Source organism: Bufo gargarizans, chromosome 3 (genome assembly GCF_014858855.1).
Source record: "Bufo gargarizans isolate SCDJY-AF-19 chromosome 3, ASM1485885v1, whole genome shotgun sequence".
Taxonomy (NCBI): Eukaryota; Metazoa; Chordata; class Amphibia; order Anura; family Bufonidae; genus Bufo; species Bufo gargarizans.
Window position 1 is genome coordinate 599,956,924 of NC_058082.1, and position 63,830 is coordinate 600,020,753.

Below are 63,830 nucleotides of genomic sequence, written 5' to 3' on the forward strand. Positions count from 1 at the left end.
TGAAACCCCTAGGTAGGAGATGTGCTGTGGTTTGTATTGAAAGGGGAATTTTTGCAGAAGCAATGTTTTGGCTATATCTGGCGTGTTGCAAAGCAGCATTTCAGATTTGGCGTGATTAATTGTTCGGCCAGAGGCCTTAGAAAAGGAGTCTAGAAGTTTCAGCAGAGAGGGGAAAGAGATAATGGGATTAGTGATCGACAGTAATAAGTAATCAGCGAAGAGACTAAGTCTATGTTCAGTGGCCCTATTGATAGCCCTTTGATGTCGCTATGAGATCTGATATGGGCCGCTAAGGGTTCTATGGCCAGGGCAAATAATGCTGGGGAAAGCGGGCACCCTTGACGCGTTCCCCTCCCAATTCGGATAGGATGGGCTAGCGTGGTTGGGAGTTTAAGACTAGCTTTTGGGTTGGAGTAAAGTGTTGGATAGCCCTAAGAAAGGGACCCTTAATGCCCATTATGGTGAGGACCTTATATAGATAGGGCCAGGTGACGGTATCGAAAGCCTTTTCAATATCTAGTGCCAGAAGGGCTAATAGGGTCTTTTTTTTGTTGGAGGATTGTATGATGCTCATTATTTTCCTAATATTGTCAGGAGCTTCCCTGCCAGGGATGAATCCAACCTGATCTTTATGGATGAGGTCTGGGAGAAACTTATTAAGTCTATTTGCCAATATTGAGGTAAAGAGTTTGTTGTCAATATTCAGCAGGGAGATTGGTCTATAATTGGGTGCGAGCAAGGGGTCCCTATTAGGCTTGGGGATGACTGTGATGGTAGCATTGAGGAATTCCTCAGGGGGTGTGGATCCCTGCATCAGCTGGTTGCAAATGTTGGTAATGTGGGGGATAAGTATTGGGGCCAATTTTTTATAGTAGAGGGCAGTATAACCATCAGGGCCTGGGGCTTTTCCCAGTTTAAGGGACTTAATAGCATGTGTCACCTCTTGTGATGAAACCGGTTTACACAGTTCAGATTGTGACTCTGGGGTCAATATGGGCAATCTAATTGATGAAATGAAATCTTCAATCTGGGAGTTGGAGTTTCCTCCAGGGGAGGTGTAGAGTTGTTCATAGTACTTGTGGAAGGTTTTATAGATGGTATCAGGGTGTGAAGTGACGTGGTCTGGTCGGGTACGTATCCGAAACACTTGGTTAGTCTTTTGTCTCGCTTTAAGCTGACTAGCTAGTTTATCTGGTTTATTAGCGTATCTGTAGTAGAAGGATCCTGTCCAACGGAGAGCCTTTTCCGTGTTATTAGCAAGGATCATGTTTAGCTGCTGTTTCACATCTTTAATGGCTTTTAGGAGATATAGTGAAGGGGATCTCTGGTGTGCCCATACAAGCTTGCTAAGTTTAGATTCGAGGTTGGCTTGGGTCTGAGTACGTTCCCTTTTGCGTTTGGATGCAATACTTATCAGTTTGCCCCTAACAAACGCTTTGTGTGTCAGCTATAGTATCATAGGGTCAGTTTCAGGAGAAGCATTAACAGTAAAGAAATGTGAGATGTCCTCCTGCAATTGGGTAAGTATCGTGGGTTGCGTCAAGATGGATTTATTCAGTCTCCAAAGCGGTCTGGTAGAATTCTGATGAGGTAGTGAGAAATCTGAGACAACCATATCATGGTCTGACCATGATGATACTATATGTCTGGCGTAAGACAAGCTGGGGAGACTGGATGTAGATGCCAAAATCAAATCAATACGTGAGTAAACCTGGTGCGCAGGGGAGTAGTACGTATAGCTTCTTTGTGAGCCATTATGTTCCCTCAATGTGTCAGCTAAAGAGAGGGACTGCAGGAGTTGGTTGATCCTGCTAGTCTGGGTTTTGGGGCGTGGGGTAGGTAGCGGGATTGAACGGTCTAGTACAGGGTGAAGAGTCAAATTAAAGTCACAGCACCAAATTATTTTTTGATAGGAGAGAGTCTCAATCAGTTTACCCATATTCTCAAGGAATGAAATGGGGCCTTCGTTGGGGGCGTAAGTGTTAACCAAACACAAAGTTTCTCCTCTACAGATCCCAACCAAAATGACAAACCTTCCCTCTGGATCGATGTGTGTGTGGGTGATAGTAATCGGGAAGGAGTTTTTCAGTAGGATGATCACTCCTCTACATTTAGATGTGAAGGTGGATGAGTAATATCTGGTATATTGCGGGTGAAAGTGTTTCGGATTGGAGGTATGGGTGAAGTGGGTCTCCTGTAGACAGATGACGTCTGGCGCGTGCCTGAGGTATAAAGAAAAGGCAGTTTTCCTCTTCCTAGGGGAATTGAATCCCCTCACATTATGAGTTAGGATTTTATACATCTTGTAAATTTAGAGGGAGAAGCCATTAATAGGAAGACGCCAGACATCATCTGATTCCAAACATACCTCCCACTCAATAATCTGAGCCATCACCCCCACCTGGATCACAGACATATGCATTGCCTCTAAGTATAGAACAACAAAAGGATGGAACACAAAAGGGGTAAGAAACAACATAGAAAAACAAAAAGGGCTATGAGGCCCATAACTTATAACCTGTTTGGTTGGTAGATGCGAGAGGAAAGTCAGCCAAACCGTGGCGAACAATATCCTTCCACATAAACTCAGGGTTAGGGTTAGCATGAAAGTCCACAACGCCGCTACCCTATAAGAAAATAAGATAGCCTATTGCGCATATTTAGGTCACATATTAATAGACAACAAGACCTAAGAGGTGCAAACGGCCTCAGCTAGATGCTGGGTATATCATTTCAGGTATAGAGCCGTCAAGTGGACCTCGGTCTGCTCGACCCGGTAGAAGTCGGTGTAACTTTGGTCCAAACTCTCGCTGGCCGCTGTGGTAGTGGTGTGGCATTTGGTGGATGGAGCGGGTCGCATTGTATCCCGGCCCGTTGTAGTGCTTCCAAACCTTCCGACGGTGAGTGAACCGTATGGAAACGAGAGTTCAGCTGGAAAGTCAGGTTAAAGAGGAAACCCCATCTGTACTTAATCTGTGCTTTCTGAAGGGCCTAGGTAACTGGCCGCATTTCCCGCCTTCGACAAAGCGTGGATGGGGCTAAGTCCGCATACAGGTGGACTGACGCAGCCAGTCCCGGTAAGGCAGAAAGGCCCCTGGCAGCAGCTAGGATTTTGTCTCTGGTCTCCGGATGGTGAAATTTGAGGATTATATCCCGTGGTAGATCTGAGTTGCGAGGCTTTCCCAGAGCTCTGTGTACCCGATCCATTTTCAGGTAGTTTATCTCTGCCTGTGGCAGGAGAGTAGAAAACAGGGAGGAGAGGGTGGCTTGCAGATCTTGAAATGATTCAGGGAGTCCCCTAACCCGTAGGCTCCCTCTCCTGGACCTATTCTCAAGGTCCTCTATTTTAAGTTCTAAGTCAGCCAATTGAGACTCATGGGAGTTAATGTCATCCCTGTCGCGGCCTATGGCATCCGAGATGTCGTCGGTGCGTGTCTCCAACTCAGAGACTCTGTTCCCTAGATCCTGGATCTGGCGGGAAAACTCTGAAACTGCCTGGGACAGTTCGGAGCGGAAAAAAGCTGCGATATTCTTATACAGATCATTTTGACCTGTGTTGTGGTCAGCAATGTCCGGAGCTGGCTCGCCTTCAGATGAAGAGGTAGGGCTGGAAGGTTCTGCAGCGGCGTCCGCCATGACAGTATGCCTCGTCTGCCGGAAAAGTTCCGGTAAGGTCTGCGAGGGAGCGGGTGTACCGGGTATTCGTGACTTCCCCTTAGAGCGGGTCATCTTCGGGGTCCTTTGCATGAAGCTGTAGGCGCAGTGGAGCCTAATTCAGGCGCTAAATGAAGGGTAAAATTGGCAAGCGGAGCTCACAGAAGCATGTCCTCCTCTCGAGCCTCGCGCATGCGCACCCCCTCGCCGCTCTATTTAAACCCCTTCCTGGCCATACACCAGTACCAGTGATAGTCTTGTTTGGGCTCACTAGCTAAGTTCCTGGTTCTTGTTCCTGTGCTGATTTTGGCCACTCTCTGTCTCTTGTGATTTGTACTGCGTTATCCTCCTGGTTCTGACCCATTTACATACAACTCTGTCTTTGTGTTGTTTGTCTCTAGGTGTTTGTCTGTCTCTGCGCCTTACTAGTGTAGGGACTGTCGACCAGTTGGACACAGGTGGACTCTTTTAACTAATTACGTGACTTCTGAAGGCAGTTAGTCACAATGGATTTTATTTATGGGTATCAGAGTACAGGGGGATAAATACATATGCACGCCACACTTTTTAGATTTTTATTTATAAAAAAATTTGAAAACCATGTATCATAGTTTTTTTTACTTCACACATACAGTACTTGCTTCTTTGTGTTGGTCTATCATAGGGATCAACAACCTTCGGCACTCCAGCTACTGTGAAACTAGAGCTCCCAGCACTCAAACATGCTTAGATGTTCTTCTAACTCCCACAGTGAATGAAGTATTCTGGGAGTTGTAGTTTCTCAACAGGTGAAGGGGTGGAGGTTGCTGATCCCTGGCCCATCACAAAAAATCCCAATAAAATACATTTAAGTTTGTGTAACGTGATTATTATTTTTTTAAGTTCAAGGAGTATGAATACTTTTTCAAGGCACTGTAGAGGGGGCAGACTGGCCATAGACCCTTAATGGAAGATACTCAGTGGGCCAGTGACCGAACCCTCCTAAGGCCTCATGCACACAACAGTTGTTTTTCTCTGCCTCCGTTCCGTTTTTTTTGCGGATAGGATGGGGACCCATTCATTTCAATGGGTCAGCAAAAAAATGCTGATAGTTCATCCGTTGGTGTTCCGTGTCCGTTGTCCGTGTTTCCCATCAGCCCAAAAAAATAGTGCATGTCCTACTTTTTTCACTTTTGCGGACAAGGATAGGCATTTATTACAAGGGATCTGTGGAAAAAAATGCTGCATCTGTTTTTTTTAGCGGACGCAAAAAACAACTGTCATGTGCATGAGGCCTAACTCCATTACTGGAGCACTGGGGCATTTTTTCTACTGGAGCATAATAGGTGGGGCATTTTTAATACTGGGGGTACTATGGGGCATCACTAGTGGCACTGGGGCATTTTTAATACAGGAACACTAAAGGTGGCACTTTAAAACTGAAGCACTACAGTGGACATCACTGGAGGCACTATAGGGGAAGTTTTTATACTGGGGAAACAATGGAGGGCATTAATATTGATAAAAGCACTATAGGGGGAATAGTAATACTGGGGCACTATAGGGTCATTATTTTTACTGGGGCATTATTATTACTGGGGGCATTTTACAGGACATTATTACTAGGGGAGTATAGGGGGCATTATTATTACTGGGGACATTATAAGGAGTATTATTAATACTGGGAGCCCTATTTTTCTGCACTATAGCCTTTGGGGGCATTGAGGAGCATAGCAGGCATAGTATTAAGCTTTGCAGCAGGATGACACTTTTGGGGCACAAGGACAATGGAAGAATTACAGTATGTCTGTCTGGCAAACTCTGCAGAGATGATATGTGATTGAAAGAAGTCAGCATGGCGGTCTGGGCCACATGGAGAAAATAAGAAGAGAGAATGTCTACATCAGAGGAGATGTCACTGGATGTAATAGGCAGTTCTGTATTCTCCTGTATGTTTGGCAGCGCTGAAAGACCATATACGGTAGTATACTGAAGGTAAGGCTGCCTTGGTGCTGTGGCCTGCATCTCACGTCCTCATCTTAATTAGGCTACATGCACACAACCGTGCCGTTTTTTGCGGTCTGCAAACCGCGAATCCGCAAAAAACGGCCCATTGTAGACATGCCTATTCTTGTCCGCAAAACGGACTAGAATAGAACATGCTAGATTTTTTTTACGGGGCCACGGAACGGTGCAACGGATGTGGACAACACACGGAGTGCTGTCCGCACCTTTTGCGGCCCCATTGAAGTGAATGGGTCCGCATCCGAGCCGCAAAAACGGCGGTTCGGATGCAGACCCAAACAACGGCCGTGTGCATGAGGCCTTAGTGACAACTGGAAGAGGAGGATAGAACGTGGCAGCTGGTTCTATCCACCAGAGAAAGGCACCTACTGGAGAGGCATTTCATATTGCTGGAGCAGTATTTTGTGCTGTACTATGGTATTTGGTCCTGCTGGGGAAGTATTTTGTGCTGCGCTGCGATATCTAGTTCTGCTGGGACAGTATTTTGCAGCACACCCAGGGAAAGGGAGAGGAGCAGAGGGAAGGTGTAATAGTAGCAATGTTAGTAGTTACTGAGTAGCAATCCTCATTCTGATGCTACCCTGGGCCATGCGGTGATGGGAAGGGTGCACCTTTAACTCCATTCAGGGCACGCCCTGGTTCTGTGGTTCTCCTGCCTTCTGTTAGGTGGGATGACCTTGGTGGTGATTCATTCTGAGGTGCAAGGCAACGCTCCCTGTGGGGCAATGATGAGGAAGGTTTAACAGTAGAACAATGCTTTTACTGGAAACTGGATTTCTAATATAGCATTCACAGCAGACTTTGCACAGACCGGCAGAGCTCCCACAGTATTGCAATTTCATAGATCTTACTGTTTCACCAGCTTCAAAGAGAGTTAACAGACCACTGTTTTTCTCTGAAGAAATCTTCCTCACAGAGTAATTTGCTCTTTAGCATCCAGAAAACAGGGGTGCAATATCTGTCTTGCAGCTTTCTGTCTTCTTTCTTTGCTGTGTGCAGAAAAAGGACCTTTGGTGACGTCACAAGGGTCGTCACATGGTCCATCACCATGGTAAAAGATCATGTGATGACCGGAGTGACGTCACCACAGGTCCTGTTCCTGAACACAGCAAAGAAAGAAGACAGAAGAGATGCCGGCTGCGCGATCAAGTGGATTAAGGTGAGTTAAATAATTTTTTAACCCCTCCAGCGCTATTGTACTATGAATTCTGTAGTCAGAATGCTAATATTTTTCCTTATAACCATGTTATAAGGGAAAATAATATTGATCGGGTCTTCATCACGATCGTCTCCTAGCAACCGTGCGTGAAAAATCACACCGCATCCGCACTTGCTTGCGATTTTCACGCAGCACCATTCACTTCTATGGGGCCTGCCTTACGTGAAAAACGCACAAAATAGAGCTTGCTGTGATTTTCACGCAGTGCACAAGTGATGCGTGAAAATCACTGCTCATGTGCACAGCCGCATAGAAATGAATAGGCCGAGATTCAGTGCGGGTGCAATGCGTTCAACTCACGCATCGCATCCGCGCGGAATACTCGCCGGTGTGAAAGGGGCCTTAGTCTTTACTCACAATGTGGGACAACAGGTTTACTCTGTGGGATGTGGGCCTTAACAGATCTCTAGTCTGTCACTAAGGTATGTCCAGTGTCCTCAAGCCTTCCATCCCCTGGACAAGTCTCTTAGGTTATCTCCACAATTTTGCACACACATCCTCTCAACACTGGTATGCTTCACAATATCTGCATACCCCTGTGGTATTTGGTTCTGCTGGGGAGTATTTTGCACTATGGTTTTGCTGGCCCTACCTACCTTTGTTGGCCCTAACTTCTGTCAATTTGAGCTTGCCTACAAATATGAAGCCAGTTTGTTTCTTTTCAAAGACTACTTTAAGTTCCCAGTCAGCCCCTTCCCGTCTGAAAAAAGCCAAGCCCAGACTATGCTGCTATTTAAAAAAATAGGGTATTATATATTTTCCCATTGACCACCATGCAACATCTGGAACATCATGTTTTGCTAAAAATAAAAAATAAATCCTGGGGCATGTGGACACTGTTCAAATACATAGAGAAATCTAACACGTATTTTTGCTGTCAAAACCTGCAGCAGCAAACTAAAAGCTGACCCTCGGATTTCTGCCATGGTTTACAGTTGCGCTACAGAGGCAAAAAAAAAAAAAAAGTATCTAAAATATTAAAAACCACAATTATACACTTAAAGGGAATTTCACCAAAATGTTTTTCTGCCAGTTAAAAACACATTCTTATCTGTTTTTATTTTCTGACTGTAGATTTTTTTATTCTATTCCTGAACATGATTATGGGGGCGGCCTTCTTGCCTGAGCGATTGTTAACATTGTTTAGAGAATTGCTTTACAGCAGCCCCATGGGCTATAGACACAATGGTCAGGAGGGAACCTCATTGACTTCTGTGGGTGAGTTTTCTAGGCATGCTCTGTGATCTATGCAGAAGTCAGGAGGAAGTAGAAAAGCTGTGATATCACCTATTGTGATTGATGGATCCTGTGTTATCTATAAATAGGTGATGTTCATCATTGTAATCCTGCCTGTATTAAGTAGATAACTGCAGTAAAATGAGCTGTACAGACCAAGAAGTGGCATATATCTATTATAGGCTTAGAGGTCACTGCGAAAACAGGATAACAGGATGTCATGGTGTTTTTTGTTTTTTTTTATATATATTAATGACATGGAAAATAAAAAATAAACCAAAAATTCTTTAAAAATATGTTTTAACCATAAAATTTGTCTCACAGGAAAAAGTTGTCAAAATCTGTGCTAAAAACTCCTATTGTTTTTAACGGAATCTGCGCTGTAGTTCATACAGCATGGATTTTTCCTAACGCCAGTCTTAGTACAGAGTCCGTTGTTGCAGAATGCGCCAAATTGTGCTGCTTAATAAAAACTTCTCCAGGCAATCCACATGCCAGAAATTCAAATCAATTTCTGGTGTAAATAATAGTAAGGGTTCATGCCCACAAACGTAAGGGCTCCGTGCCTGTACTGAGGACCGCAAATTGCGGTCCGTAATGCATGGACACCGAACGTGGGGCAGCCACATGCGGATCTCGGACACATTCACTTGAATGGGGTCTGCAATCCGCATCAGTAGTGCTTCAGTGACGCTCCGATCTGTGCTTCCGTACCGCATCTCCGGAGCCATTCAAGTGAATGGGTCTGCATCCGTATTGGATTGGCCGTATTGCAGCTTGCAAACAGTAGGTCCGCAATACAGGGGCACCGACCGTGCGCCCCCCACATCACAGATACGGACCCTTTCACTTAAATGGGTCCACAATCCAGAAGGTCGGTGCGGAACGGAGGCACTGAACCCTAAGGAAGCACTACGGAAGCGTGCGGCGGCCCTACGGTCAGTGCACGTGCTGGCACATGGTCATGTGCTTGGGACCTAAGAGTAGGGCCCCACATAGCAGAATCGCTGTACATTTTCTGCTGCAGAATTGCATGCAGAAAATATGCAGCGCTTAAAATAGTAGCAAAGTGGATGAGATTTTAACCCCTTAATGACTGCCCACTATGTTTTGACGGCGCAAGGTACCTGATGTAGTAGAGTTAACAGTCATGCTTTCTGAGGTGTGTTATCTAAACTAAGCAAACGCCTTCAATTGATTTTCAATGGCTTTTATTTCAAGATAACATGACGATTTAAGAAATTTGAGTTAAGAGTTTGAGTGCTAACCCTGCTCAATCTGTACAGGTCCCCAGTCTGCACTTTTGGCATTGCTGCAGGTGAGGGGGGATTAAATGGCTGCTGGAGCATACCAGCGCTAAGGGTGGGTTCAAATCACGTTTAATGTACACAAAAAAATGTATACGTTAATGGATGCCCCAGACACTGTGGCATCCGTCACAATAGGGTTCTATTGTAAAAAAAAAAAAAAAATATGTTAACGTATATGTTTTTTTGCAAGATGGAAACCCATACCCTAAAGTCCAGTAAAAAAAAAAAAAAAAAAAAAAAAAAAAAAACAACATCTGAGGCACCCATTAACGTATACTTTTTTTGTGTACGTTAAACGCATTACAAAAACTTGATGTGAACCCCGCCTAAGAACCGGCTGTTCCTAGAGCTGGATCCTGCTGAAGAACCCGGGTTGGAGGAAGCTCCAACCCTAGCCATTAACCCTTTTGTGTCGTGATCCATACTAGGGATCGACCGATATTGATTTTTTAGGGCCGATACCGATACCGATAATTTGTGAACTTTCAGGCCGATAGCCGATAATTTATACCGATATTCTGGGAATTTTCATTTTTGAAAAAAAAATAAAAAATTCCCACAAATCTGCTGAAAATTAATGTTTATTGTTAATGTGTATTTTATTTTTTTGTAAATCTTTCTTTTTCATTTATATTTAATATTTTGGTGTTATTAATTTTTTTGGAACTTTTTTTTTTTAACTAACTTTTAGCCCCCTTAGGGACTAGAACCCTTGTCCTATTCACCCTGATAGAGATCTATCAGGGTGAATAGGAGCTCACACTGTCCCTGCTGCTGTGTGCTCTGTGCACACAGCAGCATGGAGCTTATCATGGCAGCCAGGGCTTCAATAGCGTCCTGGCTGCCATGGTAACCGATCGGAGCCCCAGCATTACACTGCTGGGGCTCCGATCGGAGGAGCAAGGGAGAGGGGATCCTGTGGAGGGGCGCACTGCGACTGGGGTGGGGGGGCCCTATGCGCCACCACTGCCTAATACTGGGGGGGAGGGGGGGCGCACTGCGCCACCAATGCTTAATACTGGGGGGGCTTGGGGGGGAGGCGCACTGCGCCACCAATGCTTAATACTGGGGGGGGGGCGCACTGCGCCACCAATGTCTGATACTGGGGGGCTTGGGGGGGCGCACTGCGCCACCAATGAAGCTTAATCTCTAATTCATTCATATACAGGAGGCGGGAGCTGGCTGCAGGATCACATAGCCGGCTCCCGACCTCTATGAGCTGTAGCTGCCATCCGCGGCACCTGAGGAGTTAACTACCGCAGATCGCAGCTACAGCTCATAGAGGCCGGGAGCCGGCTATGTGATTCTGCAGCTCCCGCCTCCTGTATATGAATGAATGATAGATTAATCTTCATTGGTGGAGCAGTGGCCATAGCTCCTCCCCTCCTCCTGTCCCCTGTCCTCTCATTGGCGGCAGCGGCAGCAGCAGCACAGGGGGAGGAGACACTGCTTCCTTCTCCCCTGTGCTGCTAAGGGGAACACGGAGAGCGCTGTCAGCAGCGCGATCTGTGTTCCCCATACACTATCGGAATATCGGCAAAATAGATGCCGATACCGATAGTGTTCAAAATCCTGAATATCGGCCGATAATATCGGTAAATCCGATAATCGGTCGATCCCTAATCCATACCATGGCATGATCAAAGGGGACTTCTCATGTGGTTTCCCAGTGACCCAATTGTAGCTCGGGGAGTGGTACCCCCAGGGCTATCCTAACAACAGCTTGTATCATACTGACACACAGCATAATGGATTCACTTACAGGAGTATGTCTATATAAATGTAAAATATAGTTTTAAAACAGTAACCCCAGGATTTAAAAAAATGTTGTAAATAATGTAGATTGTAAGCTCTTGTGAGCAGGGCCCTGACTCCTAACGTATCACATATTAGGTATCCACGTGGACGTAATAACCTGAAGAATTTAATTAACGGGTTATTTAGTATAAATATGTGCATGACATAAAAAGAAAAAAGAAAAGATTTTTTTCTATATTTCCACAGCAAAAATAAAAATCATATAAATTGCACCGCAATTTCTATTTATCCATAAACAACAGCAAAAAAAATAACACTTCTCCTGCATAAAACAAGGCACCAGTAAGTTACGCGAGTGAAAAAAAAAAAAAAAAAGTTACGACAGAGAGGTTAAAAAAAAAAAAAAAAAAAGACCTTGGTCACTAAGGTCTTTTCAGGCCTGGTTACATAGTTAATATGGTTGAAAAAAGACATACGTCCATCAAAATCAACCAAGGGATAGGTGGAAGTGAGACTCAGATTTCTACACGTTTTCATAAGTTTTAATGTTGTTTACTTTTAAGAATTCACCTAAACCCTTTTTAAAACTGTCCACTGTTCCTGCTGTGACCACGTCCCGAGGAAGTCTATTCCATAGATTCACAGTTCTTACAGTAAAGAAGCTTTGACGCTTCCGGAGACTGAACGTTTTCTTCTCCAGTCGGAGGCTGTGCCCCCTTGTCTGTTGAGGGCATTTTACATGGAACTGTTTTTCACTGTATTTTTGGTATGGCCCATTTTATATATTTGTATAGGTTAATCATGTTATAAAGGGGTTACAAAAATCTCATCCACACTCTACGCATGTAACTTCACACGGGGTGGAAATCACCTTCAAGATAGAGTCAGGGAACTGTATTTTTTATTGTCCATTATATCCATATACTTGTCAAACTAGGATGAATCAGGTGAGAATTACATTTGGTAATTTGCGCTCCACTTGTTATATTCTCCCTGTAAAAGACTTCAGCGTACAGACACCACCACAGGAGAATCCAGCAGTGTAACATTACTCCATGGGGTGTGTGCCCTGTAACTGTGCACTCTCTTGAATTACATTTGACCCACTCACACGTGTTGAGACATGACAGACCGGTCATTTACAATTGGTCACTAGGACCAGTGATTGTCTCGGGGTTGACACGCGTTGTATACAGTATCTAAAAATTAACATTTATTGTTTATACTTAAAATCGCTAACTAGAACTAACATACTTAAAACTATCAGCCGTGTCTGCACTATGGCTAGTAATAGTCTGAATGTAGCTGTGAGGTCAACCTTGCTTGTAGGCTGCCTGGCTAGCTCCACTATCTCCACGCTGACTTCACCGTGCTCGGTTTGTGCACACTGTTAGTGTCACAGTGCGCTACCCACGGACAGCGGATGCTCTCCTAGCGCTATTTGCTCTTTATTGTATCCGAACCTATTGGCTTGCAAGACACTGGCTGGCTAAAATTTTACATGTATCACTCTCTGCCCCCCGACATGTTTCGCCAAACACTTGGCATCTTCAGGGGTTTGGGCAGTGAACTGCGAATGGGGGCGGGACCAGGCTTTTAAAACCTTCCTGCATGCGTCACAATTCCGCCGTCTAATGTGTATCACTTTTACTCCTACGTCTGAACATACGGCTAATCTATATCCACCGCTTAGGGAGCATTTGATCAAAAGTACCTCCCACTTCTCTGTTAGCCTATGGGCATACACTGGGCCACTTGCGCTAAATCTTTGTACTGGTCTGGACTATATTCCTTTGCTGCGCATGCCTGGGTACTTATATTTTAATCCCGATCGATATGCGCACAGTTTGGTTTTGGGAGTATAACTTCCCCACTGCGCATGCGTGTGATGGTCCTACCGTTTATGGGCCGGCCAAGTACATATCGATTGTGCGCATGTCTCAGCACTTAGTAGTTATCCAGTGCAGATTCCGTGCCCTACTGCGCTTGCTCAAGATAATAGAGCAGGCCGGTGTCATATGATTCTGCGCATGCTCCGGAACTTTTTCTCTGAGGAGGCGCCGCAGGTGCTGCTGCGCATGTCAGGACACTTGGTCTCTATAAATGTATAATCCGTTTCTGCGCATGCCTAGGTACTTCTATTTTGTAAGCCCTTAGTAGTTATTCAATACAGATTTCGTGCTCTACTGCGCTTGCCCAGGATAATAGAGCAGGCTGGTATCATGTGATTATGCGCATGCGCCGAGACTTGTTCACAGGGAGGGCGCCGTGGGTGCTGTTGCGCATGTCCGGGCACTTGGTATCTGGTGGGGACTGGTCTCTGATCTATACCTGCTCTCTATGAAAGAACTTGATGGAGTTCTCTCCTCATCCAAATGCATGGGACTTCTACTGAGGGTAAGATGGTCCTAGGAGTTCTTTGCAGTGCTGCATCTTGCCCTTAAGGCGCGTAAGTCGGCTACCCTGTAAGTGTGGGTAGCCGACTCCTTGGGACTCATCACTTACTTTTGTACGTTTACCTCTCCTTTATGAGGTACCCAGATGTCGTACCCTCCCAGCGCGTGCCCAGGCGCTTGTATGGCCCCGGGATTTAACCCCTAAACTGCACTTGCATACAGCAACAGACCGATGATTAACCTGATTCTAAACATATTCTATCCTTTTCTCATCATATCTTATCTTGTTATGATGCGCTTCTTGTGAATCGTGGCCTTCTGGATACTATTCAGCATAATGCATGCTTTCTTATGTGTTTTACAGGTTGCTTTCAGTCTTCTAGTTCCGCTGTGACTCACTTATGGATTACCAGGTATGTATATATTTTTATTGGTTGTTCCTATATTTTATTTGGGGCTACAGTGGATTCTTAGCGGTGTCATACTAGAGCATGGACATACACATGTTCTTAGTCGTATTTGCAGGTTTTGCAAGACTGGTTTATCGCCCTATTTTTGCTCATGTGTGTAGTTCTATAAATAAATGAGCTCTTTTGTAATATGTAATTTTAAACTTTATTGGAATCTCTTTCAGAGGAACGAGGCACATGTAAAACCCTCATTCAGACCATGCGGAGCCAGGCTACCTAGGCGGTATATCCACCGCGTTTCCTCCTGTTGTAGTCTCTTATCAAGATTACCCATTCTTGGGCCTAGCTTAAATTTTTGAATGCCCCATACTTTTAAGTTCTGGGTATTCATTCCCATTGTGTTTATTTTGCATATGTCTTGAAAGGGGTGTGTCACTGATGGCGTTTACTGGCGGTACTGAGATGTTTGGAGATGAGCCTCCTTTGTTCTTGTGTGGTTTTGCCCACATATATTTTCGGACAGGCGCACTGTATGGCATATACTACTCCTGTAGATTTGCAGTTTATGTATTCTTTAATCTGATATTTTTTGTTGTCAGCTGGGTTCATAAATTCCTTTTTTGGTATCATTTTTTCGCAGAATCTGCAGTCGCCACATGGATATGATCCCACCATTCTGAGCTAGGTGGGTTTATCTTGTCTCTTACCCTGGGTAAAGTGACTATGCACAAATTTTTCATTTATGTTCTGCCCCCTCCTGTATGTAATAGTTGGTTTGGTGGTAATGATCTCAATTCCTCATCAGAGAGTAGTATATGCCAGTGTCATCTTAAAATATTCCGTATTCTTTCATGTTGCCCATCGAAGTTGCCTATGCACCGTACTAATTTCTCGCTTTGATTTTCAAGTGGTTTATTGTCGAGGAGTAGAGTGGTTCTATTGCTTTTTCTGGCCCGGTTGTATGCGCAATGCAATGTTTTTTTCGGATATCCTCTTAACAAAAACCTATCATACAGGAGCCTAAACTCTTCCTCAAACCCTTCAACTGTAGAGCAATTTCTTTTAGCCCGGAGGTATTGCCCAATTGGAATTCCTTTTTTAAGAGTGGTGGGATGGTGACTTTTCCAATGGAGTAGGCTATTTGTAGAGGTGGGCTTTCTGTATATGGTGGTTTTGACACTGCCGTCATCTTCCAGGGCAATAGTAAGGTCTAAGAAATTTAGAGTTTTCTTATCTATTTCAGCAGTGAACTTGAGGCCTAGTAAGTTGTTGTTGTTAAGTTCCTTGACAAACTCAAGAAAGAATGTGCTAGTGCTATCTCATAAAATTAAAATGTCGTCTATAAAACGACCCCAGTATAATATGTGATTTGTGAGATTATGATTATCCTCAGCGAAAACAATACGTTCCTCCCACCACCCTAAAAATAAATTTGCAAAGCTAGGTGCACAGATTGTCCCCATAGCTGTCCCAGTGGTCTGTAAATAATTAGTTCATATTTGATGGGAAATGTTATGTGTCAACAAAAATTGTAATAGTGATAAAACAAAATTATTGTGCTCATGATACTGTGTGCCTTTTGTGTTCAAATAATATCTGATTGCTTCTAGGCCCAAGTCGTGTCTAATACTGGTATAGAGCGCCCCTACATCCAGACTAGCTATCATGGTGGTCTTGTTGACCTGAATGCCCTGGAGCTTGGTCAACGTGTCCTTTGTGCCTTTAAGGTAAGAGGATAGGCTGGATACAAATGGGGATATCATCTGGTCCACATAGCTGCTGATCCCCTCAAACAAACTCTGATTGCCCGAAACTATGGGCCTCCCTGGTATGGGATCCCGTTTTTTTATGCCCCTTGGGAATAGCATAGAACGTAGCTATGGTCGGCTGAGGATTGTAAAGAACTTTAAATTCTTCTTTAGTAATCAGATTTTTCTCTTTAGCTTGGTCTAGAATGACTTTCAAGTCTCGTTTGAATTTTTCTGTGGGATTTTCTTTTAGTGGTCGATAGGTGTTAAGTGTCCTCTAATAGGGCCAGCACCATTTGTAGATAGTATTCTTTGTTAAGGAGCACTATATTTCCACCCTTGTCTGAGGGTTTAATTTCTAGATTTTGTTCTCTCATCAGGCTGTCCAAGGCTCCTTTTTCTTGTGTAGTTAGATTTGATCCCAAGAGTGCTTTCCTAGTTTTAATTTTTTTGAGATCCCTAGTGACTAGGTCTACGAATGACTCAATTTTCCCATATTTCGTGCATGGTGGAGTGAACCTTGATTGTGGGGTCAAAGTGCTATGGGGTGCGCTAAGTGGCACTATTTCTCTCTGCAGTTCCTCTAGGATTTGTCTTGCAAGCCAATAGGTTCGGATACAATAAAGAGCAAATAGTGAGCGCTAGGAGAGCATCCGCTGTCCGTGGGTAGCGCACTGTGACACTAACAGTGTGCACAAACCGAGCACGGTGAAGTCAGCGTGGAGATAGTGGAGCTAGCCAGGCAGCCCACAAGCAAGGGTGACCTCACAGCTACATTCAGACTATTACTAGCCATAGTGCAGACACGGCTGATAGTTTTAAGTATGTTAGTTCTAGTTAGCGATTTTAAGTATAAACAATAAATGTTAATTTTTAGATACTGTAACTGTGCAAACCCTGAATACCTTGGACTGCATGAGTCCCTCTAACTGTAAGGGTCCATTCAGACGTCCGCAAAACACCGGACCGCACATGGCCGGCACCCCAATAGAAATGCCTTTTCTTGTCTGCGGATAAGAATAGGACATGCTCTATTTTTTTGTGGGGCTGCGGAACGGAAGTGCGGATGCAAACAGCACACTGTGTGCTGTCCGCATCCGCACTTCCATTCCACGGCCCCATTGAAAATGAATGGGTCTGCACATTATTTATTGCAGTTTTGGTGCATTTTTTGTGTGGATTTTGTTGTCAATTTTCAGTTTATGTTAACAACCTCACTGAATTCTATGGGGAAACAACTTTACATGAGGTGCGGAATCACACAAACAATAGACAAGCTGCGGATTTTAAAATCTGCACAACAGGTCAATTTCCAGATGTAAAAGATATGCAAAGTGTAGATGGGATTTGTCAAATCTCAATCATTTTGCTGGTACTGTATTACACTGTGGTTTTTCTGCACAAGAATCTGCGTGCAGGTAGCCTTACGCGGAAGGAAAAATTTAACCATGTGAATGTCCCCTTAATTTACACCAGTGACAGGAAAATCTACCCTTCAGTTCAGAAACAATTAATCTTCCTTGTGATTCTCGGTATGACAATGTGAGCTTCCATCAGGGATAATAGCTTGCTGTGGGTCACTTCTTTTCTTCCACACTGTAGAGATCATGGCGGCGCTGTGAGTGAATAGGTATTTGCTGACGAACATCTGCCAGGTACTGCAAATCTAAAAAAAAAAAAAACAGGAAGCGGTGCAATACTGTGACATAAAATAATGAGGCCAAGTTCACATCAGCGTTCAGCCTTTCAGTTTTTTTGCTCCGTTATAGGAGCAGGAGATGGGAGAGTATGGAGTTGGCACATAACTGACCAGAACGAAGCCTACGGGCCCCATAGACCATAATGGGATCCGCTAGGTTTCCGCTCAGAGGAAGATTTTTGAAGCAGAGACAAAAGTTATGCGCGCAGGACTTGTCTTCGCTTTAAAAATCTTCCTCCAAGTGGAATCCTAGCGGATCCCATTATGGTCTATGGGGTCCGTAGGCTCCGTTCGGGTCAGTTATGTGCCAAATCCATACTCTCCCATCTCCTGCTCTAATAACGGAGCAGGAGAACGGAAAGGCTGAACGCTGATGTGAACTCAGCCTAACAACATCAGCTTCACCGGTATTATACTGATATACATATTTATATAGAAATCCCTTCCTGAACCTCTCTTCTAACATTTCTTCATTGGAAATCCAAGCAGCGCAGGATGTTTTACGTTCTTCCTATTGCAGCATGCCGTAAAGCAGGGCTGTGAATCCCTATATAGGCTGGGGCAAACGCAGAGCATTTACAATCTTGCCCTTTGCACCCAGGACTGAAATATATATATCGCTCCTAAAATGTCCGAACATTTATAACACTCCTACCATTTGCTATGGGTTTTTATATTATACCAGCACATGATATAGTGATTTCAGGTGACAGAACCACTTATAAAATAGCTTTAAATAATGTACACATCAGAAGCTAATAGATTTAGTCACACCTCCCCCGGGGAGCTTACAATCTAAACACTAGATTTTGGACAAAGTCCAGTTGCATAATGAAGCCAACGGATAGATTGAGTGTACTTTTGGAGGAAGCAGAGCACTTAAAAATATAGAAACTCAATACAAATGTCCAGGATTCACTGCTGTAAGGCAAACATTGAACAGAGGGTCCCCGAACAAAGAGGTTGTCCTTCCAAGTAAGGGTTCATATTAATTCCAAAGGAGGCAGTGCTTCTCTATTCTTAAAGAGCATCTGTCAGCAGTTTTGTTCCTATGAGACTGTCTGACCTGTTACATGTGCGCTTGGCAGCTGAAGGCATCCGTGTTGGTCCCATGTTCATATGTGCCCGCATTGCTGAAGAAATCTGTTTTAATATATGCAAATGAGCCTCTAGGAGCAACGGGGGCGTTGTCATTACACCTAGAGGCTCTGCTCTCTCTGTAACTGCCACGCCCTCTGCACTTTGATTGACAGGACCATGCGTGATCATGTTTACACTGCCTGGCCCTGTCAATCATAGTAAAGAGGGAGGCAGCTGCAAAGACAGCAGAGCCTCTAGGTGTAATGGCAGCACCCCCATTGCTCATATATTAAAACATCATTTTCCTCAGCAATGCGGGCACATATGGACATTGGACCGACACAGATGCCTTCATCTGCCAAGCGCACATGTAACAGATCAGCCAGTTTCATACGTACAAATCTGCTGACAGATGCCCTTTAAGGGGGTTTGCTAGAAGTTATAGATTGATAACCTATGCTCAGGATAGGTGAGCAATATCAGATTGGTGGGGGTTCACTCCCGGCACCCCCACTGATCAACTATTCGAAGAGGCTGCTCCGAGAAAAGCCCTTTAAAGATTCTGACCTCTGCCCTTCCCTGACCCTTTTCTTTTGCCAATGGTCCTTTTACACGGACTGATGTTACAGGCAATTATCGGGAACAAACCAAACGTCAGCGGAGATGAAGATCCGTTTGCATGCAGTAATCATCTCCACTATATGGGCACAAGCGGTCGCTGCTGCACTGAAACAATCATTTTAGGTGCCGATGAGTTTCTACAAATGCTGAACCTCGATAAGTGGCCCAATTATCGGTCCTCAGGTTTAGGGTCCATTCAGACATCCGTAGGTGTTTTGCGGTCCAGAAGTTGCGGATCCGCAAAACACGGATACCGGCAATGTGCGTTCCGCATTTCACGGACCGCAGATCGCCGGCACTATAATAGAATGGACAAGAATAGGACATGTTCGATTTTTTTTGGGAACAGATTGGCGGATCCGGAAATGCAGATGCGGACAGCACATAGTGTGCTGTCCACATTCGTTCCGGCCCCATTGAAAATGAATGGGTGGGTCCGCACCCGTTCCACAAAATTGCGGAACGGATCTGGACCCAAGTTGTGGGCGTGTGAATAGACCCTTACACCTTCCAGGAAAATGGAAACAAGAGGCAGCGGTCACAGATTTCACTAATAAGGAGGGAGGTCTAAAACAAGCACTCCATTTACCAATGTCTGCAGAAATGATGGTCTCATCTGCTTCAGCCTTTGCAATGACCTCTCCCCTTAAAAAAAGAAAAAGTTATTAAAATAATTATCACAGGTGACCTTCACAATACCATCCAGACTGCTTTTCCTGCTTGCTTACTTAGTTTTAATTTTGGACTTGTTTTTTTTTGTTTTTTACTTTTTATTTTAGTCACACAAAACATTTTACTTGTTTATTTCAGATGTTTTGATAAAGAAATCTATGAGAAAAGGCTAAATCACATCTTCTACGTTAGGAAAAAAAAATATCAATGGACAAAAATGCAGTACGTGTTCTAATTTCCTGTTGGCTAATGTAATATCTGAAAGTGTGCGGTTTAAAAAAAAAAAGAAAACGAGTGCAACCACCCTTAGGGCTCTTTCACACGAGTGTGCCCCTTGTGGGAATCACGCTCCGTGTGAGAGAGGGATCATGCGTTCTGGACTTATGATAATGCCCTGCGCTTCTGTGATAGGTAACGCAGAGGCACATAGCATTATCAATCATGATAATTCTGTGCGCTTCTGTAGTCCAGAACACAGGATCCCTCTCACACGGAGCGCGATTCCCCCAAGGGACACGCCTGTGTGAAAGAGCCCTTAAACTATTTGTACAGTGGATACTTACTTATGAACACTAACTAAAATAAAGCGCTGTGTCTGGCATGGCTTTTGCTGCTAGCAAGCTGCAGAAAACAGACTAATAATAACTGTGATAAGCAAAGATTGAAATAAATGGACTCCTTGCAATGCTTTCTTCCGGTGTTGTGGCTGCATTTGATCTCAGATACTTTAAGTGCAATCAGCCTCCTGCTATACTAGACAGCCCGTCTGAGACAGATTCAAGTCTGTGCCAGTCCCCCCCCCCCCCATTATCCTGTTCCATTCTAGGAACAGAAAAAAACAACAAAAAAAAAAACAAAGAAAGAAACCCGACACAATATGACACAAACGAACAATGCCTAAGACCCGTGGACTACAGCGGGGTCCATCATATTTCCAGCATTTTACAGAAGAAAACAGAGCCGCCAGCTGCACTACTTTGTCCAGATTATTTTATAGAGACTCCAATGCAGACGTTAAACTACCCTAAATGTGCTGGGGGGATTACAAATCTAATGTGACAACCTCTAGTGAAATGCTCAAAAATCCCGGCAAACCTTGTCCTTTTGATATTTGGATCCCAAATGAACGGTTGTCTTAAGGATAATAGGATGAATTAAAAGCTGTAGTAATTCTATAGCTTTTATCTCTGCGACTTCTGATGTGCTGCTGTAGTATTAAGTGCGAGTTCACCCATAGTTTTTTTGTGGTGTTTTTTGCAGTTTTAGGTCCAGCTCCAGATGTTAGTTGGTCTATGGGAAATCTGAAACACAGGGCACACAGGTTTTCTTGTTACTGGCATTTCTGTTAATTAAGTGGCTTTTTTTGGCAGGATGTTGAAGATTTTGATGTTTTGACATATGGAGAGAAAAAAACTGCAGAAAATAAAAATGTAGTTCAAACTGTTGTTAAGAAGAAAAAAAAAAAAAAGGGGCGTGGCTTCGGCATGGCGGCGTGAAGACGCATGTAAGGAGAGCTCCGTGACCTGCCTCAGGAGAACTAGCACAGATCGCCTTCCTAGCTGACTTTTCTGGCCATGACTAAGGGGAGAAGATCGAAGAGTCAACCTGCGGTCCCCCCTTAACAATCCATTGGCCGTTTCCTCCGATCTAACCAGCAAGGAGGCTGGGAGTCACCTGTAATGGCGGCCGCTTCTTCCTCGCTGCGGCCAGCGGCACAGCCGTTTTCACCAGCGCTAGCATCGGAGCTCCCTCTCCCACAAGAACAGCGCCTGAGTGATCAATGCTCTACTCACTCAGCTCCGGTCTCCCTGAACGACACCCGACCGGATCCTTCTCTGCGCCACGCAGTTTTGAATCAGCCGGATCCTACAGGTACCGCCACTCAGGCTAGATCAGGGCCTGCTAAAGATGGGGGCCTGCATGCCCGTGCCTCTTCTCCTCACCAGGTGAACATTCACGCAAACGGGTCTACACAAACCCCTGAGAGGTACAGTGCACACACCAGCACTCCTATCACTAGCCCCTCAAGGGGTTCCACTGGGGTGTTGCCGCCATCTCTGAGGAATCCTAACCTCACTCAGGGCCACATGTTACCTGCCCCTGTTACCCAATCTCCCAGTCAAGATATACCTGCTATCTTCTCATCGCTGACACAGCATCCAGAGGAGTCTCAGGGGTTCCCCCCACCCCCTTCCTCCATCGACCGCACGCTGGCAGAACTTTGGGAGATGGTGCGGGCGTTACCCACGAAATCTGACCTGGAGGTACAAGTGACCCGCATTGAGGCCAAGCAAGCCCAGGCGCTGCAGGCAGTCCGTACGGAGGTTCAACAGTTGGACGACCGTCTATCCTCGCTAGAACACGAACATGCAGCTACAGCCGCTGTGGTTCATTCTCACTCTGTGGCCATGTCTGCACATACCTCTCAATTGCAGGACTTCTCTTTACATCTTGACGACGTGGAAAATAGGGACCGTCGGAACAACCTTAAGATCCGCAACATCCCGGAATCGGTCCCCAACGATCAGTTGCACTCCATCGTGGTCGACATTTTTAATTCGATCTTGGACGATCCTCCTCAGACTAAGATCGAGCTTGACAGGGTTCACAGAACCGCAGGACCCAGAAACCGTGACATGGATAGGCCACGTGATGTCATCTGCCGGGTTCACTTTTACATTGTAAAGGAGCGTATCCTGCGCAAAGCCTGGGAAAAGAAGGATCTTTTCTTTAAGGACATTCCGATTACTATCTTGCCTGATGTTTCTCACCTAACCCTATCTATGCAGAGAATGGTGAGACCCCTGCTAGAAGCAATCAAAGAAGCAGGAGCATCATACCGCTGGGGTCACCCGTTCCACATCATTGTCAGATACCCCGACGGCCAATCTATGCTAGTCCGCTCTCCGGCTGACCTTCAGGATCTGTTCAGATTCCTTGACATCCGTCCATTCACAGTCCCGGATTGGACATTACCCTCATTCCTGCAGGATTTGCCTCAAGGTCCGGATTTCCCAAGAAGATCAGCGTCTCCTTTCTTGAGACGCACATCTCCTGGCCGTTCCGGCTCAATCCGCGGCCACCTTTCCAGGCCCCGCTACCAGCCTCCACGGCGCCTTCCACCGTCTCCCCGCTGATCCACCATTTTGATCTCTACTACTGAGACTTTCCGCCTGCATTTTTGAATGGGTCTTCGTTGGGCAGTTCTTCACGTCTCTGCACCTGGGCCTCACCACCAACCTTTCCCACCTGTATTCCTGACAGGGACTATGATGAACTCCACTTCGCGTCCCTTCAACTCCTGATGTTGTTTACGATCTTGCGACTCGGTTCTCAGTTTAGCCTCTATGTTTCCTGTTACCCTCCTGTGCTCCCTTCATTTTACCTGTCATTTAGGTGTAATATCTTACATCTATCCTCTCCCCTTTTCCCTGTCCGGGCCACTCTACAATTTAGGAAGGGGTCTCACAGGTGCAAAATGTTCCACCTCATGTTTAGGTCACTAGGCGTTCTCCTTGAGATTAGGTTTCATTTTTTCTTCTAAGCGCCATCCGTTCTACCTCCCCAACTAGGGCACTGTGAGTCCTTTCCTTAATACTCTTTTGGATAGGTCTCTCACAGTTACTTTTGTTATTGCAGCTGTTACTGCTTATAGCTAGAACCCGTCCATTCTTTCTCTCCACTTCTCTCTCCTTCTTATCTTTCCCTTCCCTAGTCCCTCTTTCCCTCCCCTTCCCTTGACAGCACACTTCTCTCTCACAAAATTACTGTGTTCATTTTGCTCTGTATGACTTGTTATTCAATATGTCTGATATTTTATTAGTCTCCCTTAATGCACAGGGTTTGAACCTGCCGGAAAAGAGATCTTCTCTCCTGCGTCTCCTATGGAGAAAACGAGCTCACGTGGCGTTTATCCAGGAAACTCATTTCCGCTCCTCTTCTACTCCAAGGCTCTTCGATAGACGTTTCCCTCATGTCTACCACAGTTCGGACCCTGACTCTAAGACGAAAGGAATCTCAATCCTTATCTCCAACGCAAACTCCTGGGACCTGATTGATTCTCGCACTGATGGAGCTGGCAGGTACCTGTTTGTAAAGGGAAGGTTAGCTGGTACTTTAGTTACATTGGCGTCTGTTTACGCCCCTAACACAGGACAGGTTAGTTTCCTGACCAAGACCCTTAGAGCCTTGGAGGATTTCACCGAGGGCCTCTTGATTCTTGGAGGTGACCTTAACATCGTATTAGATCCTCGCTTGGACTCCTCCAAGGGTCAAGTTTCTTATCCCCACTCAACCATTTCCAAGCTTAAAGAGCTCCTCTTTTCCCAGCAACTTACAGACCCATGGCGCATTTTATACCCGACATCCCGAGACTATACATTCTTTTCTCACCCTCATAACTCCTACTCCAGGTTGGATTATTTCCTTCTGAACCATGCTAGACTAGACCTTCTCACTAGGGCGGAGATCGACCCAATAACCTTTTCTGATCATGCTCTGATCTCCATATCGCTTTCTTTTCCATCCCACCAAACCAGGGCCTGGCATTGGCAATTAAATAACTCACTTCTACAAGACTTACAGGTCTCTTCTGAAATACGGAAGGACCTAGCTGAATACTTCGAGACTAACGTGGCTCCAGAGAGTGATCCCCTTACTATTTGGGAGGCCCACAAATGCTTTATTCGAGGCTCCTTTATAAAACTAGGTTCCCAGTTGAAAAAAGAAAGAGCGGCAAAAATAACTTCCCTCCTTTCACGCATTCACGTGTTAGATCAGCAACACAAACAGACCCTGGACTTGCAGTTGGGAGCTGAGCTCACCCAGCTCCGAGACCAGGTTCGTTCTCTTTGCCTCTCAAGAGCGAAGGCGACCTTAGTCAAATGCCGTAGACACTATTACGAACATGGGAATAAACCGGGCAGAACCCTAGCCCGGGCTCTGCGGAAAACTAGGCTTTGCTCTTATGTTCCACATGTGTCTACCCTTTCCGGCTCTAAGGTCTCCCTACCACGGGAAATAACAGAAGCATTTAGATCCTACTATCACACATTGTATAACTTGGAGGACTCCCATCAGTCTACTGTCCGTGAAACAATGCCCTCAATGAGGACTTACCTTGAGTCCGCGGGCCTTGCATCTCTCCCCCCGGAGGCGATTTCGACACTAGAGACTCCCATATCATTGACTGAGTTACAGGCTGCTATTAAAGATTCCCAAACAGGGAAGGCTCCTGGTCCAGATGGACTCACGCTACCCTACTATAAACAATTTGGGGACATTTTATCTACTCATTTTTTAACTGCCTTTAACTAATTTGATACGACCCGTTCTCTCCCTAACGATACCCTTAGAGCACACATTACAGTCGTCCCCAAGAAAGGGAAGGACCCGACCCAATGCCACAGCTACCGTCCCATCTCACTAATTAATGTGGACCTAAAATTGTTCTCGAAAATACTTGCTTCACGTCTCCTGCCTCATCTCCAAAAATTAGTCCATCTAGACCAAACTGGGTTCTTACCCTTAAGAGAGGCCCGGGACAATACGACGAGAGCAATAAACATGATTTACCAGGCTGTTACTTCTAAGACCCCGACATTAATCCTGTCAACTGACGCCGAAAAGGCATTTGACAGGGTTAATTGGAAATTCATGTTTGAAACCCTTCGTCATATTGGACTAGGTGAGAAGATGATGTCTAGAATTATTAATCTTTACTCCAACCCCACGGCAGTTGTCAAAGTGAATGGCCAATTTTCCTCGCCCCTGTCCATCCGCAATGGAACGAGACAGGGTTGCCCCCTTTCCCCTCTAATATTTGTTCTATGCCTAGAACCGCTTCTGTGTCACATAAGGGGGAACCCCGATATTGCTGGTTTACAGATACTTGGGACCTCACATAAAGTCGCAGCCTACGCTGATGATCTCCTATTTTTCCTTACCAACCCAAGGGTTACCATCCCAAATCTGATGAGGGAGCTTAAAATATACGCCCACCTTTCAAACTTTAAGATTAATTATCAGAAATCTGAAGCCTTAAACATTAATCTCCCGTCTGCCACGGTCACGTCGATTTCTGAGAACTTCCCCTTTAAATGGGCACGCTCGTCTCTAAAGTACCTTGGAATATTCTTGACCGGTCCCTATAGGGTCCCTACTAGACTTCACTCCATTTTTCCCCATACCTCGCCTTTATGTTGGCGCTGTGGCTCGGAGAGAGGCACTATTCTACACACATTCTGGAGCTGTCCTTGTCTTTCGGGTTTTTGGGATTCGGTGTGGTCAATTACATCTAAATTCACCTCATATACTCTCCCTAAGACTCCGGGGTTCTTCCTACTCCATCAGTGCGAGATTCCTCTCTCCTCCTACAAAAGGTCGGTGGTAAGACATCTAGTAAACGCTGCAAGAGCTTGTATCCCGTCTCTCTGGAGGCAACCATCTGTTCCCTCTGTTTCCATGTGGATCAACAAAATCCAGGAGACCATGAGAATGGAAGATCTCACCTCTACATTAAGGCGCACTGAGAAGAGGTTTACTAAAACTTGGAGCCATTGGTTGGAATTCTATGGTTCCGCAGAATGCAGAACACTTCTAGCACAGCCGTGAGAGTGAGGTCTGTTGTTGCCTTTCCTCTCCCTCTTCCCTTCCCCCTCCCCTTCTCTTTAATAATTTCATCCTTTCCCCTTTTTTCTCTTTTCCATTATTTGTCTGTCTGTGACCCAGATTATTCAAATTGTTCCACATATGTCGGCGTGGTATCCCAACGGGTACTATGCCTCTTTGCTTAACAATTGTCATTTGTTATATTTTAATCCTACTCTGTGATCTCAGTTCATTCTCTGTTTTATGACTGCATTGATCCTTGGTACTTGGAAATTAAAATGAAAAACTTAAAGAATTTACAAAAATAAAAAAAAAATAAAAAAAAATTTAACGCCACTAAAAAGATAATGCCATAACAACTGCATGCGGTATGAAAAAAAAATAACACATGTGCAATTTCTATGCTTTTTGTGGCAAAAATCAGACAAAAAAAAAAAAAAAAAAAGAAGTCTTCTGTGTAGGGACTCTGCACAATCTTTTTTTATTATAAAGACTCCCACCACGATAAGCTAATCACACTGATTGTCCCACCAGAAGCAACAGCGATCACCTATAATCTTTCGTTAACCAAGTGTTTCATTTTCCTGCAGCGCCACCCCAGGTGAAATAATGTATTACATGTCGTACACTGAAACTTGTATTTCAGAAGGTCTTCGAGAAATGGTGCCACATGCATCTCTCCCTTATGGATGACATATTTTATGATGTCTTACCATGGGCTGACCACGGAGCTGTGTCCCCAAGCCACATAGGAGGCTTTATTGTCTCTAGCGGGTGACGCAGTGGCCACATAGACTTGGTTATCTAAAGCCCTAGAAAGGCATAACAATTCAATATGAGACACACAGATTAACATGGCTCAGCTTAACATTTCAGGATCCTTTGACGCTTAGGCTACTTTCACACTGGCGTTTCAGGGTCCGCTTGTGAGATCCGTTTCAGGGCTCTCACAAGCGGCCCAAAACGGATCAGTTCAGCCCCAATGTATTCCGAATGGATAAGGATCCGTTCAGAATGCATCAATTTGGATGCGTTTGGTCTCCGTTGCGTTTTTTAGACGGTCACTAAAACGCAGCTTGCAGCGTTTTGGTGACCGCCTGACTATGCGGAGCCAAACAAATCCGTCCTGACTTACAAAGTAAGTCAATGGGGACGGATCCGTTTTTCACTGACACAATATGGTGCAATTGAAAAAGGGATCCGTCCCCCATTGACTTTCAATGTAATCCAAGATAGATTTTTTTTTATTTTTTTTTTATGAATAATGCAAACAGATCTGTTATTAACTACTACAAGCGTTTGCATTATTTGTGCGGATCCATTTGTGCAGATACAAGACGGATCCGCACCAAATGCGAGTGTGAAAGTAGCCTTATTTGTAGGGAATATAAAAGCCAACAAAACCTCGTACTCCAAGATTAATAGGATTACTCTAGGACAGGGATGGTCAACCTGTGGCTCTCCAGCTGTTGTAAAACTACAATTCCCACCATGCCCTGCTGTAAGCTGATAGCTGTAGGCAGTCTGTGCATGCTGGGAGTTGTAGTTTTGCAACAGCTGGAGAGCCACAGGTTGGACACACCTGCTCAAGGATGAGGGCTGCTTGGAGCCCAAACCCACTGTAATCTGACATAGGACATAGAATCACAGCTAGCTGAAGCATAAAGCAATTAGCAATGACCCTTTGGGCATGCCTATGAGGTTTAGGGAAACTCTGCACATACACCTCAGTGACAGTGACCAGATCTCGACCCTCCAACGATGTCATGTCCTTAACTAGGTTTCTGGCCTAGTTGTGGACGGTTCAGAACTATTTCTCTTCCGGGTGCATACACAAACTCCAGAATCTAATTCTTCTGCACATGCGCCAAGGAGAGGGAAAGTTCTTACCCCATGCACAGTGCAAGTGACCTCAGTGGAAGCTGGATTTCCAGAAGAGAGTAACCTGACCGGGGTCCAAGGAGGCCGATGCATGCAACTTCAGAAAGGTAAGTACAGTTGCAAGAAAAAGTATGTGAACCCTTTGCAATGATATGGATTTCTGCACAAATTGGTCATAAAATGTGATCTGATCTTCATCTAAGTCACAACAATAGACAATCACAGTCTGCTTACACTAATAACACACAAAGAATTAAATGTTACCATGTTTTTATTGAACACACCATGTAAACATTCACAGTGCAGGTGGAAAAAGTATGTGAACCCTTGGATTTAATAACCGGTTGAACCTCCTTTGGCAGCAATAACTTCAACCAAATGTTTCCTGTAGTTGCAGATCAGACGTGCACAACGGTCAGGAGTAATTCTTGACATTCCTCTTTAGGCCCCTTTCACACGAGTATTCCGCGCAGGTGCGATGCGCGAGTTGAACACATTGCACCCGCACTGAATCCGGACCCATTCATTTCTATGGGGCTGTTCACATGAGCGGTGATTTTCACGCATCACTTATGCGTTGCGTGAAAATCTCAGCATGTTCTATATTCTGCGTTTTTCACATAACGCAGGCCCCATAGAAATGAATGGGGTTGTGTGAAAATCGCAAGCATCCACAAGCAAGTGCGGATGCGGTGCGATTTTCACGCATGGTTGCTAGGTGACAGTCTATTCACTGTATTATTTTCCCTTATAACATGGTTATAAAGGGAAAATAATAGCATTCTGCATACAGAATGCATAGTATAATAGTGCTGGAGGGATTAAAAAAAATAAAAAAATTAACTCACCTTCTCCTCTTGATCGCGTAGTTCCCGGTCTCTTCTTTACTTCTTTAATGATGAGCTGTGGGCTAAAGGACCTGTGGTGACGCCAGATCACATGCTCCATCACCACGGTGATGGAGCATGTGATCTGACGTCCCCACAGGTCCTTTAGCCCACAGCTCATCATTAAAGAAGAGACCGGGAACTACGCGATCAAGAGGAGAAGGTGAGTTAATTTTTTATATTTTTTTTAACCTCTCCAGCACTATTATACTATGCATTCTGTTTTCAGAATGCTATTATTTTCCCTTATAACCATGTTATAAGAGAAAATAATACAATCTTCAGAACATCAATCCCAAGCCCGAACTTCTGTGAAGAAGTTCAGGTTTGGGTACCAAACCTGCGCGATTTTTCTCACGCGAGTGCAAAACGCATTACAATGTTTTGCACTTGCACGGAGAAAAAACGCACGTGTTCCCGCAACGCACCCGCCTCTTATCCAGGCCAAAAATATGACGCCCGTGTGAAAGAGGCCTTATAGAACTGTTTCAGTTCAGCAATATTCTTGGGATGTCTGGTGTGAATCGCTTTCTTGACGTCATGCCACAGCATCTCAATCGGGTTGAGGTCAGGACTCTGACTGGTCCACGCCAGAAGGCGTATTTTCTTCTGTTTAAGCCATTCTGTTGTTGATTTACTTCTATGCTTTGGGTCGTTGTCCTGTTGCAACACCCATCTTCTGTTGAGCTTCAGCTAGTGGACAGATGGCCTTGAGTTCTCCTGCAAAATGTCTTGATAAACTTCGATGATAGCAATCCGTCCAGGCCCTGACGCAGCAAAGCAGCCCCAAACCATGATGCCCCCACCACCATACTTCCCAGTTGGGATGAGGTTTTGATGTTGGTGTGCTGTGCCTCTTTCTCCACACATAGTGTTGTGTGTTTCGTACAAACAACTCAACTTTGGTTTCATCTGTCCTCAGAATATTTTGCCAGTACTGCTATGGAACATCCAGGTGCTCTTGTGCAAATTGTAAACATGCAGCAATGTTTTTTTTGGACAGCAGTGGCTTCCTCTGTGGTATCCTCCCATGAAATCCATTCTTGTTTAGTGTTTTACGTATCGTACATTAGTTAACAGGGATGTTGGCATATGCAATAGACTTTTGTAAGTCTTTAGCTGACACTCTAGGATTCTTCTTCACCTCATGGAGCAGTCTGCGCTGTGCTCTTGCAGTCATCTTTACAGGACGGCCACTCCTAGGGAGAGTAGCAGCAGTGCCGAACTTTCTCCATTTATAGACAATTTGTCTTACCGTGGACTGATGAACAGCAAGGCTTTTGGAGATACTTTTATAACCCTTTCCAGCTTTATGCAAGTCAACAATTCTTAATCGTAGGTCTTCTGAGAGCTCTTTTGTGCGAGGCATCATTCACATCAATGCTTCTTGTGAAAAGCAAACCCAGAACTGGTGTGTGTTTTTTATAGGGCAGGGCAGCTGTAACCAACACCTCCAATCTCATCTCACTGATTGGACTCCAGTTGGCTGAAACCCAACTCCAATTAGCTCTTGGAGATGTCATTAGTCTAGGGGTTCACATACTTTTTCCACCTGCACTGTGAATGTGTACATGGTGTGTTCAATGAAAAAACATGGTAACATTTAATGCTTTGTGTGTCATTAGTTTAAGCAGACAGTGATTGTCTATTGTTGTGACTTAGATGAAGATCAGATCACATTTTATGACCAATTTGTGCCGAAATCCATATCATTCCAAAGGGTTCACATACTTTTTCTTGCAACTGTATATTACAAATCGTCTCATATAGGTGCATTCTCTGTGTTATCAAGCTGCCTTTGCAGGACCTAATGGGTCCCAGATAACCCCTTTAACCGCCTCCGGACCGCCTAACGCAGATCTGCGGTCCGGAGGCGGCAGCTCTGCGCAGAGTGACGCATATACGCGTCATCTCGCGAGAGCCGTGACTACCTGTGAACGCGCGCACACAGGCGCGCGCGTTCACAGGAACGGAAGGTAAGAGACAGGATCTCCAGCCTGCCAGCGGCGATCGTTCGCTGGCAGGCTGGAGATGCGATTCTTTTTAACCCCTAACAGGTATATTAGACGCTGTTTTGATAACAGCGTCTAATATACCTGCTACCTGGTCCTCTGGTGGTCCCTTTTGTTTGGATCGACCACCAGAGGACACAGGCAGCTCAGTAAAGTACCACAAAACACCACTACACTACACCCCCCCCTGTCACTTATTAACCCCTTATGAACCCCTGATCACCCCATATAGACTCCCTGATCACCCCCCTGTCATTGATCACCCCCCTGTCAGGCTCCATTCAGACGTCCGTATGATTTTTACGGATCCACGGATACATGGATTGGATCCGCAAAACACATACGGACGTCTGAATGGAGCCTTACAGGGGGGTGATCAATGACAGGGGGGTGATCACCCATATAGACTCCCTGATCACCCCCCTGTCATTGATCACCCCCCTGTCAGGCTCCATTCAGACGTCCGTATGTTTTTTATGGATCCACGGATACATGGATCAGATCCGCAAAACACATACGGACGTCTGAATGGAGCCTTACAGGGGGGTGATCAATGACAGGGGGGAGATCACCCCATACAGACTCCCTCCCTGATCACCCCCCTGTCATTGATCACCCCCTGTAAGGCTCCATTTAGATATTTGTTTTGGCACAAGTTAGCGGAAATAGATATTTTATTTTTCTTACAAAGTCTCATATTCCACTAACTTGTGTCAAAAAATAAAATCTTACATGAACTCACCATACCCCTCACGGAATCCAAATGCATAAAAATTTTTAGACATTTAAATTCCAGACTTCTTCTCACGCTTTAGGGCCCCTAAAATGCCAGGGCAGTATAAATACCCCACATGTGACCCCATTTCGGAAAGAAGACACCCCAAGGTATTCCGTGAGGGGCATATTGAGTCCATGAAAGATTGAAATTTTTGTCCCAAGTTAGCGGAAAGGGAGACTGTGAGAAAATACCAAAAAAAAAAAATTTCCGCTAACTTGTGCCAAAAAAATAAAATAAAAAAAATTCTATGAACTCGCCATGCCCCTCAATGAATACCTTGGGGTGTCTTCTTTCCAAAGTGGGGTCACATGTGGGGTATTTATACTGCCCTGGCATTTTAGGGGCCCAAAAGCATGAGAAGAAGTCTGGGATCCAAATGTCTAAAAATGCCCTCTTAAAAGGAATTTGGGCCGCTTTGCGCATCTCGGCTGCAAAAAAGTGTCACACATGTGGTATCGCCGTACTCAAGAGAAGTTGGGCAATGTGTTTTGGGGTGTCATTTTACATATACCCATGCTGGGTGAGATACATATCTTGGTCAAATGCCAACTTTGTATAAAAAAAATTGGAAAAGTTGTCTTTTGCCAAGATATTTCTCTCACCCAGCATGGGCACATGTAAAAAGACACCCCAAAACACATTCCCCAACTTCTCCTGAGTACGGCGATACCACGTGTGACACTTTTTTGCCGCCTAGGTGGGCAAAGGGGCACACATTCCAAAGAGCACCTTTAAGATTTCACAGGTCATTTTTTACACATTTTGATTTCAAACTACTTACCACACATTAGGGCCCCTAGAATGCCAGGGCAGTATAACTACCCCACAAGTGACCCCATTTTGAAAAGAAGACACCCCAAGGTATTCCGTGAGGGGCATGGCGAGTTCCTAGAATTTTTTATTTTTTGTCACAAGTTAGTGGAATGAGACTTTGTAAGAAAAAAATAAATAAAAAATAAATCATCATTTTCCGCTAACTTGTGACAAAAAATAAAAAGTTCTATGAACTCACTATGCCCATCAGTGAATACCTTAGGGTGTCTACTTTCCGAAATAGGGTCATTTGTGGGGTGTTTGTACTGTCTGGGCATTGTAGAACCTCAGGAAACATGACGGGTGCTCAGAAAGTCAGAGCTGCTTCAAAAAGCGGAAATTCACATTTTTGTACCATAGTTTGTAAACGCTATAACTTTTACCCAAACCATTTTTTTTTTTTTATCAAAGACATGTAGAACAATAAATTGAGTGAAAAATTTATATATGGATGTCGTTTTTTTTGCAAAATTTTACAACTGAAAGTGAAAAATTAAAAAAAAAAATCGTTAAATTTCGATTAATAACAAAAAAAGTAAAAATGTCAGCAGCAATGAAATACCACCAAATGAAAGCTCTATTAGTGAGAAGAAAAGGAGGTAAAATTAATTTGGGTGGTAAGTTGCATGACCGAGCAATAAACGGTGAAAGTAGTGTAGTGCAGAAGTGTAAAAAGTGGCCTGGTCATTAAGGGTGTTTCAGCTAGGGGGGTTGAAGTGGTTAAGTTTAGGACAAGGACAAGGACAATAACATCTGAGATATTAATCCAGAGTCAAGGGGAACCTATTAAAGCAGGGGTCAGTAACCCGACACGCCAGATGTTGTGAAACTACAATTCCTAGCATGCTCCATTCACTCCTATGGGTGTTCAAAGAACAGCTTAGCAAGATACATGCTGGAAGGTGTAGTTTTACAAGAGCTGGAGTGCCAAAGGTTGCTGACCCCTATGTAAAATCAATTATCTTAGAAATTAATTTTGAATAAACTTTCATGCTTACCGAGCTCTTTGTAGTAATTCCCAATGTGCTGGACCAGTCGTCATATTAAACGCCCCTGGGTACACCAACAACTGACACCCTAGATTTAAGGCAGAAAATAAAATAACTGTTAAAGGGGCTGTCTAATTTAGAAAACTTATTTTCATATCCAAAATCAGGGATCGGAGGAGGGCCCTCTGTTCAGGATCCTCATCTCTTGGCCACAGTGAAGAGTAGAGGACCTGTCCATAGACCCCCTTTTGATTTGAATGGGTATAGAGCAATACTTCATTTCTCCTGTGTTTGGGCTTTAGGGAAATTGAACATTTACTACCAGGTTTTGCTGGAAGTCTCAGCAGGACGACACTTTATGATCTGCTTATTGTCCAGAGACCCTTCTAACAAGAGAACCCCTTTAAGTAAGTGACATGTAAAAGAGTATTCTGGTTTCTGCAAATAAATGTAATTCTTTGCACAAGGCCTCGCCGCAAATTGAGGGCCGCAATGCACGAACACCGACTGTAGGGCAGCAGCAGCGGATCCCTTTAATGGGTCCGCGATCCGCTTATTCCGCAAAAAGATAGAAACTTTCCTGCAGAAACACTCCTCATGAAAATACTGGCACCACACAGTGCGTCAGTACAAAAAGACCCCTTTATATTGTGCACTAGTACAAAAAAATCCCCCCCTTCCTTTCAGATCAGACCCCATATAAAACCCTAAATGAGACCCCCCCCCCCCCCCATCTCAGGCCAAACCCCCTTTATACCTCTTGGTCAGACCCCATATAAGACCCCAGTTTTAAACCTCAGATCAGACCCCAATTAGACCTCCATGTAAGACCCCGACCCAATATCAGACCCCCAGATAAGACCCCCATATCAGACCTCAGACCAGACCCCTATATCAGACCTCCAGATCTATTAGACCTCTTGACCCCCATTGGACCTCCAGGACCCCAGTCAGACCTTTAGACCCCTATTAGACCTCTTCAGACCCCCAGTCAGACATCAGATCAGACTGTAAAACAATAGTCACTTACCTCTCTTGTCGCCACTCTCACTGTCCTGGCTGTCTTCTCTTCTCAGGGCCCGCACTGCAGTCACCTGACATCCTGCAGCGTCAGGTCAGAGTGCGCTCTGTACGTCCCGACGCTGCAGGAAGGCAGGACACAGCAGCGCGGACCCTGAGAAGAGCGAGCAGGAGGAGGGGTAAGTACTGTACAGCGCTTCTCTCCCCCTCCTCCTGCAGACTAGTAAGCGCTTCCATTATGGAAGCGCTCACTAGTATTCCCCTTATAAGATGCACTGCATTTATAAAGGGAAAAGCAATGAGTGCTTCCATCTGTATTGATGGAAGCGCTCATTGCTTCTGGCACCCCCCTGAGAGCCGGCACCCAGGGCGGACCCCCCCCCCCTGAAAAACTGAAAGAAAGATACAGAAAATTGTAAAACTTTTCATTATACAAAGAATAGCACTTAATCACTGAACCAGAACATCCCGTTCACTTGTACTTCACATTCTAGCTCTTTGCACAGTATGATTACGAAACATGCCTTACAGAGGAATTATTATTATTATTATTATTATTATTTATTATTTAAGCGCCATTCATTCCATAGCGCTGTACATATGATAAGGGGTGCACATACATAATACAGACAATTGCACTAATCATAAACAAAATGAGTTACAAACTGGTACAGAAGGAGAGAGGGCCCTGCCCGTGAGGGCTTACAATCTACATGGTATGGGAGAAGGACACAGTAGGTGCGGGTTAAGTTGGTCATGGCGGTATAGAGGCAGCAGGGTCACTGGTTGTAGGCTTGTCTGAAGAGGTGGGTTTTCAGGTTTCTTTTGAAGGATTCCACTGTAGGTGAGAGTCTGATATGTTGGGGTAGCGAGTTCCAGAGTATGGGGGATGCACGGGAGAAATCCTGGAGTCGATTGTGGGAAGAGGCAATAAGAGGAGAGGAGAGAAGGAGGTCTTGTGAGGATCGGAGAGTGCGTGTGGGGGTGTATCGGGAAATTAGCTCAGAGATGTAGGGAGGGGACAGGTTATGGACGGCCTTGTATGTATTTGTAAGTACTTTGAAGTGAATTCGTTGGGCAATGGGGAGCCAGTGAAGGGATTGGCAAAGGGGAGAGGCAGAGGAATAATAGGGTGAGAGGTGGATTAGTCGGGCAGCAGAGTTGAGGATAGATTGGAGGGGTGCGAGAGTGCTAGATGGAAGGCCACAGAGGAGAATGTTGCAGTAGTCTAGGCGGGAGATAATGAGGGCATGTACAAGTATTTTCGCAGATTCAAAGTTAAGGAAAGCGCGGATGCGGGAGATGTTTTTGAGTTGGAGACGGCAGGTGGTGGAAAGGGCTTGGATGTGCGGTCGGAAGGAAAGGGCAGAATCCAAGATCACTCCAAGGCAGCGGGCTTTGTTGACTGGGGATAATGTGCAGCCATTGATCGTGATAGATAGGTCTGTAGGGGGGGTTGAACAAGATGGGGGAAAGATTATGAATTCTGTCTTATCCATGTTAAGTTTAAGAAAGCGAGAGGCGAAGAAGGATGATATAGAAGATAGACATTGTGGGATTCTAGATAGTAAGGTGGTGATGTCTGGACCAGAGAGGTAGATTTGTGTGTCATCAGCGTAGGAGTGATACTGAAAGCCATAGGACTCTATGAGCTGTCCCAGGCCAAAAGTGTAGATAGAGAAGAGCAGGGGTCCTAGGACAGAGCCTTGCGGGACACCAACAGAGAGGGAATGAGACGAGGAGGTGGTGCGGGAGTGGGAGACGCTGAATGTCCGGTCTGTGAGGTATGATGTGATCCAGGAGAGGGCCAGGTCAGTGATGCCAAGAGATGAGAGAGTTTGCAACAGAAGGGAGTGGTCAACAGTGTCGAAGGCAGAGGACAGGTCAAGGAGAAGGAGGACAGAGTATTGTTTCTTGGTTTTGGCTGTGAGTAGGTCATTGGTGACTTTGGTAAGGGCAGTCTCGGTCGAGTGGTGGAGTCGGAAGCCAGATTGTAGGCGGTCAAAGAGGGAGCAGGAGGAGAGGTGGGAGGACAGTTCTGAATGGACATGTTGTTCAAGTAGCTTTGAGGCATACGGAAGAAGTGATATGGGGCGATAACTGGACAAGGAAGATGGGTCAAGTGAAGGTTTTTTGAGGATGGGTGTAATGGTAGCATGTTTAAAAGCAGAGGGGAAGACACCAGAGTTTAGTGATAGGTTGAAGAGATGAGTTAGGGCTGGGATAAACACTGCAGTGAGGTTAGGGATGAGGTGGGATGGGATTGGGTCAAGTGCACAGGTGGTCAGATGAGATTTGGAGAGTAGAGTGGAGAGTTTACCTTCTGTAATGGTAGAGAAGTGGGTTTTGGGAGAAGAGGACCGAGCAGTTGTGTAGAGGGTCTGTGGGGACTGTGTAGTAAAGCTTTCTCTGATGTGGACTATCTTTTGTTTGAAATATTTGGCAAAGTCCTCAGCTGAGAAGAGAGGAGAGGGTGGGGGTGCTGGGGGACGGAGAAGGGAATTAAAAGTGTTAAAAAGTTGTTTAGGGCTGTGGGACAGGGAAGATATGAGAGATGAGAAGTAAGCCTGTTTTGCATCAGCGAGTGAGGATTTAAATATGAGGAGGGATTGCTTGTATGCGGTGAAATGATCTTTAGAATGGGATTTCTTCCATTGCCGCTCAGCAGCCCCTTGAGTTTTTTGGTCAGGTTGGTGTGCCAGGGTTGTCTGTTGATTTTCCGGATTTTGTTGTGTGTGAGGGGGGCAACAGTGTCCAGAGCTGTACTTAATGTGGTGTTATATAGGGTGGTAGCAGCTTCTGGGTCTTGGAGGCAACAGATGGTAGAGAGTGGGAGAAGAGAGTCAGAAAGCAAGCAAAAGTCAAGCTGTTTGAGGTTCCTGCGGGGGTGTGCTAGTGTGTGGACCGGGGGGGCTACAGAAGAGACCAATGAAGAGAAGGAGAGTAGATTGTGGTCGGATAGGGGGAGAGGCAAATTAGAAAGGTTAGATAGGGAGCAGAGGCGGGAAAAGATCAGATCCAGAGTGTGACCATCTCTGTGGGTGGGAGCTGAAGACCACTGTGATAAGCCGAAGGAGGAAGAGAGCGACAGGAGTTTAGAGGCGGCCGAGTGGCAGGTGTCAATAGGGATGTTGAAGTCACCCATGATGATAGTGGGGATGTCGGCAGAAAGAAAGTGTAGTAGCCAGGTGTTAAAGTGGTCAAGAAATGTGGTGGCTGGGCCTGGGGGGCGGTAAATGACTGCTACTTGAAGGTTGGAGGGAGAGTAGATGCGAACAGAGTGTACTTCAAATGAGGTGAGCATAATGGAGGGTGGCAGTGGAGTTGGGCTGTAGGAGCAGGTGTCTGATAGGAGAAGACCAACTCCTCCACCATGTTTGCAGCCAGGGCGGGGGGTGTGAGTGAATTGAAATCCACTATAAGAGAGTGCAGCAGGGGAGGTGGTGTCTGAGGGTGTCAGCCATGTCTCTGTGAGACCCAGAAAGGAAAGGTTTTGAGAGATGAACAGTTCATGGATGTATGACAGTTTGTTACAGACGGAGCGCGCGTTCCATAATGCTCCTGCAAGAGGAACCAAAGGCACAGGGGTCAGAGGAATGGTAATTAGGTTTAAGGGGTTGCAGGAATTTGTAGAAGGAGATTTGTAGTGGGACATGGAGGTGATAATGGGGATTTGCTGAGGGGGTCCTGGATTTGGAGAGATATCACCAGCAGTAAGGAGAAGCAGAGAAAGTGTTAATAGATGAGAATAGGAGAGGGCATGAGGTGTCTGTTTGTGTTTGGGAAGGAAGTGTTTTATGTTGGCAAACAGGTTTGTGCAAGCGGTCAGATGAGAAGGTAAGATGGACGAAGAGATGAATAGTTCCTTGCTGGGTGAATGGATGTGGGGGTATTTCAGGAGGTTGTGGACAAGTAGGAGGAGTACGAGGAACAATTTAAACATTGTTTGCATTGACTATGTCTGTTAATACCTGTGGTCCCCTTCTGGTCCAATTCTGGTATAATTCAGTCTGTGCACTTAAAAAGTTGCACTTGAGAGATGTTGCATGTGGAAAGACCAAGGTCTGGAAGACCTAAGACCTTAGATTTATACCACTCAGTGATCAATCAGGTGTGACCAAGAGGGGAGGGGGCTACATATGGCCAAATCAAGATAGCACCAGATACAGGGGTGAAATAGTCAATGTAAACAAATACTCAATAAATCCAGCAGGATAAGAGACATTAATAGTTCAATGCAATCATACCAAGATTTAGAAGGAGAGATGAGAGGGGGTGGACAATATCAGACTGGAAAAGCTGGGTGTAGCAGTAAGCTTCAATGCAATCATACCAAGATTTAGAAGGAGAGATGAGAGGGGGTGGACAATATCAGACTGGAAAAGCTGGGTGTAGCAGTAAGCTTCAATGCAATCATACCAAGATTTAGAAGGAGAGATGAGAGGGGGTGGACAATATCAGACTGGAAAAGCTGGGTGTAGCAGTAAGCTTCAATGCAATCATACCAAGATTTAGAAGGAGAGATGAGAGGGGGTGGACAATATCAGACTGGAAAAGCTGGGTGTAGCAGTAAGCTTCAATGCAATCATACCAAGATTTAGAAGGAGAGATGAGAGGGGGTGGACAATATCAGACTGGAAAAGCTGGGTGTAGCAGTAAGCTTCAATGCAATCATACCAAGATTTAGAAGGAGAGATGAGAGGGGGTGGACAATATCAGACTGGAAAAGCTGGGTGTAGCAGTAAGCTTCAATGCAATCATACCAAGATTTAGAAGGAGAGATGAGAGGGGGTGGACAATATCAGACTGGAAAAGCTGGGTGTAGCAGTAAGCTTCAATGCAATCATACCAAGATTTAGAAGGAGAGATGAGAGGGGGTGGACAATATCAGACTGGAAAAGCTGGGTGTAGCAGTAAGCTTCAATGCAATCATACCTGGAGATGAGAGAATTGGGTGATGGTCAGTAAGCAGTGATGACAAAGAGGAATCAATATCCATAATATTACATTCTGGTATAATTCAGTCTGTGCACTTAAAAAGTTGCACTTGAGAGATGTTGCATGTGGGCAGGAACCTTTGATTTAGCAAAAAAGGGTAAAGTGATATATTTTAGCACACTGCACTGAGGTATATTGATGTATATTACTACTCTACCTCCAGAGCTGGCTGCCTTCTTAATTAAGTGCCTGGAAATGCAATGGCAATTTAAAAAAAAAAAAAAAAAAATTTGTAAATAAGTAACCCTGGTATGACCACCGCTCCCCTCTGCCAGGGGGTGTAGCAGGGAGATGCCCTCTTGCAGAAGTAGATGTGTTCTGCAGGGACAGTAGGTAGGGGTATCACAAAGACAGATCCTTCCTACAATAAAGCCAGCTAATACGTCCATCACCACGGGTCCAGCTTCTCTCACCACATGCATGGACCACACCAGGTCAACTTATAGAGAAGCTCTCCATTCTAGCAAATATCCCCCCCTCCCTTATGATGTCTATACATCCTTATAGAGCACAAGGAGTGTTTGTAAGGCCTCATGCACACGACAGGATTTTTTTCACTGTCCGCAAAACGGGGTTCCGTTGGTCCGTGATCCGTGACCGTTTTTTCGTCCGTGGGTCCTCCTTGATTTTTGGAGGATCCACGGACATGAAAAAAAATGTGTCCGCCTGGCCGTGCGGAGCCAAACGGATCCGTCCTAAATTACAATGCAAGTCAATGGGGACGGATCCGTTTGACGTTGACACAATATGGTGCAATTGCAAACGGATCCGTCCCCATTGACTTTCAATGTAAAGTCAGGAGTCCCTTTTATACCATCGGATCGGAGTTTTCTCCAATCCGATGGTATATTTTAACTAGAAGCGTCCCCATCACCACGGGAACGCCTCTGTTAGAATATACCATCGGATTTGAGTTACATCGTGAAAACTCATATCCGACAGTATATTCTAACACAGAGGCGTTCCCATGGTGATGGGGACGTTTCTAGTTAGAATATACTACAAACTGTGTACATGACTGCCCCCTGCTTCCTGGCAGCACCCGATCTCTTACAGGGGGCCGTGATCAGCACAATTAACCCCTCAGGTGCCGCACCTGAAGGGGTTAATTGTGCGTATCATAGCCACCTGTAAGAGATCAGGGCTGCCAGGCAGCAGGGGGCAGACCCCCTCCCTCCCCAGTTTGAATATCATTGGTGGCGTGCGGCCCCCCCCCCCCCCCTCCCTCTATTGTAATAATAACATTGGTGGCCAGTGTGCGGCCTACCCCGGCCCCCCCTCCCTCCCTCTATTGTAATAATAACATTGGTGGCACAGATCCTCAAATCACGGATACCAGCTGTGTGCGCCCCGCACTTTCCCATCCTAATCTTTTATAAAAATGCCTATTCTTGTCCGCAAAACAGACAAAAACAGGACATGTTCTATTTTTAATGACATTCGTGTTTTCTCCTCATTTGTTGCAGCCCTGTAGAAATGAATGGGTCTGCAAGCAATCTGAAAAAAAAAAATATGCATCGGGTGCAGACTAAAAAGATGGTTGTGTGAATGAGACCTAATGACATCTTGATTCTTATCAGAAGGTCACCTGAAATAACTTTAAGGCTGGGTTCAGACCTGAGCGTTCTGAAACGAGCGCTCTGTATGCGCGATTGTACGGGCGTTTACAATCACGCATACAGAGACAGGCGTGCGCACATTGTCGCGCGTTCCCGAATATCTATGTGCAAGAACGCGCGACAAACGCCCAAAAAAAAGCTCAAGCACTTGTTTGAGCGTCGGGCGTTTTACAGCGCGATCGTACGCGCTGTAAAACGCCCAGGTGAGAACCATTCCCATAGGGAATCATTGGTTCTTGCCTGTTGTGCGTTTTACAGCGCGTAGGAACGCGCTGTAAAACGCTCAGGTGTGAACCCAGCCTAAAGGCTATGTACACAAAAAAAAAAAATTGATGGTTGTATTTTTCTCATTTTTGGCTAAAAATCCTTTTTTCAGTTGGCTTTTATTAAAAGTATTAAGCCGTTCTGTCACAAAGGTTTAACTCTTTTTCTGTGTGTCTTGTACTTTCACTTTGTGCCAGTCATTTAATAACCCTCATCTCTAATTTACTAAGAGATCATAAGCACTTATTTAAGCCACATTCTTATCAGTATGATAAGAACAGAGTTATAATGAGTGTTTATAAGGGCAGAGAGCAGAGATAAGGAGTCCGTCTGCTCCTGGTCTGACGGAAAAGACTGAAAATTCAAAGGGTGCTACTAGAGCATCTCAGCTCTGTACAGACAAAAAAGACCCCATATTTTTTAATAAAGACCAATTTAAAAAATTATTTTTAGCTCAAAATGAGTACAATGCAATAATAAAAAAATGCCCCCAAAAGAGTACATAGCATCTAAACAAAATACATCAAATAAAGCCAAATACAATGAATTCTCACCTTTCTTGGTATAGATTTGGGCCAGTTCTGCGAACCTGATGTCATAGCAGATGCCTACTCCAATTTTGCAAAAGGCTGTTAAAAAATATTAAGAGATTACATTCTACACCTTGATGCCAGGGATGTGAGACGGTCATGTCATACACTGCACTATTCTGCTGTGTTCACCCTAAGCAGAGTCCAACATACGTGTATCAAACACAGAAAGACTGTCTCCAGGACTGAGTGTTTCTGACTCCTGGAAACGAATTTTCCCTGGGATGTCAATATTAAACAGGTGGATCTGTGGAAGTAAAAAGAGAAAAATAAAGACTAAAATTAGATACCTTGTGTCTAACCGTACCTACGGATTAAAGAAAAAAAAATAACTCAAATAAATTTACTTAAGTTGTTGTTTCCTTTTCTGCACAATGGGACTTGAGACATACTGATAAAACCAATCAAGGACTTATATGACAAAATACAGAGCTCCAGACCCCTGCTCTATTGTGCACGACTTGCAGCTGCCACTAGAGGGAGCTCTCTGCTACAGACTTCTACAGCAAATATTGACCTCAGCAATAAGGCGCCAATTACACGTCCGCAATTCCATTCCGCATTTTGCGGAACGGAATTGCGGACCCATTCATTTCTATGGGGCCATGCGATGTGCAGACCGGAACCGGAAATGCGAACCCGCACTTCCAGGTCTGCAATTCAGATCCCGAAAAATATAAAACATGTCCTATTCTTGACCGCAATTGCGGACAAGAATAGGCATCTTCTATTAAGTGCCCGCGATTTGCGGTCCGCAAAATGTGGAACACACATTGCCAGTGTCCGTGTTTTGCGGATCCGCAGATCTGCAAAACATACACGGATGTGTGAATGGACCCTAAGGCTACATGCAAAATGCAGAACGGAATTGCGGACGTGTGAATGGAGCCTAAAGCTACATGCACACGACTGTATGCGTTTTGCGGTCCGTAAAAAAAAACGGATGTAGTTCCGTATGGCATCCGTTTTTTGGGGCGGATCCATTGTAATAATGCCTATCCTTGTCCGCAAACTAGAAAAAAATAGGACATGCACACGGTGTGCTGTCCACGTTTTTTGCGGACCCATTGAAATGAATGGGTCCACATCCTATCCCCCAAAAAAAAGAACGGACAAGGAAACAAACAACGTTCGTGTGCATGTAGCCTAAGTCTGTAAAGCATTCATAATATCGGCTGCGGGCTCGGAGGCTGTGCGATGAAGAGCATGGGATTTGTAGCTAAAACAGAAAACTAAAAAATAAATCTTCATCCCCTATAAAGATGTTTTAAGAAAGGACTTAGCAGAGAATGCTATGTGTAACCGGTGACTTATAATACGGTACAGTCAGATAGGACACGGAAATAATCTCATGTTAGAAAAAATGTTGATCAACAATGGTCCAATTTTGTTTATTATATTGATTGCGTTTTCCGACACTTTAACTGATGATCTATCCCCTGGATAGGTCATCATCTGATCGGTGGGGGTCCGACACCCAGGAACCGCATCGATCAGCTGTTTGAGAAGGCACCAATGAACCCGTGAGCGCCGCTGCCTTCTTGCAGCTTTTCCTAGGCCCGTGACGACACAATCATCGGTCACGTGGCCCAGGAGCAGCTCAGTCTTATTGGGGCTGATATTCAATAACAAGCACAGCCGGTATACAGATGTAAGTGCTCGGTAAACTACGAGAAGGCAACAGCGCTCACAGGAGTGCCAGTACCTTCTCAAACAGCTGATCAGCCGGGGTCATGGGTGTCGGACCCCCGCCGATCACATACTGATGACTTATCCTGACGATAGGTCATCAGTTAGAAAGAGTCGGAAAACGCCTTTAATCTGGCTTCCAAAAAGGAAAAAACAGGCAGATTCTATGTATGAATTATACATGTAACATTGCCACATTAAGGCTACTTTCACACAGTTCGTGTTTGATCAGTGATTGTGAGCCAAAACCAGGACTGGAGCCAACACAGAGATAAGGTGTGAGGGAAAGTTCTGCACCTGTTCTGTGTTTTGGACCCTGCATGGTTCTGGCTCTCAACCACTGATGGAAAACTCTGACTGTGTGAAAGCAGCCTAAGGGTCCATTCACACGGACACCCGGGCATGTGCATTCCGCATTTCACGGACCGCACATGGCTGGTACTTTAAGGGTCCATTCACAAGAGTTTTGCGGTCCGCAAGTTGCGGATCCGCACATGGCCGGCACTTTAATAGAAATGCTTTTTCTTATCGTGTCTGCGGACAAGAATAGGACATGTACTATTTTTTGCAGAATGGAAGTGCGCATCTTCTCCGGCCCCATTGAAAATTAATGTGTCCGGATCCGTTCCGCAATGTGTGAATAGACCCGCAATGTGTGCGGATGTGTGAATAGACCCTTACACATACAACCGAGGACAATCAGATACATGTAGAGCAAATGAAAAATGATAGATTGCGACTTTCTTACAAATCCCCCCCCCACGGTCTCTATGTATCGCAGTGTTTATAGAGGCTCCGTTACCTTCCTGTGCTTTACCAGTAATGTACCATCTGGGCCATAAACTGTACAAGTGTTGTACAATTTCCCAGAATCCTCTTCTGGAATTGAACCTTAAAGAAGAATGACATAATTAGACATAAGACCTTCAATGACGTGTACAGGACACATACAGGTATATGAAGAGACTACATGAGGATTATGGTTTTTGTGTGAGGAGGGAGCAAAAGATTGTATGGCCAGGGCTGTCAGTGGTGTACATAGAAGAAGGGGGGCCACAGCAAAATGAGCTCCACATTATGGCGATGGGGTCTGCCGCTTGTTCCCTTCTCCATGCCATTTTTCATGATCCTTGGGACAATTGCATACCCCCTTGTTTGCTCACTATGCAGTTCCTCTGGAGAGCTGAATTAGTTCCTTGCCAAATGTTGTTGTAAAAAGCAATGGCTTAAAAACAAAAGTTGCAAGGACCCGTTTTGCGAATTTTGTAATGCCTGTGCGACAATATTTTGTTGCATCGGAATTTTTGGAAGGGGCAGGGGTCGGGATCCGGTAAATTTACTATCATGCGTAAAAGAGGAATACAAACGACTCCAGTCAGGAGCTGGAGAAGTTTGTACTCCAGGGGCACAGACTGATGGTGGTGCACCTAATTTCTGACAAGGTGCATGCCTCGTCATAAATTAGGTAAATCCTCCATCAGCGCAGGGGAAACAAAGACCAGTGTAAAAAGCCAGTCTTTGTAAATGACCCCCAACGTCCTTGCTGTGCCTTGCTGGACGTTCTGCCCGGTGGTGCACATCAGCGCCATATCTGCAGAATGTTAATTGAGGGCAGGATGGTGGTGCGAACAAAAAGGACACTGCAAGTACTCGCCATGCGCTGCTCACCAGTAGTCATCTGGGCGCTGCTGGAAAGGTAAGTTTTATAACTTCTTTGCCTCCTGTTAGACATTTACACCCCCACAGCAGCAGCATGTCGGTGGTTTAGTAACTAGAGCTCTGCTGACAGGTTCCAGTACTACGGCAGATGACAGGTCCTCTAACACATCACCAGTAACACTGCATCTTACCTCCGATTAGATAGATGCCACATTCCTTGGCCACGTCTGATAACACCTGCGTGGACGGCCCAGGGATCTTCTCGGCATACTCAGGAAAGAAGTTGGTACCATAAGGAGAATTGAAGCACTCCTAGGAAGAAACAAGGCCACAAAAGCAAGATTATTACTCAATAAATAACTTTCCTTCAAGAGCTGGTGGGGAGATAGCTGGGGGGCACCCTCCCTGCAGCCTCTGCCACATGACCTGGGGGGCGCCCTCCCTGCAGCCTCTGCCACATGACCTGGGGGGCGCCCTCCCTGCAGCCTCTGCCACATGACCTGGGGGGCGCCCTCCCTGCAGCCTCTGCCACATGACTGATAAATGGAGATCAAAGATGTAATAACGAGGCGCCCGGCCATCTTCCCGGGAAATACTTGCATCGCCTGCATAAGGAGCTGTTCAGACAGATTTTCAGGTGACTGGTCACAATGAATCTCAGTAGTCATGGCCGGTTCATCTGAAATAGGCCCGGCACCTTATCAACGCCGTGGGGGATCTTCAAGGACAACCTGCCATCTGTCTTAAGGCTGTATTACACCGCCTGATGTGGTAGATGATTGCTTCCCTCCCGGCAATCGCCTTCTCGCTAGCGGAGGAGACCGCTGCTATTACATGCAGTGATCTCCTCCGCAGCATGGGAAGGGGCGATCGCTATGCCACCGCTCATCCTCATGCTGTATAGTGGTTTGCCGGTGGCAGATTGCTATTAGGCTCCATTCACACGTTCCTAAGTGTGGTCCACATCCGTTCCACAATTGTGCGGAACCATTCATTCTCCATGGGGGCGGAATGGATGCGGAGAGCACACTATGTGCACTTCGCATCCGCATTTCCGGAGCGCGGCCCTGATCTTACGGTCCGCAGCTCCGCAAGAAAAAGGAGATTTTGTATAACTTACCAGTTAAATCTCTTTCTCGCTCTTCCTTGGGGGACACAGACCTTGGGTATAGCTCAGCTCCCTAGGAGGCGTGACACTAAGTAAAACTGTTAAGCCCCTCCTCCATCAGCTATACCCTCAGCCTGGAGATAGAGGCTACCAGTTGCGTGTCCAAGTAGTGAAAGGATAACAACCAATAACGGAAACAACCAGCCAGCAACCCAACGGGGCGCCAAACCATAACCCTGTAACCAAACACAGAAGGGTGGGTGCTGTGTCCCCCAAGGAAGAGCGAGAAAGAGATTTAACTGGTAAGTTATACAAAAATCTCCTTTTCTCGCCCATTTTCCTTGGGGGACACAGACCTTGGGACGTTCAAGAGCAGTCCAAGAAGGGAGGGACCACAAACCCAAGGCGGAACACCACCAGAGCATCAGGAAACCGCTGCCTGCAAAACCAGGCGGCCCAAAGCAGCATCCGCTGATGCATGCGTATGCACTCTATAGAACTTTGTGAAAGTGTGCAGAGAGGACCAAGTGGCTGCTTTGCACAACTGTTCAGCCGAGGCCCGATGCCTCTGCGCCCAGGAAGCTCCGACTGCTCTAGTGGAATGAACAGTGACGCCGAAAGGCGGAGCTCTGCCCTTGGCTCGATAAGCCTCAGACACCGCCAGTTTAATGAAACGGGCAATAGCCACCTTGGAGACCGCCAAACCCTTGCGCGAACCCTCCGGAACCACAAACAGGGAGTCCGTGCGCCGAAAGGATCCGGTGACCTCCAAGTAAATCTTCAACGCCCTGACCACATCCAGACGGTGCAGTTCCCGTTCTCTGGGGTGGGAAGGAGAGGGACAGAGCGACGGAAGGACGATGTCCTCATTGATGTGAAAGGCGGAGACCACCTTTGGCAGGAAGGTCGGGACAGGCCGAAGCACAACCTTATCCTGGTGGAAGATCAGGAAAGGTTCGGAGCAATAAAGAGCCGCTAACTCCGACACCCGTCGGAGAGACGTGATGGCCACAAGAAAGATGACCTTGCAGGACAGAAGGCGAAGGGAGACCTCCCGTAAAGGCTCGAAGGGGGCTGATTGGAGCGCCGAGAGCACCACATTCAGGTCCCAGGAAGGAACTGGAGGGCGGTACGGCGGAACAGAGTGAGCCACCCCTTGTAAGAAGGTCTTAATTGGCCCAAAAGGGGCCAGGGGACGCTGGAGAAGAATAGACAGCGCCGAAATCTGACCCTTCAGAGAACTGAGGCTCAGCCCCAGGTCCAGACCCGACTGGAGGAAGGACAGGATTGTGGGAAGAGAAAACCGGAGAGGTGGGATGCTCCGGGACTCACAGAACCCCAGATAGGACCTCCAAACCCGATAGTAGATCCTAGAGGATATGGGCTTACGAGCACGGATCATGGTGCGGACTACGTCCGCGGAGAAACCCCGTCGCGTTAAGACGGCGGTCTCAATAGCCACGCCGTCAAACGTAGCGAGCCTAAATGCTCGTGGAAGATCGGTCCCTGAGAGAGAAGGTCTTCCCTGGAGGGCAGTGGCCACGGTGCGTCTGCCAACAGCAACATTAGGTCGGCGTACCAAGACCGGCGGGGCCAATCCGGGGCGATTAGAATCGCGGGGACGCCCTCTGCCGCGATCCTCCGAAGAACCCGTGGCAGGAGGGGAAAAGGAGGAAAGACATACAGAAGGGAGAATTCGCGCCACGGAAGGACGAGCGCGTCGGCGCCGTATGCCTTCGGGTCCCGTGCCCTGGCCAGGTATAGGGGGACCTTGTGGTTGAATTTGGAGGCCATGAGGTCCACGTCGGGGCGACCCCAGCGAAGACAAAGGGCTTCGAACACCTCTGGGTGCAGGGACCATTCTCCCGGGTCGATGGTGGACCGGCTGAGGAAATCCGCCGCCCAGTTGTCCACCCCCGGGATGTAAATCGCAGATAAGGCCGGCACGTGCGTCTCCGCCCAGAGGAGAATGAGGGTCACCTCTTGCATCGCTGCAGCGCTGCGAGTGCCTCCCTGATGGTTTATGTATGCCACAGCCGTGGCATTGTCCGATTGGATCCGAACAGGGTGGCCCCTCAGCAGATGGGTCCAGTGTCTGAGGGACAGAAGAATCGCCCTCAGTTCCAGAATATTGATTGGAAGTTTGGACTCCGATAGAGACCAAATGCCCTGGATGGACCGGGGAGGGAAACCCCCCCCCCCCCCCACCCCCGTAAGCTGGCATCGGTGGTAATCACCAGCCAGTTCAGTGGAAGGAAGGACTTCCCCCTTAGAGGGATATGCAACCACCAGCCGAGGGAAGCCCGAGCCAGGGGAGGCAGAAGAAAGGTCCTGTCCAGACTCCTCGGTGATTTGTCCCAGGCCGACAGAATTGCCCTCTGAAAGGTGCGGGATCGGAATTGTGCGAATGGCACCGCTTCGAAACAGGCAACCATCTTTCCCAACAACCGCATGCTGGATCTGAGGGAAGGGCGGTGATGACGGAGGAGACTGCGAACCGACCCGCGAAGGTCCAGACGCTTGTCCGACGGAAGGCGGACCTCCGCCAACTCTGTATCCAGGAGCATCCCCAGGAAGATCAGCCGTCTGGAGGGGGTAAGGGAAGACTTGGGGTGGTTGATAATCCAACCGAACCGCGTCAGGGTCTCCAGAGTGAGTTCCACACTGCCGGATGCCTGAGAGAAGGAGGGTGCCTTGACCAGGATGTCGTCCAAGTATGGGAGAAGAAAAACACTTCTTGAACGTAGAAGGGCCAAGACAGGGGCCAGGACTTTGGTGAACACTCGAGGAGCCGTCGTCAGACCAAAGGGAAGGGCGACGAATTGGAAGTGATCGTCCCCCACCGCGAAGCGCAGGAAGCGGTGATGACATGGAGCAACCGGAACGTGGAGGTATGCATCCTGAATGTCGATTGAGGCCATGAAATCCCCTCTTTCCAGGGAGACCACTGCGGACCTGAGAGACTCCATCCGGAATCTATGCAGTCGGAGAAAACGGTTCAGGCGTTTTAGGTCCAAGATCGGTCGCACTGAGCCTTCCTTCTTGGGAACCACAAAGAGGTTCGAGTAGAACCCCCTGAACCTTTCCGTCGGAGGCACGGGGGCGACGACACCCTCGTCCATCAGAGAGTGAATGGCCGCGAAGAAGGCGGCCGCTCGTACGGGATCCCGCGGAGGACGGGATCGGAAGAAACGGTCTGGCGGAATGGACGCAAATTCGATTTTGTATCCGCAAGATACAATCTCGAGCGCCCATGCGTCTGAGATGTGGGCCCGCCATACGTTCCTGAATAGGAGAAGGCGGCCCCCCACCCGGGTGGGTGGGGGCGCACCTTCAGGCAGAGGGCTGCTGGCCTGTGGGAGCCCGTGCAGGCTGGGACTTGCGCCAGGTAGGTTGCGTCCGAAAAAACGGCTTCTTGCGTCTATCCTGGGCTGGGCCAGAGGAAGAGGAACTGGCCGCGGGTCTAGACCCGGTGGGCTTGCGAAAGGACCGAAAACTGGACGAACCAGCGCGACCACGGGGGGCGCCCTTTGGCCTGGACTGGGGGAGGTGAGTACTCTTCCCACCCGTGGCCTCTGATATAAGTTCGTCCAGACGGGTTCCGAACAGGCGGGAACCCGTGAATGGTAGGCCGGCCAAAGAGCGTTTGGAAGCGGCGTCCGCCGCCCAAACCTTCAGCCAGAGTTCCCTCCTGACAGAAACTGCCAGGGCAGAGGAACGGGCAATGAGGGCACCCGCATCAAGGGAGGCCTCACAGACGAATTTTCCGGCCTGAACAATTAGTTGGACTAAGGAACGGAGGTCCTGAACAGGGACGTCCGACCCCAACTCCTGTTCCAGTTGCAAACCCCATTCAGAGACCGCTTTACCAACCCAGGCGGAGGCAAAGACCGGTCTAAGGGCCGAACCAGAGGCAGTAAATATGGCCTTGGAGAGGGATTCCGTACGACGGTCCTCAACAGACTGGAGGGAAGATCCGTCCTGTACAGGAATAGTAGTGCTTTTGGACAGGCGAGCCACGGGAGGATCAACCTTAGGCGGGGATGTCCACGTGGTCACAGAATCCGCTGGAAAGGGATAACAAATGTCCAGCTTTTTGGGTGTAATAAAGCGGACGTTAGGCCGAGTCCAAGCCTTGGATACCACAGAAGAAAAATCAGCGTGTATGGGAAAAACCTTGGAGGCCTGTTTGGGGCGGAGAAAGGACACGCCGGCCTGTTCAGAGCTGGGGGGGTCATCGTGTAGCTGAAAGGTATCACGGATGCTAGTGATAAGATGCCCCACCGCGGACGCCAATTTGGACGGAAGCTCTGAGTCCATGTCCACGTCCGAATTCGCCAGTTCTCCCTCAGAAAGCGTATCCCTTTGAGAGGATAGACTTGACTGAGCTCGCACGCATGGCGGAGAGAGCGAAGCATCTGGAGAAGATGTGCGCTCAACCCTTGAACGTTTCTGAGTATGCCGGGCCCTGGAAGATTCGCTGGGAGGCAGGGAACCAGTGGGGGCGGCAGAAACGGTAGTCCCAGCGGGTGCGACAGGGATTGTGGCAGCCTGCGGGAGAGGCGGTCTATCCACGAGACGGCCCACTACGTGTGTAAGGCTTTCCACCGCCTGAGACAGAGACCTAGCCCAGTCAGGGGGTTCAGAGGCACCGGGGGGCGCAGCGGGAAGCGGGCCCTGCACCGGGACCTGACATGCAAGGCAATGCGGCTCAGATTGCCCACGCGGAAAAAGTTCCTTACAGGCGGTACAGGCATGGTACCAGGGTTTGGGGGCACCCGTGGGATCTGACATGCTGAAGTGTGGCTGTACTCTAATATAGAGACCACAAAGGGTTATAGCAGCTATGACCAAGAGGGTTAGGAGAGGGTTAACTGTCCTACCAGTGCCTCAGAAGAACGTCAGGAGTAGAGATGGCCCAGATCAGCAGCAGCAGAGAGCAACGAACAGCAGTCAGCCAGCAGATAGCGCCCACAGAAGCCGAGCGATGTACACAGGAGTTTAGAGTCTCCCACCGTGTCCCAGCTTCCTGTCAGGAGTGAGGAAACGCGGGAAACCTCAGCAGAAGCGCGGGGAACAAGCTCCGCCCCTACAGCGCTTGAAATGTCTCCTGAAGGAGAACTTAACTCCGCCCCCAAAATGACGCGCGCGTAAGCCACGCCCCCTGCTGCCGAAAACGCTCTCAGGGCTAAGAAGAAGCCAGAAAATAAAGGGCCCGCAGGCCCCTAGAGTGCGGCGATGTGCCCAGGTGGGTGACCTTTTTGCCACCATGTCCCTTGCTCCGCCGAGCCCGATCTGCCCATGTCGGGCATAAGCCCCGCCCCCCCGCTCTCGGAACGGAGCGGGCGGCGGCGGGAAGGGAGAGAGTATGCCGGGCCCTGAAGAAAGCAGCGTGGGGGGAACGGCGTGGGGGTGCTGAGGATATACCTGAGGGGAGCTGGGGAGGGTCTGCTTGAGCGCTCAGCTCTCAGGGCTAGCGACCACGGGTGCCCCCCTTACCCAGAGGGGTAGATGCTGCAGATAGGGACGGGGTATGGGCTGGAATAGCCATCTCACCGGCCGACGTCTTCACCCTCAGTTCCTTCCAGCAGGGTCGCCCCTTCAGCCACTGGCACCGCAGTGGCAGGAAGCTGGAAGAGGGGCTTGGCGTGCAGGCGACCCCCTAGCTGGCGGGATCCTCCTATTGCTGCCCAGATCCTCCTATTGCTTCTGTGGGGGAGGCAGCAGTGCAGATAAGTTGGCACTGGCGCAGCTCAACCCCGGGAGAGCAGAGAGGTCCATGTGTCTCTGGTATCCCTAGGAAAAAGTAAAATAACAAAATTAGAGGAAAAATAAAATAACAAGGAGAAAACAGCCCTGCAGTAGCAGGGGGTGTCTTGCCTCCTTGGACACTAAGCTAAAACTGGTAGCCTCTATCTCCAGGCTGAGGGTATAGCTGATGGAGGAGGGGCTTAACAGTTTTACTTAGTGTCACGCCTCCTAGGGAGCTGAGCTATACCCAAGGTCTGTGTCCCCCAAGGAAAATGGGCGAGAAATAGAGCATGTCCTATTCTTGTCCGCAGACTTCTCTATTTAGCGCCGGCCATGTGCGGCCCGGTGTAATGCAGATCTGCAATACACCACGGACGTGTGAATGGACCCTTAGACACCACGATCTGCCGCCTGCAAACGTACATTTTTTAACTTGTCAAAAGACTTGGATTGTCTGATGCTCGTTCATCAGGCAATCGGTGGCAGAATTAAACTGCCAGATGATCGCTAACGATCGGTCATGCAAACACTCGTTAGCGATTATCTGCCGAAAAATTGGGCAGTGTAATACAGGCTTCAGTAAATAGTTGAAATAACAATGCAAAGGGAAACTGTGCTGCTCCTCTGTTATTTCGCTGTGAAAGGTATGAAAAAATTAACAACTGGGAGTTACCAGTCTCCTTGTCCCCACACGGTCTGATACGGCCAGCAATGATTGCACAATGGCAGTGCTTTTTTTACGGATGGGACTGGAAACATCCAGTAGTCAGTTTATTCATTAATTCCCAGCAGGAATAACAGTATTCTAAAAACAAAACAAGTTGGGGGAAAAAAAAATACAGAATTTATTGTTGCGAAAAGTAAAGGACTTTGATCACCAAGGGCACTTAGAGAGATGGCACAACATAAAGGTGAAGCAATGGAGTGCGTTTGCTCAGTGTCTGATCTGCGGTCTAGCAAAGAGAACTCATGTAAATAAGATAAGAGGGGAACCTGTATTAGAAAACAAATTCCAGTTTTCTATGCAATTAATATATCTGACTAAGGGCTGCTTCTCACGAGCGAGTCCATTACGGGAATCACGCTCTGTGTGTGAGCCTGATCCTCCCTTCTGTATCTGCAGGAGTGCAGAGCATTATACAGACTTATAATGCTGTGTGTCTCTGCTTGACCTTACTTCTACAGGATCATAGTGGCATAAATCTTCACTATGATCCTGTATCAGTAAGGTCAAGCAGAGACACACAGCATTATAAATCAGTATAAGGCTCTGTTCACACTATGACCATGATTTCTGTTTAGAATGAAGCCAGATTCACTGTTAAGGGTCAGGCGCAGGAGCTGAGCACAGTCCACAGTAGCTGCGTTATACAGAAGACCCACTACCTGCAGTGGCCATTTAACCCCTCAGACACATTTCCGTTCCGTGGAAAGAGAGAACATGTCCTATTATTGCTCGCAAATCACGTTCCGTGGCTCCAGTCAATGGGTCCGCAAAAAAACTGAACACATATGGAAATACATCTGTATCTCTTCCGTTTTGTGGAACTATCTATTGTAAATTTTACACCCAGCCCTATTTTTTTCTATGTAATTACTGTATATGCCATACAGGAAAACAGAACGGAAAAAAACGGAACAGAAACTTAAACACAATGAAAAAAAACGGAACGGATCAGTGAAAACCGGACCGCAAAACACTGAAAAAGCCATACGGTCGTGTGAAAGAGGAGATTATGTATATATCTATCTATATATGTGTAAGCATAAGGGCCTGTGTTGGAGCATCCATTTAGGGCATCTGTCCCAGATTCTACAAAACAGTAGACAAAATATCCTGCACGCAGGACTTTATTCCGGCTAAAAAAACGCTTAAAAAGTGGACTCCTGACGGAAACCATACGGAACAGAACAGAATAAACTAGCGCAGATGTGAACGAGCCATAAATAGCACCGCCACATCCGAAAATATTATAATATCACATTACTGACCCCACCAGGTGAATTTTTTTTTTTAAAAAGCAGAATGCCAGAATTGCATATGAAATGATCAAAAAGTCTTAAATAAAAACTACAGCAGCTCATCCTGCAAATACACAGATAGGTTGAAAAATAAAAAAGTTATGGCTCTTGGAAGGCAGGGAGAAAGTAGGAAAACGTCTCTGCCAAAATGAGTTGCTAAGGGGTTAAAGAGGACGCTCCGGACATGTGATTTTACAAACACTTGGGCTATTCATTAAATAACAACCATGGACTCTGCATTCCGCACCTCTTATTCCTGCGCACCTGCAGGTTCAGGATGGAGACTCACGTTCACACACGGAGCGCGATTCCTGCGATTAACTCACTGCATGATCTAGCAGGCGATTACCGGGAGGGAAGAGTTCCTTCCCAGCAATAGCCTGCTCGTTAGCAGAGGAGACGGCTGCTATTACATTCAGGCATCTCCTCCACAGTATGGAGAGGAGAGGTAGTTATGCCATCGCCCATCCCCATACTGACTAGTTGTTTGCCAGCAGTAGATCGTGAATACACTGTGCGATCAAAAGAGGATTTTTAAAGGTCTTCTGTCACCCCCCCAAAAGTCTCTTTTTTTGGGGGGGGCTAATTAAAATCCTTATACTGCGATTTTTCAATATATAGGGCTCTTATCCTTTTCTGTTGGCTAGTTTCTTTCAAAACGGCACTCTTATAATATGCAAATTACCTCTCTACCAGCAAGTAGGGCGTCTACTTGCTGGTAGCCGCCACATCCTCCTTTAAAAAAAACGGTGACGTCATCGGCGCAGGCGCACTGAGGAAGCGAGCGTCCTTCTCTCAGAGCGCCTGTGCCGAATGAGGTGCAGGCGCGGGATTTGAATTGCAGACAGGGCCAGCCGGAGGAGGAGAGCGCTCGCTGACCCTGTCAATCAGCAGGAGAAGGGGGCGTTTTTTTTAAAGGAGGATGCGGCGGCTACCAGCAAGTAACCGCCCTACTTGCTGGTAGAGAGGTAATTTACATATTATAAAAGTGCAGTTTTTAAAGAAACTAGCCAACAGAAAAAGGGAAGAGCCCTATATATTGAAAAATCGCAGTATAAGGATTTTAATGACTTTTGGGGGGTCACAGAAGCCCTTTAAGCATGCTGGAAGATTCCAATTGCCCAATAAACGAGCATTCGATCCTCGCTGATGTCTAATACAGCCTTAAGATCCATGGACATACTCACGGGCAGGGCCACGATCTGCGCCCCTTGCTGTGCAGCCTGTTTTATCAGCTCAGATGCTCTTTTCAGGTTATCGGATTTCACCGGCGACACCAGGAGCTGCACTAAGGCCACTTTAAATTCTAGGGAGACAAATGGAGGTTTCAGGATCAAAGACGTGCGACGCCATATAGCAGTGTGCCGCGAGGCTGCAATCACACAGAGCAGCTCCAAAATGAAGAAGACTCAAAGAAAGACAGATTTTGTATCCATGTCTGTGTTTAGCTCAAATAATTGCACCAAAAACTGGATGTGGGAATCCAGGCTTCTGCCAGGGGTGAACCAGTGGCATCACCTTATGCCTTATTCACACGTCAGTGTTTGGTCAGTGTTTTCCCATCAGTTATTTTGAGCCACAACCAGAAGTGGAGACGACACAGAGATGAGATATAAGGGAAAGATCTGCTCCTGTTCTGTGTTTAGAGCCGCAGCTGGTTTTGGCTCAAAAAAAACCCCAAAAGAAACAAACACTGACCGAACACTGACGTATGAATGAGGCATTAGGGTCCATTTACACATCCTTATGTGTTTTGCGGACCGCACTACGCCGGCACTATAATAGAAAATGCCCAATATTGTCAGCAATTACGGACAAGAATAGGACATGTTCTATTTTTTTGGGGAACGGAATTGTGGACCCCTAAGTGCGGATCCGCATTTCTGGATCCGGACAGCACATCGTGTGGCCCTATAGAAATGAATGGGTCCGCAATTGCATTCCGCAAAATGCGGAACAGAATTGCGGACTTGTGAATGAGGCATTAGTCTGGATGGAGCCAGTAGATTGCCCTCTAGGCTCTTCTAACAGGCACGGGGCTCAGGCTCGCCCAATAGTATAGACTGCATGGGACTGCTTTTTAGAAGTAGCAAAACCTTAGGCCTCATGCACACGGCCGTCACACTTTGCGGTCCCCAATGCACGGGCACTATCCGTGCGGCTGCCACAACAGATCCAGACCCGTTTTTTAAAGCTGTGCGGAGGCAAGGAGAAAAACCCCACGGAAACACTCCGTAGTGCTTCCATGGGGTTCCGTGCCTCCATAAAATGCGCCAGGCGCATGTGACCTAAGACTCTGTTCATACTATGACTATGGCTTCTGTTTAGAACGGAGCCAGCTCCACTGTTAAGGGGCAGGCTCAGGAGCTGAGCACACACCACGGTAGCTGCGTTACACAGAAGACCCACCACCTGCAGTGGCCATTTAACCCCTCAGACACGATAACAAATGTGGCATCTCAGCAATTAAACATATGGAGGGGGCTTCCTTCTGCAGCCTGACTGCAAACTCCCCAACCCCTCCCAAAGAGCGGAAACTCAAGAGCACAATACAAAAGTACAGCAGTGTACTGTACAACCGATCCAGTGATTGCACGTTCAAGTCCCCTAGAGGGATAGAAAAAAAAAAGTTAAAAAAAAAAAGTTTTAAAAAACAAAATAGAAAAAAAAAAAGTTAAAAACAAACATTTATCATATCTAAAAATAAGAATTTGTGTTGGAGCATCCATTTAGGGTATCTGTCTCAGATTCCACAAAACAGTATACAAACTATCCCGCACACAGGACTTTATTCCGGGTAAAAAAAAAACACTTAAAAAGTGGACCCCTGACGGAAACCAAACGGACCCCATTCTAGTCAAAGGGATCTGTTGGGCTCTGGTGGTTTCACTTCATTGTTCTGCTCCTCTATTGGTGCAGAACAACAGAATAAACTAGCGCAGATGTGAACTAGCCATAAATAGCACCGCCACATCCGAAAATATTATAATATCACATTACTGACCCCACCAGGTGAACGCCTAGTAAAAAAAAAGCACAATGCCAGAACTGCATATGAAATTATCAAAAGGTCTTAGGGTACTTTCACACGTGCGGCAGAGGATCTGGCAGGCAGATCCGGACGCAAACTGATGGCATTTGTCAGACGGATCTGGATGCGGATCCGTCTGACAAATGCATTGAAATACCGGATCTGTCTCTCCGGTGTCATCCGGAAAAAAGGATACGGTATAATTTTTTGCATTTTTAAAGGTCTGAACATGCGCAGACAAGGAAAACCGGATCTGTTTTGCCGGCACTAATACACTTAAATGTAAATTAATGCCGGATCGGGCAAGTGATTAGTATTTTTGGCAGGAGAGAAAACTGCAGCATGCTGCGGTATTTTCTCCATCCAAAAAACGTATGCATTAGGAATGCATTAGAATAAAACTGATCAGTTATTTTCCGGCATTGAGCCCCTAGGACGGAACTCTATGCCGGAAAAGAATAACGCTAGTGTGAAAGTACCCTTAAGTACCCCAAAATGGTACAAATAAAAACTACAGCAGCTCATCCTGCAAATACACAGATCGGCTGAAAAATTTAAAAAAAGTTAAGGCTCTTGGAAGGAAGGGAGAAAGTAGGAAAACGAAAAATGAGTAGGTAAGGGGTTAAGGAGGACGCGGCAGCTCTCCGGACATGTGATTTTAGCAAACACTTGGGCTATTCATTAAATAACAACCGTGGACTCTGCAGTCTGCACCTCTCTTATTCCTGTTGGAAATCTATAAACTGTATAAATAAATTGACAGAACTGCCATATTATGTAGTGTAGAATTATTTGCTAAAACAGGGGTGTGAGGGGAGGTGACAGGATGGGGACACCATGGGGACTGCCACCTGTGGAACTACAACTTCCAGCATGCCATGATGGCACTGACCTACTGGGAGCCCCAGGTTTACTCCCCCTGCTAATATACACCATGTAACCTCAGGTCTGTGTCCCTTCCTCCTCTATGGACACTAGTGTGTGCAGAAATACAGGGAAGAAAAAGGCCGGTAAGTAACCCGTGCGGTAAGTTCCCGGCTCCCCCCGCCAGTGAGGACAGGACCCCACAGCACTGACATACACCCGGGTACTTACTGGCCATGGCTCTAGCAGTCTGCATAATGTGACCTGCCGCAAGCAGTCACACGCTCCTGTCAATCATCCACCAAACCCGGAAGTGGGCGTGCACCTCCGCCTATAGGGATTGTGGGAAGTGTAGTTCCATGCAGTGCTTGCGTTCTGTAGCACGAGTGAAGACGGAGACGCCAAGAAGGCATCTTGTTTTTGTTTTTGTTTACAAATTGTTTTAAGGAGGCCTGAGGAAGGGTCAGAAATATTTCATAATATTTTGCCTTGTGAAGAATATAAGCCATTGTCCCCAGTTATCAGCCCTTTCACTCTAGGGAGAAGCTGGCTTTGAAGGAAACCACATGGTCCAGAAGCACTATAGTGAGGGGGCACTACCTGGGGAAGCAGTAAGGGGGCACTGTGCCGCACTGATAGGACCCATTCACACAACCATATTTTTCTGTCCGCATCCATTTCGCAACTTTGCGGATCAGATGCGGACCCATTCATTTTAAAGGGGCCGTTCCGTGACCCCAGCAAGAAATATAGAACATGTCCTATTCTTGTCCTATTTGCAGACAAGAATAGGCATTTCTATCATGGAGAAGGACGTTCCGATCCGCAAAATGCAGAGCGCACACGGCCGGTATCCATGTTTTGCATCATGCGGTTTGCTCTCCGATACGAGAACGGAACGGAAGGCATTTTGGAGCATTCCATTCTGTTCAGTTACATTTTGTCCCTATTGACAACGAATGGGGACAAAACTGAAGCGTTTTTTTTCCGGTTTTGAGACCCTGTGACGGATCCTAATACCAGAAAATATTAACACTAGTGTAAAAGTAGCCTAAATCCTGTGTGGGTACACCATTGCGGGTGTCATACCAAGAGGGCACTGCCAAACTTTGTTGGCCCCTAAGGGGTACTAATACTGAGTGCGAGCACAAAGGAGACTAAGCAGGACAGTGTATGGAGAGAGGACGGCAGGATTACTGGTGTCCTCAGGATAGCCCCTACTAACGACCACTGCTGTACATTGTACGGCGGCTGTGCTTGGTATCACACCTCACCCCCATTTACTTAAATGCAACTAAACTACTCCTAGACCACGTGACATCACTGGGCCCAGGAAGAGACTGCAGCTCCGCAGCCGGACCCCCGCCAATCAGATATTGATGACCTTTCTGTGCAAGCGCTGCTTCCTCTTCAGAATTATCTGCGCGTTATCTCCTTTGTAAGGCTGGGTTCACACCTGAGCATTTTACAGCATGTTCCTACGCGCTGTAAAACGCTCAACAGGCAAGAACCAATGATTCCGTATGGGCATGGTTCTCACCTGAGCGTTTTACAGCGCGTACGAACGCGCTGTAAAACGCCCTACGCCCCAAGAAGTACAGGAGCTTCTTTGGAGCGTAATGTCGCGTGTTCCCGCACATAGACTTCCGGGAACGCGTGACAATGGGCGTTTGATTGTTTCCGGAGCCGCGTATGGAAACGCCCGAAAAAATCGCGCATACAGAGTACGCTCAGGTGTGAACCCAGCGTAAGTGGCGGCACAGTGTAATTAGAACCTGCTCCATCTAAGTGACCGTACTATTTCTGTTCACATAGCTGTATGAGGGCTTATTTTTTGGGGGACAAGTTGTACTTTCTAATGCCACCATTTATTATGGGTTACAATGCCCCATATGTATAGGTTTTTATGTCTAAATAGTGTAAAAAAAAAAAAAAAGTAACTTTGAAAAAAATGTTTACATCACCATATTCTAGTATATCTACTAGTTATATCTACTGAGCTGTGTGGGGGCTCATTTTTTTGTGGGACAATCTGTAGCTTTTGTAAAACTGTAGAAAAGGTATATCAGTGGCACTACACCAGCCTATGTGCTATATGAAATAAATACCGAGGAGTGATGCCTTGCGGTGGTGCTCAGCCTGTAGCAGCAGTGCATGTGCAAAACAATCTTCAAAGGAGAGAAACAAAAACGAGCAGCACTCACCGATTTGTAGAAAAGGTATTCTTTAATCCAGAGCAGGAGGGGGGTGCATGGAGTGCAAACACAGCATCAAGCGACAGCCGTTTCGCGCGTATGTGCGCTTCTTCAAGCCAGAAGAAGCGCACTTACGCGCGAAATGGCTGTCGCTTGATGCTGTGTTTGCACTCCATGCACCCCCCTCCTGCTCTGGATTAAAGAATACCTTTTCTACAAATCGGTGAGTGCCGCTCGTTTTTGTTTCTCTCCTTTGAAGATTAATCTGTAGCTTTTATTGATACCATTTTGGAGTGTGTGTGTGACTTTTTGATCACATTTTTTTGGGTAAGAGAAGCAATGAAAAAAAGTCAAATTAGCCATTTTGGCCCTTTTTTCCGTTACACCATATTGTGTATTGGAAAAATATTTTTATAATTTAATAGTACGGGCCTTTTTGGTTGCGGTGATACCCATGGTGTTTATATTTTTTGTTATTTATTTATCTATTTATTTTTTGTAATGATTTTGAAGCTTTTATTTGAGCGTACAAAATCCAATTTTTTTTTTAATTCTGAACAAATCATACATTTTTTAAATCCAGTTATTGCTCAAGATTGCTCATTTCTTATGTTGGCCAGCCACCTGGTGGCCAAAATAATAATTGCAGCTTCAATCAATTACCGACTTCCTCACTGGCTGCAGAGGATGCCGGTAAGAAGCCCTTGATCTCACTTGATCATAGCATCTAAAAGCTTTAATTACCGCGAGACCCGAAAGCCATGACACCCACTGCAAGGGGGGCCATGTTTCCTGTAGCGAAATTTTTTTTTTTTTTGGTCTGAGGGTTACCTCATTAGATTCTGCTACTTCAAGGGGCCACCATAAAGTGGCAACACTCAGAATGGTGTTAATGGAGGGCACGCTGCTAGCAAAGGGGCTTCTTGCTGACCATCTACTTGCTGAGTGAAAATGAGCAGTTTCTTTCATTGAAGAGAAAAACACTCATTAATTAAAAAGTTTTTTTCAGTTTTCCTCAGGATAGGTCAATATCTGATAGATTGAGGTCTGACTCCTGGCACCCCCCACGATCAGCCGTTTGAATTTCACATTTGTGGCCACAATCTATGTGCAGCTCAGTCATGTTCAAGGGAATGAGCCAGTCTACAATGAATGGCGCGGTGCTTGGCATGCTGTCAGGAGGCTGCAGCGCTCACCGAAGCTGCTTCAAACAGCTGATCAGTCGAACAGATTTTGATGGCCTGTAGGATAAATCATCAAAATTGCACTCCCAGAAAACTCCTTTAAGGCCTCATGCACACGACCGTATCCATTTTGCGGTCCACAACATGCGGATACCGTCTGTGTGCACGCCGCAGTGCTTCTATAGAACGGCTTTTTATTTTTTGCAAAACAGACAAGAATAGATAATGTTCTATAATCTGCGGAATGGACACACGGATAACATCTGTGTGCAGTCCACAGAAACGAATAGGTCCGTGTTTGATCCGCAAAAAAAAGGAATTGGTCATGTGCATGAAGCCTAATACGGACCTCTGTTACCTTGTTACAGGTTATGTCTTTGTTGCAGGCACCTGGAATAAAAAACGCACTTCTCCCTGACGTCAGTAAAAGTGCGTGAGGTTTAGGGCTCATTCGCACGGCTGTATGTTCCCCGTGCTGCAGACCGCAATGCACAGGCACCGGCTGTGTAAATCCCGTATTGATCTAATGGGTCAGTGATCTGCAATATATGGCAGTGCAGAGGCACGAACCCGAAAGCCCACGGATGCGCTAGTGCTTCCGATCCGTGCCTTTGCTCCGCACTGCAGACCCATTCAAGTCAAAGGGACCACAAACGTGGTCACACGGCCGGTGTCTGTATATTGTGAACCTGCTGTCTGCAATAGGGCACGGACCGCCTACCGTTGTGTGAATGGGCCCTTACTGAGTGGCGCACCGGAGGCCACAGCTGTCTTTGTTAATTTCACACAAGCAAGTTTTTCATATGGGTGCGTCCCACCCCTGGACGGAACCCTGCCCCACTAATCTCAGTGGCGATATGCACGAGCGTTGTTTGTCACGGACCATCTATCTGTCCATGCATAAAACAATTGAAGCATGTTCTATCTTCATCTATTTTTCACTCAGTGCTGCTCCATTCAAGCCAATGGTCCATTTAAAGCAACTGTATCATCAACCTTTTTTTCTGCTCGTTTAAACCAGATAAGGGAGTGACACATCTCCTTTTTTTTCTAATATCTTTTTATTTTCTGATTGCAGATTTTTTTTCCATTCCATTTCCTGAACATTAATTTGGGGGCGGCCATCTTGCCTGAGCTACTTATTTAGAAAGCATTAAAGGGGTTATCTGACACTAACAAATGCTCCCCCATACGCCGGGCCCCTCACACTGATTCAACTTAGGCTACTTTCACACTAGCGTTCGGGGCTCCGCTTGTGAGTTCCGTTTGAAGGCTCTCACAAGCGGCCCCGAACGCATCCGTCCAGCCCTAATGCATTCTGAGTGGACGCGGATCCGCTCAGAATGCATCAGTATGGCTCCGCTTGGCTTCCGCTCCGCTCAGCAGGCGGACACCCGAACGCTGCTTGCAGCGTTCGGGTGTCCGCCTGGCCGTGCAGAGCCAAACGGATCCGTCCAGAATTACAATGGAAGTCAATGGGGGCGGATCCGTTCGAAGGTGACACAATATGGTGCATTTTTCAAACGGATCCGTCCTCCATTGACTTTCAATGTAAAGTCTAGACGGATCCATGTGAATACAAATTGTACTTAGACTTTTTTAGTAAAATATAATGCAAACGGTTCCGTCTGAACGGATACCATAGTTTGCATTATAGGAGCGGATCCGTCTGTACAAATACCAGACGTATCCGCTCCGAACGCAAGTGTGAAAGTAGCCTTACGTGTCTCCCCACGCCGCTCCTGCTGCTGCTTCTCCCAGTGCGCGGATGAAAACGTCCAGTGGCGGGGGGAGCAGCCAATGGCAGGCGGTGAAGGGGACGAGCCTCCCTAGCGTCCCCCACCAGGTGTTTTCATCCACGCACAGGGAGAAGCGGCAGTGCGGGGACCAGGAATGGCGCAGTGAGCCTGGTAAGTAGGATCAGTGTGAGGGGCCCAGCGTATGGGGGGGGGGACATTTGTTAGTGCACTTTAACACTATTATTACCACATTGGGGCCCATATACTCAGTTTTTTCTTTATGGCTCTTTTTTGTGACAACAGCATCTATATGATCCCTGA

General features: G+C 46.5%; 1 protein-coding gene across 1 annotated transcript; it reads right to left on the reverse strand.

The window, feature by feature from the left end:
* Nucleotides 1–17,006: 17,006 nt before the first annotated feature.
* NIT2 (nitrilase family member 2) lies at nucleotides 17,007–58,721 on the reverse strand. Its single transcript, XM_044284472.1, has 10 exons — nucleotides 58,623–58,721; nucleotides 55,684–55,802; nucleotides 45,807–45,927; nucleotides 44,759–44,847; nucleotides 42,421–42,514; nucleotides 42,232–42,306; nucleotides 33,786–33,864; nucleotides 27,130–27,228; nucleotides 19,725–19,780; nucleotides 17,007–17,401 (listed from the first exon to the last, which is right to left on the reverse strand). Exons 1-10 carry the CDS (start codon nucleotides 58,645–58,647, stop codon nucleotides 17,313–17,315), a joined length of 846 nt encoding a protein of 281 aa, XP_044140407.1. The 5' UTR covers nucleotides 58,648–58,721; the 3' UTR covers nucleotides 17,007–17,312.
* Between the last annotated feature and the right edge of the window lie 5,109 nt (nucleotides 58,722–63,830).

Bases quoted from the DNA above. Each gene is read 5' to 3' on its own strand.
- NIT2 (XM_044284472.1), bottom strand. From the start codon at position 58,647: ATGCAGACTGCTAGAGCCATGGCCA. The intron at 42,515-44,758 runs GTAACGGAGCCT...TTACTTCCACAG, and splicing joins TACTGGTAAAGCACAGGAAG to ATCCACCTGTTTAATATTGA. The intron at 17,402-19,724 runs GTAAATGGAGTG...TTTTTTTTTTAG, and splicing joins CATCATTTCTGCAGACATTG to ATTTGCAGTACCTGGCAGAT.